This window comes from Solanum dulcamara, chromosome 8, assembly GCF_947179165.1.
Source record: "Solanum dulcamara chromosome 8, daSolDulc1.2, whole genome shotgun sequence".
Classification (NCBI taxonomy): Eukaryota; Viridiplantae; Streptophyta; class Magnoliopsida; order Solanales; family Solanaceae; genus Solanum; species Solanum dulcamara.
This window is the reverse complement of record NC_077244.1, coordinates 51263956-51327488: the sequence shown is the minus strand read 5'-3', so window position 1 is coordinate 51327488 and position 63533 is coordinate 51263956. Positions and strand designations below refer to the sequence as shown.

General features: G+C 36.7%; 1 pseudogene; it reads right to left on the bottom strand.

The window, feature by feature from the left end:
• Nucleotides 1–46955: 46955 nt before the first annotated feature.
• LOC129899938 (uncharacterized) lies at nt 46956–57413 on the bottom strand (annotated as a pseudogene).
• Nucleotides 57414–63533: the final 6120 nt, after the last annotated feature.

Here is a 63533-nt window from a genome sequence, read left to right as displayed (position 1 = left end):
TTGGGAGATCTAAATACTCTAAGTTCAAGATCTCCTTCACAAATCCATAGGTTGGTTTCTCAACTTTAAGCTACAAGGTTCAAAACCCAACACTTTTATCCAATAACTCCTAAGATTCAAGTATGTAAGGCTTCTCATAATATGGATTGAATTCACCCATGTTCCTTATATCTTCTTTGAGTTGAATATTCATTTGAATTGAGTTTTCTTGATAGATCTATATCATAATGAGTTTTTACATCTACTAACTTGATTTTGTTATGTTGATGTTGATGAGTTGAGAAATTGATAAATGCTTCATGTCTTCATCCCCATGAACCTGAGTTGATTCCTATATCACAATATTCTTATACTATGGTTGGGTCTAAGAGTTGATTGGTATGAGTTGTTATGCATATTTTTGTTATAAACATAAATATTTTGAGTCTCTTTAATTGTTGATTTGGATTCTTGATGAGTTATGATTTAGCCCCAAAAGATTGGTTGAATGAATAGAGAAATAATTGGATAGGATTATATATTGTCATAAATGCATATCTAAACTACTCTTGAAAAATATGATTGGGATTGATTGGGTAATATGATCTAGCGAGAGATTTGATTGTGATAGAATTGATGAATTGATAAGGGTCCAAATGAGACTTGTCGAAACAACTAGATTGAACTGATTGGATAGAGTTTTATGAGAATTGTGTCTTGTGAGGAGTATCGAGCACCGAATTGGGTAAGAGTAAGTAATAACTCGAACTCAATAACTACATCGCCAAACATAGGAGAGGATCAAACCATTTAAGTCAGATATTTCCCAAATTACTGTCCTGACATGATAGAACTTGATTGGTTATAGACCTGGCAAGGTATGAATGGAAGTGGAAACAACGTCGGCTTGTTGTACTATCACTAGCTCATAAGTGATAATTATCGGATAAGAGAAACTCCCATATAGGTCTTGATATTACTCAGAGTCAGATTTTGAATAGATTGGATTGGATTGTATATGATTGGTCTTGTCTAAATCATATTCTTGTTTAGACTTAGGACATCTTGATTGAGTTGTTTCTTCTTCTGAGTTGGAATTCTGAGTTGGTTTGATTCTACCCTGATGCATATTTTATTCTGCCATTTTACATACTCGTACATTCCACGTACTAACGTCCATTTGGGCCTGCATTATTTCAGATGCAGAGACAAATACTAGAGATCTTCAACAGGCACACATTGAGGATCTATTCGCTTCTAGCTAGTTGGTGAGTCCTTTATATTTTTGGAGGATACCGTAGTTATCTTTTCAGCTTTGAGTTAGCTTTTCTTTATTTGATTTTTGGTAGCCATGAACCTGTCATTGGCACCTCTAACATTGCTGATAGAGGCTTCATGGACTAGAGTGTTGATGATGTTGATTTGTTTCATTTTGACTAGTTTTATTCTTATTAGTTGTTAGTTGGATAGATGGTTGGCCTTTGGCCTTATATATGAATAGTATTCTTATGAGTTGAGTCTTCCGCTGATAGAATGAGATTGAATAAATGTGTGATTGGACCAAGTGGTTCACTTGGGGACCAACAATGGTCTTCGAGTGCTGGCCACGTCTATGGTACCTACTCGTATGTGACAAACTTTGTATTAGAGCACAGAGTTCATGAGTCCTAGGGAGTCTATAAAGTCGTGTCTAGTAGAGTCTTGCTTATGGGTGTGTTTGCACCATACTTATAATCAGGAGGCTATAGGACATTAGGAATTGTTTCACTTTTTCCTATTCTAAGATTGTGCGAAAATGTTTAACATAAAGAGTTTATTCCTAATTCAGGCGTTATGCGTTTGCACATAATGCCTCTAAAACATACCGAAAGTCAGAGGAACGTTATTCGTATAGAAATTCCATAGTAAAAGATTCCCCCACCGAGGACTAGGGGCTGACCCGCAAGATATACTGAGGCACCTCAAGTGCCTACCACTCAGCCTACACCAACTTCGGAGGCAGATTTTCGAGAAACGATTTCTATGCTCACTCAGTTGGTGGCTGCCCACAATGGTAGCCAGAGTTTACCAACTCCTAGCTCTAGTTATCAAGAGCCGTCGGCTTCCACGAGGATTAGACATTTTCTGAGAATGAATCCGTCGGTCCTCACGTGTTCTAAAGTTGATGAGGACCCCCAAAATTTCATTGATGAGATGTAGAAGATCCTGAAAGAGATTCATGCTGCAGAGATCGAGGGGGTTGAGTTGGTGTCTTATCAACTCAAGGATGTTGAAAATATCTGGTATAACCAATGGGAAGAAAGTAGAGATAATGATGCAGAACCTGCCATTTGGGATGAGTTTGAGAGAGCATTCCTTGATCATTTCTTTTCTAGAGAATTGAGGGAAGCGAAAGTAGAAGAATTTGTGAATTTGAAGTAAGAGGGTATGAAAGTTAAGGTGTATAGTCTGAAGTTCATCCAATTATCTAGATATGATCACAGATGATCCCAGATATGAGATCAAAGATAAGGAAATTTGTCTCCAGATTGGGAAGATATGTGAAGAAGGAGTGCAAAGCAACATTGTTGATCTCTGACATGGATATTTCTAAATTAATGGTGTATGCTCAGCAGGTAGAGGATGAGAAGAGGAAAGACAAGGAGGGTCATTTGAGCAAGAAGGCAAAATCAGTTGGACATGAGAGTGAGTAGAGGCGGAGTAAGGGCAATAGGTCCTTCTTTAAGAAGAGGTCTTCAGACTATGCCCCATATGCGGCGAGTGCACATGCATAGCATAACAGGTATGATTAGCAGGGATAGAGTCACCAGAATTTTAGATCCCAGGGTTCTCAAACCCAGGCTAGTATGGGTCAAGGTTCAAGGGGAAAGCCACCCTGCGCCAAGTGCGGTAAGCTCCATTTAGGAGAGTATAGAGAGGGAAAAGATGGTTGTTGTAAATGTAGCCTAGTAGGCCATTTTCAGAGGAAGTGTCCGACATGGGGAAATAGAGCCCAGTATTCTACCACCGCACCACCGTCTAGAGGTTAGAAACCCATGGGGGAAACACATGGATCATGTATCCATCGGAACTATTTCCTTTTGGCATAAATCAACTCTCGCCAAAACCATTTTCCTTTGGCATCCTCGGAACCATTTCCCTTCGGCATAATCCTCAAATCAAATTCCATCTCAAAGTATCAAAAATAATGTAAATAGGCAATGTTCATATAAATTAAATGATGGAATGATAATAACAACAATTCACAACTCATATACCACAGCATATTCAAGTATTCACAATAGTATAAATTCGTATCGAGCACAACATGCATAAATTCTCTCATTTATCATCTATTACCCCCTATTTCAATATCAATCCATTTAAACATAAAATAATCTCAACTAATCCCCAAAATTACTTTCCATCACTTCCAAAAACGTAAAACATGATTACATGATCCTACAAGCTTAAATATAGGTTTAAAAATTCACTTACCTTGACTTCAATCTCGAACTACTCCGAAATTTAAGCTTTACCCTTATGCTGACGTTTTGATTCAAGATAATCTATTCAAATAAGTAATCTCAATAAGAATACGCATCTAACGATGCCCAATTTGACATTTAAACACCGATCCAAAACTGAGCTAAATAGCTCGAAATATCATATTTTGAAAAACGAACAGAAATCCAGAAATCTTTACATGAAAATAATCTTTGAAGTATTTAGAAACTAATACTGAAAACCAATTTGAATTTGGAGTTAAAATCAACCCTCAAACACCAATTTAAAGAAGTAAAAAGTTCTTGGTGAAACCCCTCAATTTGAAGATTTTAAACCATGAATTAGAAGTGAAAATCATGTTAAAATCATTGGGTAATGAAATATTGAAGTCAAGAACACTTACCCATACTAAAATTCTCAAATAGCCTTTTCAAAATCGCCTAAGTCGAGCTTCTAGGGTTCAGCAATAGAGGAAATGGAATAAATTCTAACTTTTGGGAAATTTCAAGTTTTCCCAAGTATTTCCCTTCGCGATCATGACGCCCCTCCTTGCGATCACGAAGAAGGAAATCTGGTCAACTCATTAATTAGAATGTCACGATCGTGGAGAAGGCCTCACGATTGCGATGACTAATCAAGCTCACACTTCGCGATCGCGACTTATCCTATACGATCATGAAGAAAAACATTACAGGCACCAGATATCATTAGAACACAGAAAAATCACTAAGTTTCAAATCTCAGAATCAACCCTCGGGATTTGTTTAGAATTCCGAGCATACAAACTTTATATGCTACCATACTAAAATCGATGTTCCGCACTCAATAGAACCATCTGAATTTGAATTCGAGGTCTCCTTGACCCATAACTCAAAAAGTCACAACTAAACTAACTTAGACCTTCAAAAGACCAAAACGTGCTCGGAACCTCTAAAAATTCAATAAATACTTCTTCTAGATCAAAAACCACCCCCTGAATCCAATTGAGTCATTGAAATTTCATTCCGACCATCGAAACTCTGAAAGTTGACCAAAGTCAAATCTTGGCCTAAAATTCATCAAATTCTCAATTCAAGACCTCAAATCTTCGTTACCACCCAATTTTGATTTTGTAAACTCTTCTAGACTAAGTTTCCCATTTTGGAGCTGCTAGAATAGACAAAATTTTATTCTGAGACTTGTAGCTTCGATTGACCGAAAATACCATTTTTAAACAATTAAAGCTTATGAAAACTCAAAATTTCCAAAACACGGCATTTTCATGGAATTTTCTCAAAACCAACACACGCTACATATCAGAAATGACTCGGGGCAACTAAAGGGAGTGGAAAAAGTGGTTATTTTGCAAAAAATTCCAAAAATGACCTTTAGGATAATTACATTATCCACCACTAAAAATAATATTCGTCCTTGAGCATAAAGTAAAGAAAGTACCTGAAGTCTCAAAAAGTTGAGGATATCGGGCACGCATCTTAGACTCTGTCTCCCAAGTAGCCTCTCTAACTGTATCATATTTCCACAGGACCTTCACTGAAGCTATCTCCTTGGTCCTAATCTTACGGGCTATCTATCAAGTATGGATATAGGCTCCTCCTCAAATGTCAAATCTGGACCAACTCTACTGAATCACGAGAAATGTTATACCCCAAAAAATTTTAAACTAAGACCCAAGTCATTCTTCTTATGTGTATAGGCCTGAGCCCGATAACTTCTAATTGTGTATATGTTTTAGGATAAATTCCTAAGTATTCAAGGTGTATTAGAGTTGAATTAGGGTCATAAGGAACCTCTAGTACTAAGTCGAGTTTGAATATCCTTTACCGATTGTGTTTTCATATAAAATCAGATGTGAGTCATCTTAAAATGATCATATCTCTCATAATATTAAGAGTTATATGGCCCATACCTGTCAAATTAAAGATCTACATGTCCTCTTTCCAACGCCACCAATATTTCCTTATTTGGAGTTTAAAATAGAAAATTATGGTCGTTTTACTGAAGTGTGTCTCGACAGGGCAATTCGCCGAGCTCACTAGCCAATTTGGTGACTCACTGAATAGTTCGGCGATACCCTGACTTAGCTTGCTGAATGGATCTGAAACCTTCACAAACTATTATTTTAGGCGATCTAAAGAACACTTTTGTTGACTTGCCGAATAGATCAACGAGGAGACCTCTAGCTCGCCGATTTAGCCGACTGGACTCATTAAAAGGTCATTTTTTTTATTTTTATGGTTTTTTTACATTCCCAGAATGGTATTCTTAACCTTTTACCCTTAATTAACTTCCCTAGGTCTATTTTATAGTCTTATAACTTCCCCATTCATTCCAAACTCTTAGATAATTAAATGTTTTAGATGTTCTAAGTTATTTCAAGATGAGAAAAAGCTAGGGTTCCAAGAGCATTCGTCAAGTTCTTCAAGAATATAATTCTTTAAGGTATGTAAGGCTAACATAACATTGGACTGAGTTCATCCACATTCCCCTTCATCTTTATTTATTCGAGTTGAATTGATTTGGGGTTTTCGAGTTCCTTGAATTGAATTCTTGAGTTATCTATGATCTTTTTGAGTTCCTTGTACTTATTTAAATACATATTGATGATGTTCGTGGGTTGAGTATTTGATTTGGATGCATGTTCATGTCTTCGTTTACATGAACCTTAATTGAAGATTATATTTGATTTTTATGCATTGATTGATTTTTAAAGAATGATTTGTGAACATTTTTACATTAATTATTTGATGCACTATTTTGAGTTTAAAGAGTAAATATTTTCATCTTTGATTGAGAAAGAGTTTGAGCATGAGTTGAGTTTGAAAAGTCTCTTAATTATTATTTTGAGCATGGGTTTGAGAAGTCTTTTAATTATTATTTTGAGTCAAGATTGCATGTTTTAAAGATATTTAAAAGAGTTGAGTATTTAATATAATGAGTGGATTAATTGAATTGATTTGAAAGAGCATCATGATTGAGATGAGATTGAGTTTTGCTGAGAGTCCAATGAGACTAGTCGAAAGTTTTGATTGAACTAATTGGTTTAAGTTGCATAAGCATATTGAGTTTTAAGAGTAGTATCGAGTATCGAATTGAGTGAGAGTAAAAATCAATAACTATGTATCCAGCGTACGAGAGGATTGAACCGTTAAAATCAGATGTTTCCCTCTTTATTTTCCTGATAAGATATGACTTGATTGATTGCGGATCCAAGATTGGTGGATTCATCCTTTACCTTGGCAAGTATTGGAAAAATATGGCAACAACGTTATTTATTGTACATCACCTACTTATAGGTGGTGGGATTGTTGTCAGTTAAGAGAGACTCCCAGATTGTGCATGAATTATATGACATGTTTTGAACAACTTGCATATTACTGAGTCCTTCTTAAAGCATTGTTATATTTTATACTTGCATATCATATTGAGTTGGGTGAGTTTCATTCTATCTTGAGTACATTTGATGTATTGTTGTTTCATTCTGCCATATTACATACTCGTACATTTCATGTACTGACGTCCATTTGGGCTTGTATCATTTTATAATGCAGGGACAGGTATTAGAGATCATCAACAGGTGCTTCGTTGAAGATCTACTTTTTTCCTGATAGTGGTGAGACCTCCTTGCTTTTGGAGGGATCATATTCATTCTTTCCATTGCTTATGAGTAGTTCTTTTGAAGTAGACATCAACCTGTCAATGATACCATATAGACAGTAGAGATAGAGGCTTCATAGACTAGATAGTGATGGATTTGTTTTGATGTCTTTAACTCTTGATTGGTTTTCTTTCAAACTATGTTTGTGATTAGAATAATTGAGATTGTTGATTGAGTTGGACCACTAAGTTTTTTTTTGCTCTTACACTAAGTCTTCCACTGAATGAGTGAATGTGTGATTAGGCTAAGTGGTTCTCTTAGGAGCCAGCAATAGCTTCTGAGTGCCGATTACGTCTAGGATACCCTCTCAGGGCATGACAAAAAATCACATGAGCTGACAAGTTAGGTGGCAAGGCCTGCCTGTAAGCCACCTGTCGTACTCACCCCAAAATCTCATACAGGCCAATAAATTGAGAGCTAAGCTTGCCCTTCTTCCCAAACCACATCACGCCTTTTATGGGCGACACATGGTGCCAAACATAGTCAACCTCCATGAACTCTAAAGGTCGAACTATCCTATCTACATAGCTTTTTTGCCTACTCTGGCAGTTAAAAGCTTACCCTAAATCATATGAACCTGCTCTATATCATCTCAAAGCAAATCCGTGTCTAGAGAATCCATCTCAGTCGAATTGAACCACCTAATAAGAGATCGGCACCACCTACCATACAATGCCTCGAATGGGGCCATCTGAATACTAGAGTGATAACTATTGTTATAGGCAAACTCTGCTAAGGGCAAACACTGATCCCATCTAGCATCGAAATCGATAACACAGTCCAGATGCGTATTCTCTAATACCTAAATTATCCGTTCGAACTATCCATTGGTCTATGGGTAAAACGTTTTACTCATATCGAGCCTAATACACAACCCATGTTGTATTGCTTGCCAAAAGTGCAAAGTAAACAACTAAACCCAATCCAAAACAATGGATGTTGGTATACCATGAAGCCGAAAGATCTAACTTATATACAATCGGGCTAGCTTATCCGCCATTTACGTCACCTTAACTGGGATGAAATGGGAGGACGTGGTCAGTTTATCAAAAGCCACCCATATAGAGTCATAACCACCCACGGTGGGAGGTAAACCCATAACGAAGTCCATGGTGATCATTTCCCACTTTTAAGTGGGAATAAGCATCCTCTGACTCACACCCCTAGTCCGTTGGTGCTCACACTTCACCTGCTGGTAAGTCAAGCACTTAGACACAAACTCTGCAATGTCCATATTCATCCCACAACACCAATAGTGATGGCTAGGATTATGATACATCTTCGCCGCACTCGGGTGAATAGAATATTTGGAACAATGAACCTTCTCTAGAATCAACCTAACTAAATCACCCACCTTGGGCACGCAAATCCTACCTCCAATCCTCAAAACCCCATCTAAATCGAGTTTGTCCTTCTTGGACTCTCCCATCATCACCTTGTCTCAAATAAGAAACAAATTCTCATCATCCCACTGTCGTTCCCGAATCCGCTTAATTAGTGTAGATCAAACCTCAATAAAAGAAATAAAGCATGTACTCTCCTCAGATACCCGCAATCAGACAGAACTATTGGCTAACCTCTGTACATCCCTAGATAGGGGCCTCCGATCAACACTAATCACTATAAGGATTCCCATACTAGGATCTTTCCTAATCAAAGCATCAACTACCACATTGGGCTTCCCCGAATGGCATAAGATAGTCATGTCATAGTCCTTTAGTAGCTTAAGCCATCTGCGTTGTCTCAAGTTCAGATCCCTCTGACTGAAGATGTACTGAAGACTCCAGTGATCGATGAACACCTCACAATGCACCCCATATAGGTAATGACGCCATAGTTTTAACACAAATACAACCGCCCCAACTCTATGTCGTATGTAGGGTAGTTTCTCTCTTGAGCCTTCAACTGTCTAGACGTACAGGCAACTACCTTCTCCTTCTACAACAGGACCCCACCTAAACCAACATTGAAAGCATCATAATACACGGTGAAATCCACATCTTCCTCGGGTAGGGTCAATACAGGATCTGAAGTCAACAAGGTCTAGAGCCTTTGAAAGCTCGCCTCACACTCATTGGACCAATGGAAATCCACAACCTTCTGAGTTAGTCTAGTCAAAGAAGATGCGACATACACCCCCGATCAATCAATCTCCAAGCACGAAGATAAGAAATGACCTTGCTATAATAGGAACCACTAGTACCCTTCCACTCAACTCTCGAGGCACTAGGTATCGCTAAAGTCATGGTCTTAGCATAGCAAACAAGAATAGCATGATAAAGAGAAAGTCAATGCATACCTAATATCACATCAAAGCCTATCACCCCCAAAATGATCATGTCTACCCAAGTATCTTACCGGACTAGAGAAACAAGACAGGATCAATACACTCGATCCACCACTAAGGGCTCACCTATGGGTGTGGAAACATAAACATGCACGGGCATGCGATCATAAGTCAAATCAAAACCGAATGCAAAATAATTAGACATATAGGAGTATGTAGATTCAGGATCAAATAACACAGATATGTCAGTGACAAACTGGGATGATACCTGTAATAAGTGCATTGGAAGTCTCAGCCTCGGGTCTCCTCGAAAAAGCATAGCATAGAGCTCCCCTACCTCCACCAGTCTACACGGGGCCTCTACCTCCACCTTATGGTACTATAGCTCTACTAGCACCCTTACCAGGTGTGAAACCACCTCTATCCGCCTGAGCGCTGCCTCGACCCCAGACCTTGGTGCTCTCGCTGGAGTAGAATAAGTGTGTTGTGTCCTAGTGTGAAACTGTAGTGGGCAATAACGAATCAGATAGCCAATATCCCCACAACCATAGAATGATCTCGATACCGAATACTATTGTGCTGAACTGGATGAACTCATCTAACTACCTTGGCCCACCGGCCCCTGCTGTGATCCCTAATGACCCTGACCCACACTATATGATCCACACGATGTCTGACCACCCTTGAAAGCTAGCATAAAAGCATGAATCGTCTTTCTACACTGAAAGGAACCACCTCATTTATAAGAAACTCTACCTCCAAATGAGGTACCTGAAAATAGACCAAAGGCATAGGCTCTCTTGGGGTACCCAAACTCCTCTCTCTCCATCAACTTCACCTCCTTAGCGGCACCCACAATAGACTGGAAGGAAGCCACCTCTTGAACAACTTGAAATACTAATGTACGAATAGAATAATCTAGCCCTCGCACAAATCTGCGAACCTGCTCTGTCTCATAAGAAAGGATGGCCATAACATGTCTCGACACCTGGTAGAAATGGGTCTCATACTCAAAAATTGTGAGGCTATCCTGCCTTAAATTATCAAACCATAATCGACTCACCTCCCTCACACTCCGATGGACAAAGTGGTCATAGAAGGTAGTAGAAAACTCATCCCAAGTAACCTGTTGTGACCCCACTGGCCTAGCACTCAAATACACCCTTCACCACTCACGGGATGGTCCATGCAACTGAAGTATAGCATAGCAGACCCCATGTGTCTCAGCCAACCCCACTTTCTCTAATAACTCCTAACACATAGTTAGAAAATCGTGTGCATTATCAATTTTCCCACCTTGAAACTGCAGTGGGTCCATCTTTCAAAACATCTCATATCAATACTGCTCGTCGTCGGTCATCATATATGTAGGTGCATCCTAAACTCTTTCTCACTGCGCTCTACCCTCATCAACTACAGAACCCACGGGTGGCTGACCCATCGAACCTTGAACCATAGAAGCCTGATGCTGCTCTGGAGTCTGTTCTCCAACTCTGGTTTGTGAACCCTATGGCATACCCGCACCACCTTGAGTAAGGCCCTTTAGTACTCCCAACATCCTTAACAAAGTATCCTGAAATAATGAAATTGCGACCTAAAAAAGGACCTAATCCCCACCAATCTCAACACGTGGCTCTAGAGAAGCCTCTCTAGCCTAACCTCAGGCTGGTGCCGTTCCTTGGGCACGACTTCTACCTACGACTTGTCTACACCTACGGCCCCTAGCTTGGCCTCTTCCTCCATCCCTAGTTTGGGTCCCAATGTTAACCTTAGAGACTGCATTCCCTCTACCAGCAGCTATAGATATAGTCCTTGGCATCTACCAAAACAATACGTGACACTCACCACTATGATAACAACCTCACACGATAAGAAGAATGAATAACAGAAGTTTTCTAACAGTCTTCATAGCCTATCGAAGATAAATACAGATGTCTCTATATCGATCCTCGAGACTCTACTTAGACTTGGCTTATACACATAGAACTATGAACCTAGGGCTCTGATACCATTTGTCACGACCTGAATTTCGGGAGTGATGGCACTTTCACTTTCCCCACCAGACAAGTCATCCCAACCCACTAAATGCAGAAAATAAAAGCTAAAACCGTATAAAATAAGCAATTTAAATATCAAATTAGAAAATATTAATCATTACAAAATTCTCCACAGACTGGTTGTCACATGTATAAACCTTCTAATACAAGATACCTAAATAAAAATAAGTCTCAACCTTTGTATCTCAAATAGAACAAAGTAAAAGATAAAGAAGAATAGGAAAGATGGTCGGCATCAACAGCTACCTCTCGAATCACCTCAGAAAGCCTCAGATGAAAGATGAGAGAACGGGGTCACTGTCCGGGATCAGAACCTACACAAGTGTAGATAATAAGGGTAAGTAACACCGACACGGTATCCAGAAAGCGAACAACTAAGACTAAACTAAGCTAATAAGACACATGTACTCTCATCATACTATAACCTAGACTATAACCTACATAGAAATCAGCCCTATCTAACATTTCTAAATACATAGTACAAGTATACATATAAGTTTCACAATAGAACAACTCAAGTATCAAATAGGATCTCATCAGTCAATAATAGAGATCAAGACGATATTAGGGGTAAAACAGTCCAAAATAGCAAATGATGTATGATGTAGTGAAAGGTAATGCAATGTCACATATAGTGATGCATGTCTGACCTAAATGATACATCCGCAAACTAGCAGGACGGAACCCATAGGGTCCATACATGGACCATGTATCTACCAGAACCATTTCTGTTCGGCATAAATTATCTCTCGCCAGAATCATTTTCCTTCGGCATAAATCATTTCTCTTCGGAACAATTTCCCTTTGACATAATCCTCGAATCAAATTCCATCTCAAAGTATCGGAACCAATGTAAATATGAATGTCCATATAAATACAATGATGGAATGATAATATCAACAATTCACAACTCATATCACAACAGTATATTCAAGTATTCACAATAAGTCAAATATCAATTCGTATCGAGCACAACATGCATAAATTCTCTCATTTGCCATCTATTACCCCTATTTCAATATCAATCCATTTAAACATCAAGTAAACTCATATAATGCCCAAAATCACTTTCCATCACTTCCAAACACATAAAACGTTAATACATGAACCTACAAGTTTAAACATAGGTTTATAAATTCACTTGGCTCGATTTCAATCTTGAACTACTTTAAAATTTAAGCTTTACCCTTATGCTGACGTTTTGATTCAAGATAATCTATTCAAATAAGTAATCTCAATAAGCATACGAGTCTAACGATGTCCAATTTGATATTTTGAACACCGGTCCAAAATTGAGCTGAATACCCCGAAATATCATATTTCGAAAAATGAACAGAAATCTAGAGATCTTTACATGAAAATGATCTTTGAAGTATTTAGAAACTAATACTGAAAACCAATTTGAATTTGGAGTTAAAATCAACCCTCAAACATCAATTTAAAGAAGTAAAAAGTTCTTGGTGAAATCCCTCAATTTGAACTTTTAAACCATGAATTCAAAGTGAAAGTCACGTTAAATTCATTGGATAATGAAAGATTGAAGTCAAGAACACTCACCCACACTAAAATCCTTGAATAGCCCTTTCAAAATCACCTAAGCCGAGTTTCTAGGGTTCAACAATGGAGGAAATAGGATAAATCCCGACTTTTGAGAAATTTCAAGTCTGCCTAGGTATTGCCCTTCGCGATCGCAACTAAGATTACGCGATCATGAAGAACAATATTACAGGCACCAGATATCAATAGAACACAAAACAAATCCTGAGCACACAAACTTTATATGCTACCATACTAAAATTAATATTTTGGACTTAATGGAATCATCGAAATTCGAATTTGAGGTCTCCTTGACCAAAACTCAAAAAGTCACAACTAAACTGACTTAGGCCTCCAAAATACCAAAACGTGCTAGGAAGCTCTAAAAATTCAACCAACACTTCTTCTAGACCAAAACCACCCCCTGAATCCAACGGAGTCGTTGGAATTTTGTTCCGACCATTAAAACTCTGAAAGTTCACCAAAGTCAAACCTTAGCCTAAAATTCATCAAATTCTCAACTTAAGACCTCAAATCTTTGTTACCACCCCAATTTTGATTTCGTAAACTCTCCTAGACCAAATTCGCCAATCTAGAGTTGTTGAAATTAATGAAAGTCTATTGTGAGACTCGTAGCTTTGGTTGACCTAAAATACCACTTTTAAACATTTAACGACGATAAAAACTGAAAAGTTTCGAAACTCAACTTTTTCATGGGATTTTTTCAAAACCAACATTCGATACAAATCAGAAATGACTCGGGGCAACTAGAGGGAAGGGCAAAATGGTTATTTCACAAAAATTCCAAAAATGACCTTTAGGATCATTACATCAGCCACCACTAAAAATAATATTCGTCCTCAAACATAAAGTAAAGGAAGTACCTAAAGTCTTAAAAAGTTATGGATATCGGGCACGGATATCGGACTTCGTCTCCCAAGTAGCCTCTCCAACTTTTCGATGTTTCCATAGGACCTTCACTGAAGCTATCTCCTTGGTCCTAAGCTTATGGACCAGTTAGTCAAGGATGGATATGGGCTCCTCCTCAAACATCAAATTTGGGCCCAACTCTACCGATTCAAGAGAAATCACATGAGACTCGTTCAGAACATACTTCTGAAGCATGGAAACATGAAATACCGGATGCACGACTGACAAGCTAGGTGGAAAGGCCATCCTATAAGCCACCTCTCAAACTCGCCCCAAAATCTCATATGGGAAAATGAATCGAGGGCTAAGCTTGCCCTTCTTCTCAAACCGCATAACACCCTTCATGGGAGACACTCAGAGCCAAACATGGTCACCTTCCATGAACTCCAATGGTCCGACTCTCTTGTTTGCATTTCTCTTCTACCTACTATGGGAAGTCAAAATCCTACCTTAAATCGTAGAACCCGTACCATAGCATCTTTAAGCAAATCCCTGTCTAGAAAATCTATCTCAACCGAATCAAACCACCCAATAGGATATCGACACTGCCTACAATACAATGCCTAGAATGGGGCCATATGAATACTGGAGTTATAATTATTGTTGTAGGAAAACTCTGCTAAGGGAAAATGTTGATCCTATATAGCACCGAAATTGATAACACAGGTCCATATCCTCTTATATCTGCATCGTTCTCTCGGACTGTCCGTCAGTTGGTTGGTGAAAAACTATACTCATATAAAGACTAGTACCCAACCCATGCTATAATTTCTTCCAAAAGTGCGAAGTAAACACTTAACCCCAATCCAAAAAAATAGATGCTAGTATACCATGAAGTTGAAAGATCTGACTGATATACAAACGATCTAGCTTATCCGCCATGTACCTTACCTTAACTGGGATAAAATGGGCAGATTTGTTCAGTCTATGAACAACCACCCATATAGAGTCATAACCACCCACGGTGGGAGGTAAACCCACAATGATGTTCATGGTGATCATTTCCTACTTTCAAGTGGTAATAGGCATCCTTTGACTCAATGGAACCATCAGAATTTGAATTTGAGGTCTCATTGACCCGAAACTCAAAAAGTTGCAGCTAAACTAACTTAAGCCTCCAAAATACCAAATCGTACTCAAAACCTCTAAAAATTCAACCAACACTTTTTCTAGATCAAAAACCACCTCCTAATACCAACGGAGTCGTAGGAATTTCATTTCGATGATTGAAACTCCAAAAGTGGACCAAAGTTAAACCTTGGCCTAAAATTCATCAAATTCTCAACTTAAGACCTCAAATCTTCGTTACCCCCTCTCCTAAATTTTGATTTTGAAAACTCTTTGAGTCTAATTTCCCTATTTCAGAGCTGCTGGATTCAATAGAATTTTGTTCTGAGACTTGTAGCTCTAGTTGATCTAAAATGCCACTTTTAAACACTTAAAGCTTATGAAACTTAAAATTTCTAAACCCCAACTTTTTTATGAAATTTTCTCAAAATCAACACTCGATATAAATCAGAAATGACTTAGGGCAACTAGAAGGAGAGGCAAGATGGTCATTTCATGAAAATTCCAAAAATGACCTATAGGATCATTACATCACTATTCGACCTCGATCAACTAAAAATCACCTTAAACAGTCCTAAATTTTAAATATGAAATTCTTTTGATGTTTTGAGTCTTTTGATATATAATTTGCCCGGAACTATGCTCATTTACAATACGTCAAATTTTAAATAAGATGAATAAGAAGGAGAAAGTAGTAGCAACAAAAGGAAAAGACAAAGAAGGAGGTAGCAAGAGAAAAAAACGAAGAAGAAGACGCAACTGGAAAAAAAAAAGATGAGGAAGAAGGAGCATGAACATCTTTTTTTATAAAAAAAATTAGGATCGAATGGTTATTTTAGGTAAATTTAATAAATTGGGCTTAAAAATGATAAGTAAACCTTGTGGGCTAACATTTGCATAACTTGGCCCAATTATTTGTGTAACAAAAATTCAATAAAGGTCATAATAGCTAATAACTTAAGAAGAAAATTGACCTCCCCCACCCAAAGATTCATAACATAGGAATTTTTGAAATCGTTTTACCTTCTCACTATAATAATAAAGAAAGAGAAACTAAAAAACATAGACAATGATGATCAAGAAATGAATCTACTACAACGAAGTACTAAGAAAAAGAAGGAAGAGACTCCAATCAAAAGCAATAGCAAAGTAAGTTTGTACACAATGCAGTTGCTTAGGAAATCTTATTCATTTGTGCCCAAAATTAAATATTAGCGATATCCTCTCTAATTCGGCAAACACTCATACCGATCAGCCCATGAAAAACACGAGTGTTGATAACATAAACGAAAAAGGAGTATGAACAACAATGGTCTATCCATAAAAGAACAAAATTGTTATCCCAAAGTCATCAATACAAAAGACCTCACCACAAATAAAAAAAACAATTTCTTCAATATGGCTAACCCAAACCAAGCAAAGGATATAAACCTACTACCATCCAAAAAACCTCCAAGAATCAAATGCACCCATCAAAAATAAGAAGAGGCTACATTATCATTGACAACATATAATCTAACATTCAATAGTTCCGCAATTTTTCATCATACAAAAATTGAGGAAAATTTGAATACCACGTTGACAGAGGAAAAATTAAATGCCACATCAGCTAATGAAACTTTTTATAGTCTTGTCTAATATTTTGATATTTATGTTTTCTAAAGTACAATAGGTGTAGGAGTAATTGTAAGCCTATTAAAATCTAGTCGACTACTCTTTAGATCCAGTCGACTATTCTCTAGATCCAGTCAACTGATAATGAGACAGCCTGTACAAAATTATTAGTCTTTTAATTTAAATAATTATAAATCACAATAACTATTAAAGAGGTCAGAACATAATATGAAAGCATAAAATAAATGATAGAGAAAATTTTATATTGGTTTGAAACCAATGTGGTATCCTAGTCCAATTTTGTTGGATTGCAAGGAGGTTATCTCTTTAAGCTCTTTGTATCTTAAGTTGAGTACAATCTGTGGTTTTTCTCGTTCTCCACCAATCTTTACAAAGGTTGGTTTTCACTCGCTTGCCAACAACAAACAAATTTGATTTTGACTTGCTCACCAACAAGGAATTTTTGACTTTCACTAGCTCACCAAAGAAACAAACAATGACACATCTCAAAACAATACCTCATCAAATAATATTTTTCTCTCCTCTCTTTTAACTACATAGTAAATTGACAATGACTTACAATTCTTAGGAAGAGTAGTAAAACAAACTTGAGAGTGGTTGAGACGAAAGTATGTATGGTTACATGTTGAATCAGTTCAATATGTATTTTTTAAATAGTGGTTCATCATTCTCCACAGTCTGATTGTTACTTTATTTATTTTGATACGATAAATTTTCTATTTGAAGTAGTATCTCTATTTTTTTTATGAATTCTCTCCTCACTTATAGCACAAAATATTTGAATGGTGTAAGAATTATAATGATTGAATCAAATTTACTTGTCATAATTAAATTTTTTATATAGTTTACATTATGCTTAAGTGGTGATATAGATCCAATCCTTGAATGCAATTCTTTTCAATATATAGAATACAATAAGGATATTTTCTATAAATAATGCCAGTACTTTGAACTCCCTTAAATATTCCTTTCTTGATTTTGGAAAATATAATCTCTTTCCTCACTCAATATCTGCCTTTCATAGTTAATAAATATTCATAATAAATTTTCATTCACTTACGGTCTTCACAAGATCTGTTGATATAATATATATATCTTTGCTTTCTTCCAAGTCACAATTGCATTAGGTATATTCAAAATTGGAGTATAAACTTGAGTATCTCTTTCATCCAGTAGGATATTTTCTGTCCATAATAACAATTTTTCTTCCCATTATTTTTCTGAACTCTCCTTCAGGCTTATACACATATGAGCCTTTTATTTTAAGCACTTCAAGAGAATTTCAAGATCCTCCTCATTTTACATTGGATCTTGATTTAAATGTAGTCACTTTAACTTTAATCACATCAAATGTGGAATCTTCAAGAGACTTGAGACCACGGGCATATCTTGATACTCAATAACTATTTGACCTTCCTTAATAACAAATTCATCTTGATCTTTTGCATTTAATTTTTGAATATTTTCTTCCATAGATAGTAGTAAATATTCTTTCCATTATTCTTATACCTTGATTTGGGCAAGTCACATTCTTCCATATCTTCTCTTGTAATCCATCTCATAATATCTTCGTTTTCATAGTTGTTTAGATCTTCAATAAATTCTTATTCATTAAATAAATATATACCAAAAATAAATTTACCACAAGTAGACATTCTTTTATTAAATTATTTTTATTTGTTATCATCAAAATTAATAAGTGAAACGTTGAACCTAAGATTTTTCACTTTAAACCCAAAAATAACCCACGTGGACCAAAAATATTCATCGAAAGATCTTTTCCTAACCCAATAAAAAAGTAAAGAAAAAAAAATGATCTAGAACTGTCTACTACCCAAAATAAACATATGACCCATGATATTGCTAATAAAATATATTCCAAAAATCTTGGTTAATCTCATACGACTTCTCTTGAATTTTCACATTCACTTCTTTCATATTTAGCCCACTAAATACAACTGACACCAAACCGACTTTTAATACACGACCACCCTCAGATCCAAACTTCAACTTCCAATTCCAATCACAACCAAAGAAATCAACATCCCACGTCATGTGCACATGAATAAAGTACGAAGCAATCTTCAAGTACAACAACATTAATATCAAAATCTAACAACATCACCAAAAGACCTTACTTCCTATATAATTTATATTACCTCATAATCTCAACCTACTACTACTTGATCACATAGCTAAAACTTTTTCAATAATGTCTCAATTCACCAACCATGTTCTTTACCATCATTTCCATAATCAAAACTATCACCTCTCGAACTCCAACTACTTATCCAGACAACACTATTTCCTTATAACCCTTATCAATCACAAATAGAACTCCCTATCCCCTACTCTAACGACCCTCACCAATTCTCACAGATATTGGAACTTTGACAATAGATGCCTTGAACATGACATTTCATAACCTCACAAATCCATTCAACCATTTGATCAGAACTAAAAAAATCTAAAACATCACCTCCTAGCATCCTTTCCTCATGCAGTCCAATCATTTTTCTCTTGGAATCTCGAGGAGAATCCCATCACCATCCTCTTCAGGAACTAAGCAATAACTTATTTCGAACCTAGTGGGGGAGGGTCTAACAGACAGTTTTGTAAGGCTAGAAGTGATACAAATAAAAATAACAAAAGATTTGACTATCTTGGAGTATTATCATATTCTGCAACACCATGCAAACACTTATCTTTTATACTCCAACTGAACAACTTTGTAACATTATTGCTGCAACAATCCACAATATGCAGATTATATTATAATCTAATAAAAATTTGATGGCGAGGAAGACGTGAATATATCAGATCAGGTAGTCTCTCAAATGTCACCTCAGGAACAGTAACATTCCATATATTTTACCCTAAGAATACGAACTATTCGTCGTAAGTGTATAAGCTTCTACGAGGTGATGTCATATTTTTTCATGTGTGTTACGGTCCTTTACCAAGTGTATGAATTATATCGGTTGTGGTTTATGTTCATAAGAGATCTCTAGCACTAAGTTGAGTTCATAGCTTTTCTATCGAGTAAGCTTTCACATTAGTTCATATATGGGTCAACTTCAAACGACCATATCTCTTAGCATATAGAGAGTTAGGTTGCCCATGACCTACCAAATTAAAGGTCTATGGCTTTTCTTTCCAACTCTTCTAAGTTTATATCATTTGGAGTTCAAAGTAGAAAATTATGGTTGTTTTACTAGAGCATATTCGAAATGGACAATTGGGTGAGCTCACCTACCAATTTGGCGACTCGCCGAATGGTTCAGTAAATAGCCGATTTATCTCATCAAATAGGTCTTAAAACGTTCAAAATCTAAATATTTTAGCGATCAAATTTATTTTTCGGTGACTCACTGAATAGTTCGGCGAGGAGACCTCCGGATCGCCGATTTGGCCGATGAGATTCATCAAAATATCACTTTCTTTAATTTTTATGGTCTTCTTATATTTCTAGAAGGGTATTCTTGACCTTTTATCCTAAATTAACTTACCTAAGTCTAAATTGTCATGATCCAATTTTTTAAGTCATGATGACACCTACCATAACCCTCCGGTAGGTAAGTCAAACTTGTAACCCGAAATCATAAGTAATGGATATAAAGAGGAAATACTAAACAGAACTAAGAGAAACCGAATAATTACCAAAATAAGGAGAAATTGGATAAATATATACAAAAAATACAATACAAAAACTCTCCCAGAACCTAGAAGTTACTAGTACAGAGCTGCTACCAAAATAAAATGAGTAAGAGCCCCAAAAATGGACCAAAAATATATACAACACCAGCTAGTCTAAAAAGTATAAAAACATGGGTCATCCAAGCTGAAGGAGAAAGAAATGATCTCAGAACGGCATGTGCTCACCTTGGTCTCCGAATCTAGATGCAAAAGGCTCGATCTATCAGCGGGGGTAGCTAGTGCTCGGATCTGTATCACAAAAGTAGATGCAGAGTGTAGTATGAGTACTAGATATAAGGTAACCAGTAGGCATCATAGGACAATTGAGAAGAAAAGATAAAAACAATATGAAAAAAAAAGAATAAGCCTAATAGGAATCTAAGGTAAGGAAGGTAAATATCCATACGGAAAGGAATTTACTATCTAGGAAGACTACAACTAACTATACCCAACTGGGACCTCATAAGCCTAGTCGGGACACTCGTGCGTAAGTTCAAATAAAATCCGAATGAACACCCATAACTGCCGGGTACAAAAAATAGTTATGACTACAAAGGCTAGGAACTAACAATCTGCGATACCAAGAACTGAAGAACTGTATCACCCCCGAACCAAGAACCTCCAAGAATCGATTAATAATGAATGCTCGCCATGATCCATCGGTACGGTCGAGGTCGGGACTAGAACCCAGATGCTCGCCATATTAACAAGTCGATAGATGCTAGGATTGAAACTCAGATGCTCCCCATACTAACAAGCCGGTAGAAGTCGGGACTGGAACCCAAATACTCCCCAATGGGATTTCAAAGCTGAGGTCGGAACCTAAATCCAAATACTCATAGATGCCCTATTCGAAGGTACTGAGTATTCTCATTTCAACTGGACGCTAATAATTATAAAGGATAGCCTCTACAATAAACCAAACCAATATATCATCTGGGCTTCAACCACAATCGAAATAAGTCGATAGGAAATCTAGCATCATCGAAGCATCTCAAAAGTTGCAATCATAGGTATTTATAGATAAGGTTGTTCATAAGAGCAAAGTTACCGCCTAGCTAAGGCCCAACTACCATACACTAACCTTTTATGATATTCTACAAGGATCTAAGCTTGCCGTAGTGACGCCGGGATATCTAAATCAAGTTCCACAACCTTTATTAAGGCCAATATTCTCCACAATACCAAATATATGAAATCAGCACCACTTACAGTACTATTTTTTAACGAAAGTTTCAATTACCCAAAATACCCTAAATCATGATTTTTAGCACCTAAGATGTACAAATAAGCTACCCAACCCAAATTCCATCCATCTCAACATAATTGCACACATACTAGCTTAATCTAAAGAAAAGAAAGTCGTAGCCTACTTGTAAGCCGAACAAGCACGCTCTAAATCATTTTGTCGAAACTTTTCCTTTCCGTATGTCCTCAAAACATTACCACGCTGTCAAAAATAGAATTACAACATCGTTATGGTTATTTAGACACTAAAATCATAATTTTTGAAGATGAACCAATTTTGGGGTCTAAAATTGGAAACGTGGGACCCATATTTGAAATTTTAGAATTGACCTCAAAAACCGGTCCAAAATAGCACCTTAAAGTGGGTTGAATAGATCATCAATGCGAGGCATGGGGTAATGATTCTTCTCCGTTATCTTGTTCTGCTTCCTGTAGTTAACACACATCTGTATAGTCCTATCCTTCTTAAAAAACAGGACAGGAGCACCTCATGATGACACACTCGAATGAATAAAGCCCTTAACTAGGATATCCTCAAGCTGAGAACTGATCTCTCGAAGCTCTGCGGGAGACACACAGTAATATGGAACTAAGATGAGCTTAGTGACCAGCTCCAAGTATATAGCAAAGTAAATATCACTCTCAGGGGTAAGCCAAGTAGATCTGTAGGAAAGACATCAGTAAACTCCCACACCACAGAAAATGAATCAACTAGAAAGGGGGCATCGCTGGACACATCAAGACATATGCTAAGTAGGCCAAACACCTGAAATCAACTAGCCGTCGGGCCTATATAAAGGACATAATCCCCATCGGTGAGCGATTATTAAAACCCTGCCAGAAGACCAGTGGAATATTAGGGATGGATAAGGTAACAGTCTTGGCATAATAGTCCAAAACCGCATAATGAGGGGAGATCCAATCCATGCCCAATATAATATCAAAGTCCAACATATCTGATAGAATAAGGTCAGCCATAGTCTCATTCCCTTGGAAAGTCACCTCACAAGATCTACACACCTGATCCACCACTAAGAAATCCCCTACTGGGGTCAAAACATGCAACGACACCTTAAGTGACTCATAAATAATACCAGATGAGGAGCAAAATATATAGACACATAAGAATACATGGAACCTGAATCAAATAAAGCTGAAGCAGTCTGCTGACATATGATAGTGGTACCTGTGATGACATCATCTGATGCCTCTGCCTGTGCCCTAGCTGGAGTAGTATAAAAATGGCCCCGTCGGCCTCCCCCATATCCCTATGACCTACCACCCGACCTGCCTCCTCAAGGACCTCCCTTAATACCCTTCTGGCCATCCTCATGACCCTGCTACTGATCTTCACCTCCTCGGTCCTAACCCCGATCTCCATCTGTAGGTGGAGGTGGTACTACTACCAATGGTCTAGCCCAATTGGGGCACTCTTTGGCCCAGTGCTCTAGTGAAGAAAAATTATAACAACATAAAGCTAAACACCTTATGTAACCCATCCATAATAGGAAGGAAGCGGACTTGATCCCCTCTAGCTCTGACCTGCGATGGAACCCCTTGAACAGAGATGACTACCCTCAACTGCTAGTAGAGCTGCCTAAACCGACCAGCTGGACTGACCCTGGTGGTACTTATCATATTGGAACTATTAGCGAGGCTAATCATAACTGTCCTAGTCCCTAGTATGGATCTATTGAAGCTGCCCTGATGTCTGTCCCTCTTATCGCTGCCCCCTTAGGCCTAGCGATGAATAATCTCTATAGTGAGAGCATGGTTCACCATATCCAAGAAAGAGCGGCCTGCAGAAAACAAGTGTTCCTCCCCCAACCTTAAGTGGGGCCTCAACCCACACATAAAACATCGTACTCGCTCCTTCTCGATGGATAGAATCATAGTGGCATATCGACATAGTTGGTGGAATCTAGTCAAATACTTAGCAACTATCATCTCACTTTGCACCAATCGTGTAAACTAATCCCAGATTTAGTCTCTAATGCTCCTGGGAATGTATCTAGCCAAGAAAGCCTCTGAAAACTGGGCCTATTTGAATGGTGGTGACATAGCTAGCTTGGTCTGTAAGTAGGAGCACCACCACTATCTAGATGACCCACAAAACTAGTGAGCGGTAAAGTCGGGACTTTAGACTCCACAAGACCCAAGAAGTGAAGCTACTCTTGGAAAGTAGTTAGAAACTCTATGATATCCTCACCAATAGATCCAGAAAATGTTGAGGTTGAAAGCCTCTTAAATAACCCCAACATATTTTATTCTCGTAAGGACATAACACCCTTTGAAACTGCTAGTGGGGGTGCAACATCTTGTAGGGGTGGTTGAATCTTAGGTGCTAGTGGCACAGGCTGGTCTTATGGTGCCGACAAATCAGCATCTGGAGCTGGGGCCTGTGGTATAACCTCGATAGCCATGAAGAGCTGAGAAATTGTTGTCTATAAAGCTGGAGTCATAACTGGTGCAGTTGAAGGATGTGTTGCTTGTGGTGGATCCTCCTGCTGAGGTGGAATAGGGGGGTCCTGATACTCCTCTACATGCTCAAGAGCTATATATGGATCTGGGACTAGTAATGCTCCTTTTCCTGTGCTATAGGATTGTCTTCTAGGCCTACTCGGTCTTGGTGGGTCATTGCAACCAGTACTACCGCACGTATGAGCCACACTTGCGAAAAAGTGGAACAAATAAGATTTCTTGAAACCATTAAGGCACACCACTGAACGAAATAATAAAGCATAGAGAACATTGCTGATAACATCTTGTATCCTCCCGAAGATAAGTCACGCAATCTCCACACCCATCCGCCGGACTCTACTAAACGTTAGCTTTGTACAAGTGAGACCAACGAATTTGAGGCTCTGATACCAACTTATCATGACCCGAATTCTCAGTTTCATGATGTCACCTACCATAACTCTGAGGTAGGTAAGTCAAACTCGTAATCCAAAATTGTAAGTAATGGATATAAGGGGAAAATACTAAATCGAACTAAGAAAAATTGAACAATTATCGAAATAAGGAGAAATTAGATAAATATGTACAAAAAACACAATATTAGAACCCTCTCAGAACCTAGAAGTCACTAGTACAGAGCTGATGCAAAAATAAAATAAGTACAATCCCAAAAGTGGACCAAAAATATATACAACACCGGCTAGTCCCAAAAGTACAAAAAAATGGGCCATCCAAATTGAAGGAGACAGAAATGATGTCAGAATGACATGTGCTTAACCTGGTCTTTGGATATGGCTGAAATAGGCTTAATTCTAGACAACAATACTAGATTGAGCTTTTATCGTATTATGAAAACTCTATTCTCTATAATCTGGGCAAGGTGAATGTAGTAGCGGACGCCTAGAGTCGAAAAATGGGGTTTATGGGTAGTCTAGCTTAATTACCTGCTGTTGATCGACCCTTAGCCTTAGATATCCATTCTTTGGCCAATAGGATGGTCAGGTTGGACATCTCAGATTCTGGACTAATTTTAGCTTTTGTGGGAGTTCAGTCATCTCTATTGGATCATATTCGTAGCCGATAGTTTAGGATGGTTGTAATGACCCTCTAGGTCATTTTTGTATTTCTACTTCTGTTTCATCATTTAGAGTATTCCTATAGTGACCCCAAGTCATTTATGACTTGCTGGCATCGTTAGCTCGGTCACCTGGTTATTTATTTGGGTCTTAGGCTTATTTCATTGTTTTGTAGTTTTTATAACTTAAAAAGTTGACTTCGTTCATAACTTCAGGTAAATGACCTTAGAATGGAATTTTGATGGTTCCCTCAGCTCTGGAATGGCTAAATTAGGCAGGTAACATAGTCGGCATGAGTATTAATGCAATCGATACGAGTTTGTGGTCATTTGGCGCTTTTGCCTTTAAAATTTGGACTATGGTTGACTTTGGTCAACATTCTAGAAAAATACCTTGGATGAAAATTCGATAGGGTGGTTAGCTCTGGAATGTTGAATTTGGTCTAGAATGACCTTTCGTTCGACTCCCAAGGCTTCTAGACTCATTTTGAGCCCTTTAGTGGAATTTAGTTAAAAATGGCATTGAGAGTGGGACCCATAATCAGTAGTAAGGACCACGTATAGAAATTTTGAGTGTGCCATTGATTCTGAAACATCGAATTTGATAGGATAGCACATCTCGTTTGCGCACTTGGGATTCCGAGCGAATTCGGAGCATCCCTTCAGAATTTTGGGAGTTTGCAAAATCAGTTGTTGAAGCTGATGCTGGCGCAGGCCTCCCTTGAACTTTACATTCACGAGGTTCTGCATTGTGATCGCAAGGGTCTTATACCCTATACTTTGCTATCACGAGCGATTGGTATTTTTCCAGTGTCTCATGATCGTGGGCCTTGGGCTCTGCAATCGCGATGAGCATTTCTCTGGTATTTTTATTTAAGACTAGAGATTGGACCAGCTCACTTGTGGAGCTTAGAAACGAGATTCCTCTCTCAATTTGAGCTCAAATTTGATAATTTAGGGGTCCAACTTAAAGAGAATTTCATGGAAAATCTGTTGGTGAGCTTAGAATCTCGAGGACCCCCTACGCAATCACGATGGGTATTTTTCCAGTGTCTCATGATCACGGGGCCTTGGGCTCCGCGATTGCGATGAGCAATTCTCTGGTATTTTTATTCAAGACTAGAGACTGGACCAGCTCACTTGTGGAGCTTAGAAACTAGATTCCTCTCTCAATTTGAGCTCAAATTTGACAATTCACGGGTCTAACTTAAAGAGAATTTCATGGGAAATCCATTGGTGAGCTTAGAATCTCGATTAGAAGCTTTATGTGAGGTAAATTCGCAAATTTAGTTGCTATCTTTTGGCATTTTCGAGTTGGAATTGTGATGAATTTTTGGGTAATTTTTCTTGATAATTTTGGCTGGGGTTTTCACAAGGAACATCGTGGCGTGAATTTTTTGATCGCGGGAGCTTCATTTTTGGTAAATTGTTGTTCCTAGATGCTGTCTTTCTTTTTTTTAGGTTAAACTTGGGATTTTTGATGCATGCTTGTTTTTTTTGTTTTTCAACCCTGGGATATGTTTCAATTTGTTATTTGAACTTTTTAGATAGGTTTTTGAGGTCAATTCTAGATTTCCCGTTTTAGGACCCAGAATAGGACTATCTCCAAAAATTACGATTTTAGTGTCTAAACAACTGTAATGACATTGTGATTCTATTTTTGATAGTGTGGAAGAATTCTAAGGTCGTGCAAAAAGGAAAAGCTCCAGCAAAGTAATTTGTAGCATGCGTGCTAGGCCTACGGGTAGGCTACCACTTTCCTTTCTTTAGATTGAGCTAGAATGTGTGAAATTATGCTGAAACTGATAGAATTTGGGATGGGTAGCTTATCTGTATATCTTAATTGTTAGAAATCATGTTTGAGGGTATTTTGGGTAATTAAAATCATGTGACCTCTTTCTTTAAAAGTTATTACTATAAGTGGCGTCGATTTCATATATTTGGTATTGTGGAGCATGCTGGCCTTAGTATAGATTGTAGAACTTGCTTTAGATGTCCCGGCGTTGCTCCGACGAGCTTAGATCCTTGTAGAATGGCTAAGCAGGCTAGTGTCTAGTCGTTGGGCCTTAACTAGGCGTAACTTTTCTCTTAAGAACAGCCTTATCCATAACTCCCTATGATTGAGACTTTCGAGATGCATCAGTGTTGCTAGATTTTATGTCGACTTGTTTTGGTTATGGTTGAAACCCAAACTATTTGTTAGTTTGGTTCGTTGTGGAGGGGATCCCCAGTAATTATTAACATCTAGTAGAAGTGAGAATACTCGGCATCTTCGAATAGGGCATATGTGAGTATCCAGATTCAAGTTGTGGCCTCTGCTCTAGAATCTCATCGGGGAGTATCCGCATTCCAGTCCCAGCCTCTACCAGCTTATTAGTATGGCGAGCATCTGGGATTTAGTCCTGGCCTCGACCGTACCGATGGATTATAGAGAGAATCCAGGTTCCATTCCCAGCCTTGACCACTTTGAGAATTCGGGCGAGCATCCGAGTTCCAGTTCCGGCCTTGATACCTAGAGCATTCATTGTTAACTGATTCTTGGAGATTCTTGGTTCGGGGATTATATGGTTCTTTAGTTCTCGTTATCACAGATTCTTAGTCCTAGCCTTTGTAGTCGTAGCTATTTTATATACCCGATGGGCTTATGGTGGTTCATCCGGGTTTTATTTATACTTGTGCACAAGTGTTCTAACTAGGCTTATGGGGGGCCACTTGGGTGTAGTTAGCTATAGTCTTCCTAGATAGTATCTTCCTGATATATGGATATTTTCCTTCCTTACTTTAGATGCCTATTATGACTTCTGTGTAGGCTTATTCCTTTTTTTCATATTATCTTTTAACCTTTCCTGCTCATGACCTATGATTCTTATTGGGTACGTTATATTTTGTATTCATACTACACTCTGCATCTACTTTTGTGATGCAGGTCCGAGCACCAGCTACCATCGATGATAGATCGAGCCTGTTGCAGCCAGATTCGGAGACTTGGGTGAGCACATTCCATTTTAAGATTATTTCTTTTTCCTTCATCTTGGATGGCCCATCTTTTTATACTTTTGAGACTAGCCGGTGTTGTATATATTTTTGGTCCACTTTTGGGAATTTACTCATTTTATTTTGGTAGCAGCTCTGTACTAGTGACTTCCAAGTTCTTGGAGGGTTTCAGTATTGTGCTTTTTGTATATATTTATCTAATTTCCCCTTATTTCGATAATTGTTCGGTTTCTCTTAGTTCAATTTATTATTTCCCCTTTGTACCCATTACTTGCAATTTTGAGTTACGTGTTTGGCTTAACTATCAGGGGGTTATGATAGGTGCCATCATGACCTGAGAAATCTGATCGTGACAATCTTATTGTCTAATAACCCCACCATTCATGCCCAATCCTCAAAAAAATCAAATTCCCACGTTTTAAGTTCTCTCAAGGAAGAAGATAAGGTTCTTTACATTCAAGCCTCAGTTCAAGGTTTCAAGTTAGTGTTTTTCCTTCTAGGTAAGTAAAGCTTCAATGAGGGTACCCTTTCACCCTCATGCCTAAATGATTGTTTATTTTTATATGGTTTACAATATTTTATGAAGTATAGTTAGGGTTTTTATGAAATTATGATTTTCCTTCATTAACTCATATTTTTGCTATTTTCTTTTTTATTTTAAAAGTGCTAATGTACTGAATTAAAATGATTTCTATGGTTCCATAAACCTTATGTTTCTTAAACATGAAAGTCTGGATGATATGAGTTATAGACTAAATTTGGGCTATTTTAAGCTATGAATTTTGCGCTTAGTCTCACATATGATTTAAATATATGAACAACTTTTATACTTATGAGCATTAATATGTATTTTGGGAGGACTATTTTGCACCGAGAGGACGTGAGTGGTAGAAAGACCCAAGTTCCATTACTACGCGCCAATGTAGAACTTGAGTTTACTACTTTGTCGGGCAACCCCAAATGGTCCAGAGAGGCACAAACTCGTAGATCCATCTAGATAAGATATCTTCCTATACCCCATCAAGGTATAGGGCAGCCCTTCCAATTTGGTTAGCTGTTGGATATCATGAGCTAACATGGTGTATGTCGGTTATAAGAAACTCTCCAATTTCATGCACTTTTTATGTTATGATCTTCACTTATTATGGTCATTTTAAGTATGTTATTTTATGTATATGTTTATGCAAGATTAATCAAATAGACTCATCTATATATATGCTTTTGAAAGAAGATTTTGAATGGTCTTTAGACATGAACTCCAACTATTTTCTCTTCAAGTTCTTTCACTATGTATATTATTTTTGAAAACCTTGCTCTACTGTTCCCTTTATGGTATTTTATTCGAGTATGTCGGTCCTTCTTTCATACTCTGTATATTCTATGTATTGACGTATACTTTCTTTATACTGCACACTTTTATGATGTAAATTTTGACACTCGTTCTCACACATGTGGATTTAAGGTAGAAATGGTTCCCAATCAGTATTTGGTGATTCCTCTTTATTCGGGGGACTCTTAGAGTAGTTTTAGTTAGTTTTTTTTACTAAGTAATGGTAGTCGGGGGCCATGTCCCTGTCACGACCCAAGCCTAGGGCCTAGACGTGACATGGCGAATGAGGAACCTGAAAGTATCTCAAACAAGCCTCTTAGCATTCTTTTAGCCTTTCATAGGTAATGATGATAAATAAACAAGCGGAAATCATAATAAATCTTCAACTTACATATGTCCAACAATACCTCTAACTATTAGATTTAACGGGGCTAAGATAAGTCCCTAGCTCACCCTCAATCATAATAGAAGAAATTCCATAGTAAAATATCTTAACATATCATAAACTAGAAAGATAAAGGAGTATTGTTCCCGGAACATGGGAACTCACCAAAAGTAGTCTTCAATGGAATATCAACTAGCCACGTGGAGGAGAATGAGGAGGAGCACTGATCCCTACATGGTGATATCATGTAGGCAAAAGAGTATGCGTTAGTACTTTGAATGTACTAAGTATGTAAGGATGCATGAACATTGAGAAAACATTAAAACATTTATGTAATATGGAACATAATTTAATGTATGCATAATAAATCATATATATATCCTTTAAAACATTCATTTTGTGGGAAATTAACCATAACCGACATTTAAGACCATGCGAGCTATTACATGGAATCCAACATAACCCCCTACGTTGGCCGGGGAGACTACTTGCCAGGTAGAACTCCGTCAACTTCATTCATTTCTTTAACTTTAACTTTAAGGGCTATTTATGGATCCATTAGCCTAAGCCTACAAGGGCTCCTATGTTGGCACATAGTTAATGAGACAAGGGGTTGCTACTAGGATTCCCTTACCGAATCCCACCTCAATGCCTCATTCGGTGCTAAGTCAATCCCACGGAATAGTTTAATACTTCAAAATATTCATAGCATATAACTTGAAAATTCAAACATCATATTCGGTAGAATAGCTCATTAAAACATTTGATAATTCAAATATGCAAGAATTGTCCTTATTGCATAAAGAATCCATCATTCATATCATTTCATCATTCTTTCATTTCATAAGACTCCCTTTTTTGATCATGGATATTGCTTTCATAAACATTTATTTGGAGTCAAAGCTTTCAAGTCAAACTTTATTAAAAACATAATAAAACTAGGTGGGTTCAAATCACTTCAACTTGCAAATATGTATGTAAATAAATATTCATAAATACTTTGAAATCCATTCATTAAAAATCATGCTTTAAATAACCCACCATGAATTTCAACAACCTTTAAAAATATAAATAAATAAATTACTTGCAATTCATCAATTCATACATATAAAATTATGTTGTATCAAAATAGACCAATAATCATTAGTTTAACCATGATTCATACTATTAAGTAAAAATAAAAATTACCATAACAAAAATATTACTTGAAATCAAGAGACTTAATTGAAAGAGTTTTTGGACTATATGGATGGAAGAATTCATGGATAAACACCACATAACTTAGAGTAAAGCTTAAAGAAAATAAATATAATTTATCATATAATCAAAATAATTTAGACATGAGAGTGGAAGGAATACTCTCATTGAAACCTTACATACCTGGAAACCGAAGCTTTAGTTGGTACCGGAAGACTTAATGACCACTCTTGAGTCCTAGCTTCTCTCCTTACCGGAACGTTTTGTGTACTATCCGGAATATATGAATTACCGGAATAGTATTTCTTCACTACTAAGAACTAAAACTATATTTGAGAATGTGTAAAGAAGTGTATAGAGAGAAGATTTGCTTGAGAAAGCTTGATGAATAAAATGAGGAAATAAGGTGGGTATTTATAGGTGGGAAAGAGGACCTAACAATAAATAAAATAATTATAAATAAAAATCTGAAAATTTAGTGGAATATATTGATGTCATGGATGATGTTAAATGGAGGACAATTTATGTCATGAGTGATGTCAAATGTATCTAGATCTTTCTATGGTAGGTGAAATGAGTTATCTTTGACAGAATACTCTTTTTGGGAGCTACGTTTGAATAAGATAAATTCCTTATTAGGATTTGGTGTATTCATAAGAATTGTAGATATGGAAGTCTAGTTTCATATAGTTCAAGAATCAACCAATTTGGATAAACCTACAGTGAGATATGATTTTTCTTCTATAAACACTCATTTCCGTCACAGCATCCTACCTTACAAAGATTAATTTATTTGACCTACTTAACCTCCGAATCTTAAAATATGGTCTTCATAAAAGTTGTAGGTAATGATCTTGTGGTTACTCAGAAATTTGAATCACTCAATTTGGATATTCCTATGAAAAGTTATGACCAAAATACAGAGGCTGTATCATGTTTAGGCAAAAATTGAAACATCGTATACAACGTTTTTAGGGGATGTTACAGTCCCGAAAAACCTATTTCTCTTGGTTCAGATGTTAGAGGCTTGTTTCATACATTAGCTTCCAGTCTTCATGAATATGTTAAATTTTTATTAAGAACTTTTATGCATATGTTTCACCTTCCTCTAAGTTTTTTTATGATATGCTTTGATGTGTTATGTCAAGGGTTAGCTTGGTACTACTAGTGGTTCTACGTGCCTTTTCTCATCTAGGGTGTAGACTCAGGTTGTGCTAAATTTGGTATCAGAGTACTAGATTCAAGTGTCCTAAGATGTCTGAAAATTCACATCCGGTATAGTCCCTTTATGGGTGTGAAGCATGCCATACTTATAAGGGGGAGGCTACAAGGTGTTTAAGAAATAAATCCCTTCTTTCTTTGTCTTGATCATGCGATAATGTTTAACTCTATTTATTACTCTAATTCATTCATATGTGTATTGCAGACTATGCCTCAAAAAAGAGTTTTTGGTCGTCCAAGGCAAGCTAGGACATCTCGTTAGATAGGATGATAATCCGTAAGATCCATAAGTCCATGCCTGACCAAGGTGTCCAAATGCAACTGTTGTGTAGCCACCTCAAGCTGATATTACCAATGAGGAATTTTGTAGTGTCATCCAGATGTTGGCACAGGCTATGAAAGCTCAGATAGAACGTCAAGAGGCAGGTCCGGTAGGATACTCTAGATACTTCTAGGATTCATGAGTTCCTGAGGATGAACCCATGGAAGTCACCATCGTGAATCTTAATGAAGATCCAGAAAACAATGTGTATGAGATTCAAAAAGTATTTCAGGTTATGTATATTTGTGATACTAAGTGTATTGAGTTGGCTTCATATCAGCTCAAGGGGGTTGTAAAGATATGGTTTGACCATTGGAAGAAGAATAGGGGAGAAGGTGTACCGCCCATAAGTTGGGCTATGTTCGAAGATGCCTTCATGGAGCATTTCTTTCCTCATGACTTGAGAGAGGCAAAGGTAAGAGAGTTTCTTAATCTGAAGAAGGATTTTATGAGTGTAAAGGAGTACAGCCTCATGTTCATATAGTTTTCCTTTTATCCTCCGAATATGGTAGATGATATGGGGAGCAGGATGAGATTGTTTATGTCAAAACTCTTCGGCTTATCAAGCAAGGAAGGCAAAATAGCCTATTGATTGGGGATATAGACATAGCTAGGACGATGATCCAAATTTAGCAAGTTGAGAAAGATAAGTTGAAGGATAGGGAAGAATTTCAAATAAGAGAGCCAAGACATCAAATCATGAGTTCGGCCAGCAGAGGACTAAAAATAGGAATCGATCATCCTTTCAGCAGAAGTCATGTGGACTGGCTCCATCTTCATCTAGGGATCCCCCACCTAGGTCTAGGAATGATTTCAAAGTTAGGGAATATGTCTCTCAGTTAGAAGGTAATTTTTCCAATGGGTACACACTTTATCTGAGTTAAAGCAAATGTAGTAAGAATCTCTCCGGTGAATATCTCTATGGTAAGGATGGGTGTTTTGGGTGTGTTCAAGCAAATCACAATATCAAGGATTTCCCCTCATCTAGGCAAGGCAATGCTTTTAACAGACCCCAGACCTCTACATCTTCCACTCCAACAAGTCATAACTTTCAGAAGGCACCACTTTTGGTGCAAATGGTAGTCAGAATCGCTTCTACGCTCTGTCTTCTTGTCAGGACTGGGACAACTCTCCCAATGGTATTACCAGTATGTTAAAAGTTTTATCTATTAATTTTTATGTTTTGCTAGACCCTAGTTCTACCTTATATTTTGTGACTCCATATGTTGCTGTCTAGTTTGACTTCAACCCTAAACAACTTTTAGAACCCTTTTTTATTTCTACTTCTATCAGAAAGTTAGTATTGGCTGAGCATATATACATAAGTTGCACTATCTCAATCCTTTATAAGGATACCATAGTTGATATGGTAGAGTTAGATAAGGTATAAATTAATGTTATTGTAGGCATGGACTGGTTGCATTTTTGTTATGCCTTAGTAGGCTGCCGAACCAGAGTAATAAAGTTTTAGTTTCCAAATAAGCCAATCTTAGATTGGAAGGGTAGTTTCACCTCACCTAAAGGTCATTTTATCTCATATGTTAAGGCCAAGAAAATGATCTTTAAGGGTTATCTCTACCATATAGTTTGGGTCAAAGATTCCAATATAGAGACCTCATCTCTTCCGTTAGTCCCTCCTTATAGTATATGAGTTTCCAAAAGTCTTCTAGATGATCTTCCTGGAGTCCCTTCTGATAGGGAGATAGATTTTTGGATATGTACTCTTCCTGATACGTAACCTATCTCCATCCCTCCTTATAGAATGACTCCACTGAGTTAAAAGAATTAAAAAAATAGTTGAAGGATCTCCTGGATAACGGGTTCATTAGACCTAGTTTGTTTCCATAGGGTGCTCTTGTTCTTTTCATGCGAAAGAAAGATGGCTCTCTCAATTAGTTACTCTTGGAGGTATTCTGGAAGGAACTAAAGGTAAATATTAGGTGAACTGGATAGATATGTGTTATCCTAAGAAGGAAGGGGGAATAGGTTTCAGATCATTACATGAAATTTCAGAGGCTTTATTTGCAAAGCTGTGGTGAAATTTCAGAATATCTAAATCTTTTTTGTGGAGTGCAAAAACTCGAAAGGTGAAAGGTCCAAAACCCAGGGAACAAAGGATGAAATTTCAGAAAGGTGCAGACACTGGCACCACGGTATGACCACAAAAGACATCATGGGCCGTGGTATATATCATGGACCGTGGTGAACCACCAGAGTGGAGATTCAGAGACTCAGACTGTAGGGGATGAACCACGAAGGAGGACCAAGGACCGTGGTAAGCACCACGGGCCGTGAAGCTCCCTGTAGTGACCCCTCCCCAGGATCCTCAGAAACTTTCCAAAGGTAGGGTCAACAAATGACCACCATGAATTGTGGTACCCTCAATGGACTGTGGTATGTCCTCGTGGTAAATACCCTACAAGTTCACTTGTAGGAACTGCACCACAACCACCTTTCACGACCCATCGTGCACTTCACAGACAGTGAAGATGTTTCGTGATGAAACTTCTGAGATTCCCTACAAGCCCTTTTCCAAAATACTTCCAAGTCCCTTACCATGGGACCCCACACGGACCGTGAAGGTCCCCCGTGAAGTCCATTCCAATCAGATTTTAAGAGGGACATTTTAGTCTTTAGCTATATTTTAAATCGAAATAATGTCGTTTTGAGGGTTGAATTCTTTCATCTAAAGACCCTAAACCCTTCCAAGACCTTATTCTTCACACTTCTGATCAAGAGACTCAAATCCTCTCTTCTCAAGCTCTCCCAAGAGCTTCAAGACAAAGCTAGAGTTTTCATCTCAAGAAATTTCAAGTCTCCTTTCTTCTTCAAGTTTCCATAGGGATTTTGTGTCCCCAAGGTATGTGAGTTTTTCATCCATGAGTCCTTCCACCAATGGATCCCAAATAGTTTCTCTCAAACTAGCACTGCAATTCTAAATGATAAATTATCATGGGCTTTTACAGAATGATTCTAAATGCATAGATTATGATGTATTTTAAGTTAAGTTACATATATTGATGTATATTGACTCTTGATTTCATTAAATGAATGATTTGCTAAAGTTCCTATATGAATGCTTGAAAAAGGGTTTTAAGGCATATATGGTGGGTTGTTTTACGATGTGTATTTTGATGCATTTCCATCACTCTCATGCATGCAAGCAGTATTTAAATGCACTTGAAGGTTTTTCTGAAATGAACCCACCCAATTTACTTATGTTAAAGTAAAGTTGAAATTAAAGTTGGACTCCGAATGAATGATATGAAGAAAGTGTTTATGTAATGGGAGTCTTATGAAATGATTGATTTACGAAAGGGTTTCTTAACCAAAGTAAGGTTTCAATGTGAAAGGATAATTCTCACATTGAATCAAATGAAAGGTTTTAATGAGCTATTCCACCGAATGATAATTTTATGTTAAGTTATATAAATGCTTATGCCATTATGATGTTTAAATGTTATTCCATGTGATTGACCTATCATTGAATGTAGCATGTAGATGGGGACTCGATCTAAGGGGTCCTTAAGTAAAGTCTCATGATGCGTTAACTATGCGCCAACATAAGGGCCCTTGTCGGCTATTCTAGGCTAGTGAATCCACGATTAGCCATTAAAGTTAAAGTTAAAGAAATGTTAAAGTTGACGGAGTTCCACCCCAAAAAGTAGTCTCCCCGTGCCAACGTAGGGGGTTATGTTGGATTCCATGTAATAGCTCGCATGGTCTTAAATATCGTTTACGGTCACATTCCCACAAATTGAATATCTTAAGGTTTCATATGATGTTTCTCATGCATGCATTCACTTATCCATACTGCTTATATATATGACTTGATGTTATTCATTTTAAACATACCCACATACTCAGTATATTCAAAGTACTAACGTATGCTTTTGCCTACATGATATCACCATGTAGGAATCAATGTTGCTCCACACTCTCCTCCCCGTGGCTAAGTTGATCATTGAAGGCTATCGCTTTTGGTAAATTCCCATATTCTAGGAATAATGCCCCAACCTATTTAGCTTATGTTATGTTTAAACATTTGAGTTATATTTTGGTATTTGACTTAATCTTGAGGGTGAGCTAGGAACATGTATTAGCCCCCGCCAAGTCTTAATGTAGCAGGTATTATTGGACATAGTAAAAGATGATATGTTGACTTTGACTCCTATTGAATGTGAAACACCTTAGTCCCAACTACCCCTTATGTTTCCATTTGTTGTTATTTATCATTACTCATGAAATGCTTAATGAATGCTAAGAGGCTTGGGTGAGATGCCTCTGGGTGCTTCATTAGTTGTGTCGCATCTAGGCCCTAGGCTTGGGTCGTGACAGAAAAAGTACTGTAAGAAACATCATTCAGCAGTAGCACAAAATAAGGTTGCCTCCCAGGTATGGAGAAAAATGATATAAATCATAGAAAGTGTAGAACAAGAAATATGGTGGCAACAAAAAGAAGGAACTGCAAGCTTCTGATGGACAATTGGACATAGTAAGGAGATCTATATCACATAGATTCACTGGGTTGTGAGGATGAATGAGAAGTAAAGGAGTTTATAGAGCATGATCAGTAGAATAGAAGCAGACGAAGTCATCTATTTTCTGAAGGAATAGTGGAGCACATTGTGAAAATTGTTGCTCCCAAAATATCTACAACAGAGCAGGATAAAGCTTGGTGGAGGGGGAACACCCATGGGAATTTTACAGTCAAAACTACTTTCTAATTGATAAAAAGTAAAAGGGAAGTGAAGGAGTGAATGGAAAACATTTGGATAGAGTAACCTTTAAAAATTGTATTCTTCTTATAGAGGGTATGGAGAGGCAGAATCCCTACAGATGATTGTTTGAAACGATTGAGAATATGCATAGTATCCAAATGTTATTGTTGTGATAGAGGGGAGGAGGAAACCTTGAGCCATATTGTATTCTTCTTATAGAGGGTATGGAGAGGCAGAATCCCTACAGATGATTGTTTGAAACTACTGAGAATATGCATAGTATCCAAATGTTATTGTTGTGATAGAGGGGAGGAGGAAACCTTGAGCCATATTTTTCTAACAGCTCCAATATCACAAAAGCTATGGAAGCAGTTTGCTTTTTGTGTAGGTATTAGCATTGAAGGACTTCATCTACAGCAGTTAATAATTACCTGGTGGAATTCGCCAAGCCAACATAAACTGAGGCAAATCCTGAAGGCAGCCCCAACAATTATCATGTGGGAGTTGTGGAAAAGAAGCAATACAAGAAGACATGGAAAGGAAGTGACACTAGCAAGGATGATACTACATTGTTAGAATACTATTAAATTGCTAATCAAGGTGAAATATCCATGGCTGAAGATAAGGGTTCATGAATGGAAGGAAATGATTATACAACTACAAGCATATACACCTAAAATACATTACACCTTGGTTAAGTGGACTCCACCAAATATAGGATGGGTAAAATGCAACACTGATGGAGCTTGTACACGAAACCCAAGAAAGAGCTCATATGGTTTCAGTGTTAGAGATGAAAAAGAGGATCTTATATATACAGAAGAACAAACATAGGGGAAGCTACCAATATAGAGGCAGAAATCATGGAGGTATATAAAGCAGTATAATATTGCATGCATGAAGGGATTAATAATATGATTCTTGAGACTACCTCCTTAACTCTCAAAAATATAACATTAGGCAAATGGATAATACCATGGGAAAATGCAAGTAAGATTGAAGAAATACATCATACAGTCAATAAAAACAACATTAAAATACATCATGTATTTAGAGAGGCCAATCAACTAGTTGATTATTTGGTTAATTTGTCTTGGGAGCAACAAGAAATGCTAAAGTTTATGAGTTTTGAAGAATTTCCTATAAGAGGGAGACAAATCATAAACATGGACAAGCAGCAGACACCCACACTCAGAATTAAAATCAAAGCATTGCATCAACATACTAAGCCAGTGTAGTCAATGCAAACAGACAAACATCATACACAACTACAATATTTACAAGACATTGTTTTGCCTTTTCTAAAAACCATCTATTTGTGTTTAAGCCTATTAGTCTAAGCAACTCCAGCTTACAAAAAAAGGACCAGCAAAAAAGGGATCAGAAAACAGATTTATGCATTAAGGAGTTGGATTCCATCAAGATCTTGGTTACTAAACATATGGGAGAAACACCATCTTCTCCACGATCTTTTCAGCGGAAAAGAAAGAAGACAATGGCGAATCTCAACACGAGGGACAGAAAAAACCAAAGAGTTATACCTCTATCTCAAAGAGGGAATTTTCTGGTTCATTCCCAACAACAAGCACCCACCTGAACCAATCCATTTCCACTAGAATACACATTTGTAAAAGAAGAACAAGGTAAGACGACAAAAGAAGGCAAGAGAAGTGCACAACAAAAATACTAGCGCATTACTTTTGTGAGCTGAATATATATATCAACACCCCCACGGATGCAAAATATTGATGACCCAGAGCAACAACACAAGCAAGGAAAAGGAAAAAGGTATCTGGAACTTGGAGACGCAGGCTCACAGAAGAGAAGAAAAAGGGAGAATAGAAAGATTAGGAACCTTATTTTTTAGGGTGTTGTCCACAAATGGTCACTATGGACCAATTTACTCTTTTATTTCCCTTTCTAGAGTGTAGTAGCTAGAAGATCGGTCTGATATCTGTTGTTGGTATCATTTCCTTTTTTGTTACAACTTTGATTTATCAATAAAATGGGCCTCCCTCTGGCCCAAAAAGTTATTTTAAAAAAAGATGACTCTTTTCGAATGTGTATCGACTATCATCAATTGAATAAGGTCACCATTAAAAGTAAGTACCCACTTCCCAAAATTGATGACATGTTCAATTAGCTTCAGGGTGACACCTATTTCTCTAAGATTGATTTCAGGTCTGGGTACCATCAATTGAAAGATAGGGGTTGTGATATTTGAAAAACTACCTTCCGAACTTGATATGGTCACTACGAATTTCTTGTTAATTTATTTGGGCTAATCAATGCTCCTACAACTTTTATAGACCTTATGAAAAAGTGTTTAAACAGTAGCTCAACACATTTTTTATAGTATTTATTGATGATATCTTGATCTACTCCCATAGTAAAGAGGAGCATTTTAATCATTTCAGGGTTACTTATCAGACTCTCAAGGATAAATAGTTATTCGCTAAGTTCTCCAAGTAAATATTTTGGTTAAAGTCAGTTGAATTTATGGGCCACATCGTTTCCAGTAAAGGCATTCAAGTTAATGATCAGAAGATTAAGGCAATGAAGAACTGGCCTAGGCCCACCACTCTAACTGACAGTAGGAGCTTTTTGGGTTTAGTCGGTTATTATAGAAAGTTTATTGAGGGGTTTTCATCTATTTCTACCCTATTGACTAGGTTAACAAAGAAGAAGGTCAAATTTTAGTGGTCTAAGAGTTGTGAGAAGAGTTTTTAGGACCTAAAGGCCCGATTAAGTTCTACTACGGTTTTGAATTTGCTAGAGGGTGAAGACGGCTTTGTGTTTTATTATGATGCCTCTAGAGTGGGTCTTGATTGTGTTTTGATACATAATATGAAAGTCATTGCTTATATGCTTCTAGAAAACTTAAGGTCCATGAAAAGAATTATCCCACTCATGACTTAGAGTTAGGCGTCGTGGTGTTTTGCTTTGAAACTTTAGCGTCATTACCTCTATGGTGTACATGTTGATATTTTCACATATCACAAGAGCCTACAATATATTTTCTCTCAGCATGAGTTAAATCTCTGATAGAGGAGACATTGAACTCCTCAAGGATTATGACATAAGTATACTCTACTATCCTAATAAGGCAAATTTAGTTGCAAAAACTCTTAGCCAGTTGTGTATGGAGAGTTTTTTGCATATAGAAGAAGGTAAGAAAGAACTTGTGAAGGTACATCGACTTGTTCGGTTAGGAGTTCATCTTATGGATTCTAATAGGGGCGGTGTGGTAGTTCATAATGGGTCCAATTCTTCATTGGTGATAGAGGTAAAGGAAAAATAAGATAGTGACCCCATATTGCTTCAATTAAAAAATGCATCTCGCAAGTAGAAGGTTGAGACCTTATCAATTAGTGAGAATGGAGTTATCCAATATTAAGGTAGATTGTGTGTTCATGATGTAAATGGATTGATAGAGTAGATTTTGTCAGAAGCTCATAATTCTAGATGCGTCATTCATCTTGGTTCTACCAAGATGTACCATGACTTAAGGAAAGTATTCTGGTGGAATGGATGAAAAAGTGCATTGTTGAGTTTGTAGAGAAGTGTTCAAACTATCAACAAGTGAAAGTTGATCATTAGAGACCTGGTCAGGCTATAAGTATTTTGATGTAAAAGTCGGAGATGATCAATATGGACTCATTACAAATCTAGCTCGTACTCGCCGGTAGCATGATTCCATTTGGGTGATTGTAGATTGGATGAATAAGTTGGCTCACTTTCTACCCATTAAGATTCATATTTCACTGAGGATTATGCCAAATTGTATATTTGAGAGATAGTCAAGATTAATGGAGTTCCTTTGAATAAGTCGGCTCACTTTCTGCCCATTAAGATATCAGATTTCACCGATTATTATGCCAAATTGTAAGAGAGAGTCAAGATTAATGGAGTTCCTTTGTCCTTCATTTAGGATAGGGCCACTAAGTTCACTTCGCATTTTTGGAAGTCTTTCCAAAAGGGTTTAGGTACCCATGTGGACTTAGTATAACTTTTCATCCAGAGACCGATGGCTAGGCATAGTGTACCATTCAAACACTGGAGAATATGTTATGGGCCTACGTGATTGATTTCATAGGGAATTGGGATTAACACCTACATCTTATTTAGTTCTCGTATAATAATAGTTATCCCTCTAGTATTCAGATGGCCCTATTTGAAAAATTGTATGAGAAAAGGTGTAGGTCATCTATTTGATGGTTTGAGGTAGGTGAGGATACGTTGAGAGAACAAATGGTCCACCAAGCTATAGAAAAGGTTTCATTGATTTAAGAGCATTTGAAAACTGCTCAAAGTCGACAAAAATCTTACTCCAATGTAAGAAAGAGAGATTTAGAGTTTGAGATTGATGATTGAGTATATTTGAAGGTCTTTCCCATGAAGAGAATAATGTATTTTTGTAAGAAAGGGAAATATAGTACCCGGAATGTTGCCCCCTACTGTGTTCTGAGTAGGATTGGAAAGGTAGCTTATGAACTAGAGTTTCCTATGGAATTGGTAGTTGTACATCATGTGTTTCATGTATCCATGTTGAAGAAGTGTGTTGGCAAATTCTATCTCATTGTTACATTAGAGATTGTTGTGGTAAAGGATAGTTTGTCTTTTAAGGAGGTGTCAGTTCAAATTTTAGATCATCAGGTTTGCAAGTTGAAGACCAAAGAGGTAAAATTAGTGAAAGTTTTGTAGAGGAATCAGTTCGTCGGAGAGTCTACATGAGAAGTTGAAGAAGATATGAAAGCTAGATATCCGCAATTGTTCATTCCTAATGATGAAGATGCCGAAGGTAATAACCCTTTTGCAATTTTAGCTCTAGCCCCTATGCTCTATGTTTATGTGTATTAATTTCTTTATTCTAACCCTCATGTCTTTCCTATGTAAGAATAATTTCAGTCGTAGCCCTTGTTAGGGTTATTTTCTCTATCTTAATCTTCATTCGAGGACGAATGATCCCAAGAGAGGGATATTGTAACACCCCACAAGTTCTACCCTAAGAATTTGAATTATTCATCTTAAGTGTATACGCTTATATGGGGTCATAAGAGATATCCTGTCACGACCTAACCCCGTGGGCCATGACTAGAGTCCGAATTGGACACTCGTATACACACCTATTATCTATAGTCAATCGTCAATTAAACATGATATAGGATTTATATGGGCAGCACATCGTCTCAAACTGTCACTTATATATTACCAAAATCACCTATCTCGTGGGGAGTCTTAATTGTCAAAAATACGATAACATAATACGTAAGCCGACAATGCTTCCACTTCGAATGTAAATGTCCAAAAATATAAGCCATACTAGTACACCGGACAACATCTATATACCACCCACATATATGTCTATAGACCTCTAAGAATATCAACAGTAACATATGACGGAACAGGACCCCGCCATACCCATGGATAAATAAATATATACATCAAAATATCTATATCGAAATTCTAGGCTCCGGGATAATAGAGCACTTCCAAAATAGCTGAGTGGAAATTCTAAGTTGGCGGATCCCCGAAATTAATATTTATACCTGCGTGCATGAAACGCAGCCTTCCGAAGAGAGGGGGTCAATACGACATATGTACTGAGTATATAAAGCATAAAATACCATAAAAGAGTTCACATTTGAAATAGGCAATCAGGAGACAAGTATAATACCGATAATCAAGAAATCATTGTACCTGTGCCTTATGAAATAAAATCATGCATGATCATATCATATATCATATCCGGCCCATTATGGACTCGGTGAATCTATCATATACATGTATATCATATTCATCCCATCATGGGTCTCGGCACCATCATCATATTACCATGCCATCATATTATATCATCATATATATATATATATATATATATATTGTACCCGGCCCTCTAGTGAGGGACTCGGTGAATAATGCAGTGAAACTGTGCACGAATACATACCCCACCCGGGACTTGGTGAAAGATACATTAAGGCATGCACGAGTAGAGTAGTGAGTAACCATATGCATTTAAATCATCATTTGAGACTCAATAGAATAATTCAAATGAAAAATCATTTGAAAATCAAGACAATATTCATTTCAAGTAACCTCCGATTGACAATATAAATTATTCCAAATATGAATTATACAGAAGTATTATTTATACTAAAATACGACTTATACCAACTTGGATGGCTGGAATCATACATATGAGTCCATACATAACGATATAAATTCTGAAAATTAAGAACATTCGCCATCCTAGTATATCTAAGAAGAAGAGCTTCGTTGGAATTTTATACATTCGTCGTCCATTTATTTCATAAGATCATGCCAAAAGAAAGAAAGGTTAGCTTTACATACCTTTAGCGTTTATACGAATATGTTGCCCAATATTTTCTCAACCTATATTAAAACGTTAAGCACTATGGTTAAGCTATGGACATGAATAAAACGTACTCTACCGTTAATAGGTTATTTCTAAAAAACAATTGGACAGCACCTCCCCTATACCGCTCACTTTTCCCACTTTCAAATCAGCCATATAATCATCAAGTAATATCAACAATCCAAAATATTGACATAAAACAAAATTTATTATTGACAATAAGCCTAGAATGTTGCCACCCGAATTATGTTACCCAAAATAGTAAGTTCGGAAAATCGAGTACCTCAAGTTGTGTCCACATTTTGAAATTGAAAACGGTAAAACTGGACTTAATGACCTCATGAAACTTTTAGATCTATGACTTACGTTTTCAACCCAAAAGAAATCAATTCAAAACACATTTTGTACAAAACGATATCATCAAAATACTAACAGCTATACATGAGGGATTTTTCAATCAAGAATCTGGACAGAATATTTCTCATGATTCATCCCCTTTTTTCGATATAATAACAGCAGATATAGACTACAACATAAACATATGAGTTGTAGGTACGTGTATTAGCTTTCCAAAACATATTTAATATCTAAAATTAAAGGTCTACACAATTAGATATTCCAGAATTACTACCAGCTACACAATCCCAAAAACGGATTTGAACCCTCACAATCTTCATACACCTTTTTCCTCCAAATTCAAGAACCACAACTCATCAACAACATCCAAGCAATATCAACCATTATTATACATCATTACTAAGCTAATTCCATCCATTTAAGCTACCTAAAACAACCCTTTAACCCATAAATCTCAACAAATCACCAAACTAATTTATAACGCTATTTTCTCCGTTCTAATCCATTAAAACTCTAACTAAACTTGTTAACAATGAAAAAGGGACTTTAATATTACCTCAAGTGTGCAGCAAACAAACTAAATCTTCTCCTTATTGGCTATATCTAGCTCAAATTGAAGCCAACGCGACGTACAACAATTTTCTCTTCATGAGCTTCGGATTTCGGAACTCGAATTTTGGTCGGATTGGGATTTTCTCTCAAGAACTTCCTTTCTCTCTCTCTCTGGAAATTTATGGATGTTTTATTATTTGAGGATGAAGATAGAAACTTAAACAAATCCCTTAAGGATGTGGTTATTGGGCCTGACCCGAGTTAGAATCGGGTTGGGCCGAATCTACTATCCAGCTTGACCCCTCTGTCTTAAATCATGCATATCTCCTTATTAAGATGTCATCTCCAGACCCACGACATATGGTTGGAAATATATTTAAATTTTCTACAACTTTCATTTTTAGGGCTTTCCCAAATTACCAAATTATAAAGGGGTTATGGCCTCCCAAAGTCAGCTTATCCGAAACGTGATTTTAAGAAAAAAAATATTTGATGGCTTCTATTTTGATTTGGCTCAAGGGTACTTCTTGAGATGTCTTTTACTTCACATAAATTATCCATATAACTAGTCATTTATAACAAATCATGTCATTTTAAAATTTAAAATTAAAAGTCCTTGAATTTATATCCGTTAGCTCACGAATAGTCCAAGAAGCAAAAATACGGAATATAACATATCTAACACTAAGTTCAGTTATAACTTTATTATCGACTAACACTACAAGAAAGACTTATTTTGGCGCCAAACGTCGCTACAAAATGATCCAAAGTCGCCGCTAAAGGTATATAGCAGCGACAATTGCTCCGTTCATAGTAGTTCCATAACTAAAGGTTATTTGTGATGATTAAATAATGTCGCCACAATAAAACTCCATCTGTGGCAACATAATTCGTCATAATATATAAATAAGTATGCCACAAAAAATAATAATTTACAACACAAATATTTGGAAAGTCGCTCCTAAAATATGACCTATAGTGGCGACATAGTTGCCACAAAAGCTTATACGATAACTGTGGCAACTATTATGTCGCTCCTAAAATATGACCTATAGTGGCGACATAGTTGCCACAAAAGCTTATACGCTAACTGTGGCTACTGTTATGTCGCTCCTAAAATATGGCCTATAGTGGCGACATAGTTGCCACAAAAACTTATAAGCTAATTGTGGCAACTTTTATGTCGCTGATAAATATTGATATTAATTAGTAGCGTCTTCTATCGCTGTAAAAAAGTATAAACTATTAACATCAACTTTTATGTCGCTGCTACACGTCATTAATTAACAGCCGCAAAAATCCACTAAATATCAGTGACAACTTTTTTGTCACTACAGAAGGTAATATTCATCTCGTTACTATAGACCAATATTTAGTGTTTTAAAAACAAATTCTCTAAAATTAGTATATATATAGATATTAAAAACATCTAATATATAGTATTTCACAAAATTAGAACAAAAGCATTTACGAGTACGTACATATTAGCTAGTACTTCAGTTATCATTGTATCTCACAAAATTAGAACAAAAGCATTTCGTGTTTGCATATACAAATACGAAAAGCAAAAACTCTCATTGCATGCCTTCAAACTACTTATTGATTGGGCCCCATTGCATAAGAACCTTGTCCCTGAAAATAGAAAAACAATATCAACTTCCTCGAATGACTTCAATGTCTCAAACTGTCTTTCACAGTATTTCTTTTCTCCTATAATCAGTAAAAAAGTAGTCAAAAGAGGACTGAGGGTGTTAAAGATAGGAGCTTTTCATATAGCTTCTATTGAGTCCTAATTTAACATCAAACAGTACTTAGTCTACAGAAAAGGAAAATTACCACTTTTTTCCTTGCCAAGAACATGTTTCTCGGGATGTTACTCTTCATATCCCAACCTAAAATCTTAACTTTTCCTTATACTTCACAACATAAAGTAGTAGCTAAAGCAACAATATTTTGTAAATAACAACTAAAAGAAGCAAGATTTTGACTCCAAAAATGGAAACACAGAAACTAAAAAGTTTACAAAACCAAAACCTACAATAAAACAAGACTTGACCACTTTATCTGAAAGCCTTAACAAAAAATCATGCCTTAGTGACTTATTAAATGAGTTTTGCCGGCTGAAACCAAGAGAAGCTTTCCCAAAAGTGTCCTATAGATAATGATGAGGTTGTTGATAGCTTATCAGAAGCCTTCACTAGTTTCCAGTAAATAGATAACACAAAAAACTTCCAACAATCTTCCACTTACTGTTGATAACTAAAAAACTTCTTGTTGGCCATAGGCCATAGCTTTGTTGGATTCGGCATCTCTAAAGCCATGGAAAGCTTTCCAGAAAACATTTCAGTTGTTGGATTTCCCTAATAACTAGTCCAACTTTTAATGTAACTATTTTCTACACCAAGATAATAATTTATTATATTCCAAAAGAGCAAGAGAAAGTACCTGTTGCATTCTAGTCATAATAGCAGCCATTTGTTCTTGGAACATCTTGTCGACCTCGCCTTTCATGTGTTCATGCTCCTCTTCCAATTTTTTCTACAAGTCTTCTTTCATATTCTTTTTTAAATCAGCAGTCATTTGTTCACATTCTTCTTGTAACTTTCAATCCATATCAACTTGCATCCCTTGACGAATACTTTCCATTGCCGAAGATACACTTGCCTCTATGTCTAACTGATGTAGTTGAGTCTTTTTAGGAGGCTTCTTTCCATATCCTTTTCCCCGAACATAGCCTGATCTCTCACCGAGAACCGATGATAAAATCTCATCCCTAGTCATGGGATGCTCGATCTCTTCAGATTGTTGTTCAACAACAAGTTGTTGAAGCTGACCCTGCAATAACATTTAATTATTTCACCAAAACATAACGTAAATATTGAAAGTAACTTTGGACTTTCTTTGGTCCAGCTTTTGGACTTCTTCCAATGCAAACATGTATACCGAGAAGCAAACTTCCCTGCAGATACATTATCCAAATGCAGTCATATGCTTGAACATACACAATATTTCTATAATTTTCAGCAACTACCACAAGAAACTACGGGCTACATCAAGTTGGACAAGCTAGGGATGGCAAGTTTTAGAAGAAGAAAACTAAAAAGGATCAAACAACCTCCTTGAACTCTTCTTACAGCTTTAGTGTTCTAACTTCTTTTTCTTCAATTTGGATGTCTCTATTTCATAACTATATCGACTTTGAAGATTTAATAGTTAGGACCTTTGTAAAGGGGAGAGTCCCTCATTTATAGCTTTCCTAGACTAAACAACTTATCATTAGAGATAAGGACTAGAGTAGGTATTTCTTCTCTGTTTCTACTGTGCAGGTACATTGCAGACCTGCAACACTTGATACAACACTTGGAATTCCTCTCTTTTTTATTTCCATTATGCAGGTAAATTAAGTGTTGCAACACTTGATGACTTTGTTATCAAATTGCAGCATACATCTAGAACCTGCAGGTTGATTTAGCATGGTGCAATAGAGTGGATTACTACATCAACATCTAAGTTTACTACAGAGCTACAACATCCAACAACAAATACCTCAACTACACAACCATGTACACATCTATAATACAACCATACTTAGAACCTTTAGCATCCAACAACCTGCAACACCTTACAATAGTCATTCTCATCTTCACCTTCAGAACCTACAGAAATATGGGGCAGAAACTGCAGCTGCAGTTAAGTCCTCAATGGTGTTCTCATTTCCATGTCTTCAAGGGTGTTCATTTACATAGACAAAGCAACTTTACAGCTGATGTTTTGCCCAAACATAGCCACAAATCCAAAGAAGAAAGATTACATATTGAAGTAGACAAGGTGAAAATGACTATCTTGAGAAGAAGTTGTCTCCAAAAAAAAGAATAAAGTAACTTGTAGTAGATCAAAAAGATAATAAGGTAATGTCTTTAGGGAATTACATGAATCTGTTGGGATTGCGGATCCAACCATACACGTTCTCCGTTGTCTTTTTTACGTGTATGCTGAATCTCCCAGACTTTATCTGGTGTGTCTTTTTCTCCGGATTCAGAATTTCTCTACAATATAGTTCAATAACAAAAAAAATATATAAGCAAATAATCATATAAATAACAAGAAGTATATGTAATTATAGAAGAACAAATGTGTTTTCACCATAGCTTCCTCTACTTCTGCAAATGATCGTGTCCCACAAGAATGCTTAGTTATCTGTTTTTCTCTATTTTTTTGTTTCTCTCACTAACAACCTGTACTAAGTCAAGAGATCAGAAAATATTTATGCTAGTCTAGATAGCTACTAAAAGATGTCATGTTGTCCATGTAAGCATATGTCTAAGATTATAGAGTGGGCAACAATGTTTTGGTTATAATAAAGTTACCTTGAATTTCTCACTGCCAAAATACTTAACTAGGTATTTCCAGTCCTCCAACTCAACATCCTCAGGTCGATGAGACAATCTTTCTTCATCAGTATCATAGCAGAGTAAGAATTATGCAATCGAGCTTTCCATGCCCTAAAAAGTCTTTGCATAGTGCTTATCACAAAGCATTGTAACTTATGTTCTCGCAGTCCACCACAAAATTCAAATTTGTTCTGAACACATTATAATATTAAATTTGATAAATTAAGTAATTTAAAGACAATACAAAATGGAAAGTAATTTATTACCTTAACCTTATACCACATTGCTTCTCCATGTTTTAAAACAATCTTCTGCCAATTTCCATCTCGAAATGAAATGCTGCTCCTCATGATCAAGCCACAGTAATTAACAATATCTCTAGCACCAGAACCCACAACTCTATCAATGTCATCTGGAATAATTATATTGATTTTTCCTCCGTACTTGGTTTTAATATCAACCGTCTTAGATTTATATTTTCCTCTTCCTCTCTTTTTATTGATGCGAGAAACTGCAAAGAAATAATGTGGTGATCTTGAGAACTATATGCAATCATGGCATCTTAGCATCTCCACTAAAAGCTTGCAGATTCATGGAATCTTATCACCAAAACATCTTTTGTTAACCAACTATCCTCTTCTTTTTTCAACTTAAAGCTACATAAAAGTTTAAGCTTATATATTTTAAGAAACAGATCAAAATAACATTATTAAATAAGTGTCTATATCTGCAACCAGGATAAAGTTTTGTCTTACCATCTTCTAACAATTTGTAGAACTTTGTAGCATGCATATTTGGCTCTTCATTTCCCTCCGAATAAGTAGCATTTTTATCCAGATTCATATATCCACAAGCATCGTGGATCATTTGAGTAATGTCATCCTCTTCAGCGCTATCAACTTCTACTTCATCATTAAGTGCGACATTAGAATTTTCAACTCTAACCAACACTTCTCCATGCAAGTCCCACACCTTATAAGAATCCCAGAATCCCTTCTTCAATAAGTCTACTCTTATATCAATTCTTAGCTTGAACACAGTGTTCATACATCCTTTACAAGGACATCGAATCATAGTTTTCACCTTGGGTTGACTGAATGCCCAATTAAGAAAACCTTCTACTCTGTCTTTATATTTTTGGTCAACTCTATTCCTAATATTCAACCAACTTTTATCCATTCCTATTTCAATAAAAAAATCAATAAGTTAATTAATTCAATTATTCATAATGATTAATATTGGACAGAGAAGTACTGAGAAATAAATTTACAGGAAAATAACAATAATGAGGTTGTGACTAGAAGTTGGAAATTCTCACAGTCAAATGCTAATAATAAAAAGAGAGCGTAGATCACATATGATTGTGACTAGCACAACTTACTGTGTTTGCAGTGATTATCTTGCAAAGTACAAGTAAATATTCAGCTGTGCTATTGAGCCTCATATACAATGACACTTACTGTGTTGTGCTGTAGACACTCTTTCCAAGCACAGCCATATGGTTGACAGGTTGTATCAAGCCTACAATTTTCAGCAACTTCCTAAGGAGACAAGGGGGTAATACATACTAGACAAACTGGAATGTCAAGTTTCAGAAGGCAAAAGTTGAAGAGGATCACGGAACCACCTTAAATGAGCTGCAGACTGTCTCAAGAGGAAGCACCATGAGCTCTTCTTCTAATTTTCTTTTGTTTCTTTTTTTTTTGTGTTATCTCTTCTTTGTTACTTTTTTGGGGCTATGTATTTACTTGAAGTTATAGCCTCTTTGAAGAATCCTTATTTAGGATTATATTACAAAGGGGAGAGTCTCCCTTATTTTATGGTTTTCCTAGATACTTTGTATCGAGAGGAGTCCTCTCATATATGCTTAGTTACCTAGGATCCATTGTTCTCTATTATCTACTACTGTGCAGGTACATTCTAAATCTGTAGAAGCTGCAGGTTGTGACTAAACCACCTAGGAGAAAATGTTGTGGATAAGATCACCAACTACAGAAACACTGCAGAGCTGCAGCACAAACCTGGAGGATGCTGCAACAATTAATACAGAACTGCAGCTCCTTGTACAATTCAGAGCTGCAACATCCAACAACAACATCACACAACAACCTGAAACACCCTATAGAACTGAAGCAGTACAATGCAGGTTATAAAAAGTTCAACTCGGATGATCTCATGGCCTTTTCTAAGCAACAGGTAGTGAATTTGTCCGTATTAGTAGCACTTTTTTGATGCACTCACAGTTTACGTAGTTGTTTTAATCAAAAACGTAGATGGACCGTCTACTAGGAAAAAGCTTTTTTCATATAATAGACCAATCGATAATTTATAATCTTCTCTTTTTCACATTCTAATAGCACCAAATTCTTAATTTATCAACTATCTACTACACAATAATGTCAATCTCATATCTCTCCTCCAAATTATATAATTATACGGTTATTGTTATTCCTACAATTTTTAAGTATTATCATATCTTTTTGTAGCTCACAAAAGATAAGGTCAGATACTAGAATTCTCCATACATTCTGCGGCTATTTACAGTGAGTCTTATCGACTCTACACATCTCCAGAAAATGAAACTTCAAATAAAGAGAATCGATTGATCAGCTAACTAGACAGAACTGCACAAAGTATAAAAAATAAATCTCTGTAAAAAAAATTATGAATACTTCTTTCTCCAACAAAGGTGTCAATTCTTTAACTAGTCAAAACCACAAATCCATGAAGAGATAAAGATGTAAACAACGAAGAGACTCTCGATTTCAAGATAGATTTTCCAATGTGCAATCCAAATGCAGAATTTCCATCAACAGACATAGAAACACCCACATAGAGAATATCGAGAATACAAAATACAAAATACAAATGAGAATACAGAATTTCAGCTTCTAGTTTACCTCGCAAGATTGAGAATACAAAATACAAAAACATCTTTAGAACTTTCAGCTTTTAACTTACCTCGAACTGATTTTCAAAACTTCAAATGGGCGAACTGGTTCAATCCTTTAGAACTTCGAACTTCTTACGCTCACAGTGATTTTCAAACTAGGAACTCTCTTCCTTCTCCATCGACTTTAAAGAACCCCATTCCTATAAAATTCAAGTGGGTTATAGAAATTACATGTGAAATCTTAAAATACATAAACCTAGAAATGGATTTGAGCACATACCTGATGAAATACATACTTTATAGAACCCTATTAGTCAAAAATTGAAGAATATTCAGCAAAAAGGAACCCTATTCATATATATTTCACCAACAGATCGACACTACTTGTTCCTATAAATCGAGCAAATAGGAACCTCTGTTAGCAGTGTTGTCTCTATTTTTCTTTCCTCCGATCCCTTTTCCCAAATCTATATAATATCCATTTTTTTGTTTAGCTTTGTGCAAGAGCTGATGAGAATGACCTTTAGTTTAGCAGCTAAGAGATGTTCTTTTAATATCTCAAAGCTTTCCAAAATTTTACAGATTTTTTAGTTTATTTTTCTTTTAAATTTAATTTAGTTGGATTAACATTAGCGGCGACTAGGTCGCTACAAAATCTTATTTGAGGCGACATTTTAAAATTTGCTACTAAATATTTAGTGCCCAAATTTTATTTTAGCGGGACTTTATAATTTGTGAATTAGTGACAAATATTAGCAGCGACACAAAATAAGTCGCCACTGAAACTAAACATTTTGGAACGACCATATATGTCCCTACTGAATATAAAGCTTTTGTAGCAACAAGTAGGGTCGCCACTAAATCTCTCCACAATAAGTCTTATTTCTTGTAGTGTAAGTTTTCGCATGAGTTCATATAAGGGTCAACTACAAATGACCATATCTATCAAACTATAAATATTTACGTTTCCCATGAACTATAAAATTAAAAGTCTATAAGTCTTCATTCCAACACCACTAAGTTTGAATCATTTGGTGTTCGGAGTACAAAATTATGATTATTTTGCCGGAGCATATTCGAATTGGATAATTCGGCGAGCTCACTTGCCAATTTGGTGACTTACTGAATGGTTTGGCAAATAGCCGATTTAACTTGCCAAATGGGTTTTAAAACCTTCAAACTCTAAATATTTTGGCGATCTAAATCACCCTTTCGGCTACTCACCGAATAGTTCAACTAGGAGACCTCCAGATCGCCGATTTAGCTAACGGGATTCATAAAAAGGTCATTTTGTTTGATTTTTATGGTCTTCTTACGTTCTCAGAAGGGTATTCTTGACCTTTTTACCCTCAATTAACTTCCTTAAGTCTATCTTATAGTCTAATAACCTCCCTGTTCATGCCCAATCCTCAGACAAATCAAATTCCCATGTTCTAAGTTCTCTCAAGAAATAAGCTAAGTTTCTTCACATTCAAGCCTCGGTTCAAGGTTTCAAGTTAGTGGTTTTCCTTCCGTGTATGTAAGACTTCAATGAGGGTACCTTTTCACCCTCATACCTAAATGATTGTTTCTTTTTATATGATTTGCAATATTTTATGAAGTATAGTTAGGGTTTTTATGATTTATGATCTTCCTTTATTAACTCATATTTTTATTGTTTCCTTTTGATTTTACCAGTCTTAATTGTTGAATTAAAATAATTTCTATGGTTCCATAAACCTTAGGATATTTAAGCATAAAATTGTACACGATATGAATTATAGCCTAAATTCAAGCTATTTTAAGATATGAATTTTGAGCTGAGTCTCACATATGATTCAAATATATGAACAACTTTTATACTTATGAGCATTAATATATATTTTTGGAGGACTATTTAGCACCTAGAGGACACGGGTTTTAGAAAGACCCAAGTCTCATAATTATGCGTCAACATAGAACTTGAGTGTACCACTTTTTCAAACAACTCCATATGGACCTAAGAGGCACAAACTAGTGGATCCATCTAGATAATCTCCAGTTTATACACGTTATGTGATATGATTTATAATTATTATGGTCACTTTAAGTATGCTATTTAATGTATATGTTTATGAAAGATTAATGAAATAGACTCATCTATATATATGCTTTTGAAAGAAGATTTTGAATGGTGTTTAGACATGAACTCCAACTGTTTTCTCTTCAAGTTCTTTCACTATGCATATGATTTTTGAAAATTTTGTTCCACTATTCCCTTTATGATATGTTATTCGAGTATGTTGGTGCTCCTTTCATACTTAGTAAATTCTACATATTGACGCAAACTTTCTGTGTGTTGCATTTTTTTATGATATAGATTCTGGTGTTCATTTTTAGACACGTGTCTAATGAGTTAGCAGCAGTTTTCAGTCAGCAGTTGGTGAGTCCTCCTATTTGGGGGCTTCATGGAGTAGTCTTAGTAGTTCTTTTACTAAGTAATGGTAGTCGGGGGCCATGTCCCGGCAAACTTATTTCTTTTGGTTCAGATGTTAGACGCTTGTTTGAGATATTAGTTTTCAATCTTCATGGATATGTTATCTTTTCATTAAGACCTTTTATGCATATGTTTTAGCTTCTACTTAGTTTTCTTATGATATGCTTTGATATGTTATGCCAAGGATTATATTGAAACCACTCTTAGTTTTAAGTATCGTGTCTCGGCTAGGGTTTGGACTAGGATCATGATAGAAACAATTGCCCCCACCTCAAGAGAGTGCATCATCGCCAACTACCCCACAAATAAAGGAAAAGGCACTAATCATCCTAGATCACTTTCAGTCAAACACTATCTTTGAAGAACTCTCTGACAATGGACATGTACAAAATTATCAAAAATAAGTTCTAGATAAAAGTTTCCAAAAAAGTGATGAAAACTTCTCTATCCATATGATTCAACAAATCACAAGCTCCACTTATATATGTAGAAATACTCATACCCATGATGAAGGGTTGTAAACAAGGATACATGGAAAGCACAACATACGACCTATTGACTATAAACATGGAGATGTCCCTAGCTCCAAGACGGAGCTCAACGTACAATATATGAAGAATTATCTATGAAGATTCTACTTTCAAACTGCACGGGTGGAGATAACCAAAATTTTATGAGAAATGTTCCTATTCTTTACAAAGGAAATAAATCTATTGTTCTAGTACTTACAAAAAATAAAAAGGGCGGAACACAAAAAAATTCTACATGCCTTGGACTTCACATATATACTGCAGGTTCAGGCCACTAGTTATTCAGATGATATGGTACTATTTCACTGAAGCTCAGAAGTCACGATCGAGCCTTTTATTCTTACTACACAATAAATACATATTACTATTGAGGTGTGCTCTAACTCACTTAAATGGTACTTGTCTTTAATTTACACCAAAAATGTCTACTGATTTAGAAAAATATTTTGGAAAAACTTGAAAAAATGACTAACGATATTATTGGCCGTCCTTGGTTAGTTTGTTGAGATTTTAATGCAAGTATTAATTCATCTGAAAAATTAGATGGTAATCCAATTAATCGCTCTAAAATTTTAGCTTTCATAAACTGCTTAGATTTTATGTATATGATTGATTTGGACTTTACGAGTCAAAATTTTACTTGGTCTAACAAACATAAAAATAAAGAAACTTTTATTATGGAGAAATAAGACAGATTTATTAGCAATTATGCTTGGCTTAATTCATATCTATACTCAAATGTTAACCACCTCCCCTACACCCACTTGGACCACTGTCCAATTCTGCTAAATCTTATTAGGAATTACTCTAAACCAAATAACCTATTTAAATTTGAAATTATGTGGCTTCAACATTCTAGTTTTCCTGATATTCCTAGAATTTCTTCGCATTCAATCACTAATTACATGGATTCAGTTGAAAATTTTACTTCGACTATTAAGAAATGTAATGTTGAGATATTTTTAAGTATTTTTAAACAAAAAAACATTATTCTTAAACATCTCAGTGGCTTCAATAGATGGACATGACTAAAAGAATTCCTTCCATTTCAACTTGGAAAATTTCCTTTCCCCTGATTTTAATGAGATTCTTAAATGAGAAGAAGAATTTTGGAAACTAAAATCTAGAGTCCAATTGATAAATGACGGTGATAGTAATACAAAACATTTTCACACTTCTACCACAAATAGGCGTAGAAGAAATTCAGTTGGAAATTGGACCTTTGATCCTATTTCTATAAATAACACTATCTTAGACTACTTTAAGAAAATTTACACCCCAAAATTAAGCCACTATAATCAAATAATTTTTTGTCCATGTAAAAATGCACTTACGGACAATGGAAGTGTCATTTAAGATAGAACTTTTTCTCATGGGGAAATCATAAAGACTACTTTTTCTTTTCAACCTCTTAAATCTTCTTGTCCAGATGGACTCCACCCTATATTATTCAAAGATTATAAAAACATGCAAAAGAAGTAATAGTAAATACATGTACGGTCGGTCATCTTTTCGATAAATTTCATTCCATCCGATAAGGCACTAATTTGTCTTTTATTGCAAAAATAAAAAAATTCTAAGCAAATTATTCATTACAGACTTAGTCTTTGCAATACCATATATAAAATCACCACCAAAATACTTTAGACCCTTTCTAGAAAAGATCATTAGTATTCATTAATGTAGCTGTTAAAACCCAACACTAAACATTCATTCATGGATGAATTATAGAAGAAGACATGAATTATCCATTGCATATACTCAGCAAGAGAAGATATACAGAGAAGCTGATCCTTTACATTGAGAAAATCTAACTGCTCTATTTAGCTAGTAGGCATCTATTAATATACATCACAATTCCGTATATACATCATGATCCAGTCCAGGTTCATCATGGAAATTATCTAACTAAATCATAACAACCTTTAACTAACTACTTAATCTAACAGCTGACTTGGCATTAACTAGTAGTAGCCTAACTGACTCTAAGTCAGCTATTTTCAATCTCTTTGCTATACTCTATAATAGCCCGCCTCAAGCTAGGATATATGAATATATTCTTCATTCCTAGCTTGGAAATAAGATAGGAATGTTGATGTCTGCCCAAACCTTTAGTGAACATATCAGCAGGTTGCTGAAAGGAAAAAAAGTAATGTATGATCATGACGTGTCGCGTATTTACGATATTTTCGACGCTGAAAATGGTGAATTAGTGTGCGTTGCAAGCATGTTTCTATAGATATGATATGGGTTTTTATTTGTTTTGCAGAAAAACTAAGTCGCACATAAGTTTTGATGATCCTGTGGGTCTGAGTACTATTTTGCTTTGTATTGAGGAGTACGATCCTCACCACAGATCGTAGTTCCTTGCACGGGCCGTGGTGGTGGACGTGAAGATGATGAGAGAAGGAAGTGGTGTTGGAGGTGCTAAGTACAACCCCATGGAACCCACCACAGACCGTAGTGCCATGCACGAGCTGCAGTGGGTGTCGTACTGCTGATCTTGTGAAGGTGATGATGGTATAAACTTTGGCCAAGTGAAACTCCACGGAACCCATCACAGGCTGTGGAGTCCATTATGGATCGTGTTGGATGATCGTGAAGGCTGAGAGCAGATGTGGGAGAATTGACAAAGTCTATCAATACGGAGGTCAGTACGGACCGTATTCATCACCACGGGTTGTGAGGATTGCCCATGATGAAGCGAAGAGCTACACATATTTTGAAGCCTAAGATAAACACTACGGGAGAAGGACCATGGACCGTGAACTCCAGAATGTTTCGTAGTGATCGAGCGTGAAATGTGCCGACTTTAGTTTACCTTGTTGATTTAGGATTTGATTTTGTATTTCTATAAATACTAGAATATTTTAGTTTTAGGGTTCAACATTTTAACTAGTTTTTGAGTACTTTGTGAACATAGTGGGGCGACACTTAGTTACTTTTAGAGATTGATTTTGATATATCATTCCGATTTTCATCCTTGATTTGTGATTCGTGTGATTGATTTACGATTGACTTCTTCACCTGCGTAGGTATTAATTCATGAATTCTTCACAAATTCTCATTCTTTTACTTACAAGTATGAGTAGCTAAACCCATAATTAGGATTGTGGGAACCATGACGACATAACTAAAATAGGCAAAAGTATAACTGATATTCGTGATTTATTTTTGCATGTATTGTGATTTCTTCATTCAAAAGTGTTTCTTAGTGAATGCACGAATTAAGAACTTTTCCGTATTCATTGCTTTTCCAGGAGGGAGTTAGTGATTAGGAAAAGAATTTCACAATAGAAATTCGAATAGTCTGGCTTCGAAAGAAGGGATAAACTTTGTCTAAATTACTTGAGATCGAGAAAAGATAGTACTCTGGGATCCAGGGTGAGGGTTAGTAAAGTATACATTCTAAGACCGGGAGGAGATGAATGAGATACGTCTAAAAAGGACCGAGAGGTGAATTAGATGTTATCTGACTCGCTAGATTTTGCATGCAATACAATGAACGATATCATGAATACGATTAGCCTATTAATTTACAAGTCATGGGGAACACAATCCTAGTCTAGTCTTTATATTATTTACAACTTTAATCTTATTTACTTGACTTTGCATTTTTACTTGTTCCAAACTAAAACCAAAACCCCCACTTTTACTTTATGTAAGTTTATTTTCGGGAAGTAGCAACTACGACTAAATAGTAATAGCTAATAGAATGTTTTTCAACCTATTCCCTGTGGGTTCGACCCCAACTCTTAGTTAGGTAAAATACACTACTAACGATCGTCTATATCTCTTTCGAGAGGTGTACTTGAGTTTTATCAAAATGGCGTCGTTGCTAGGGAATACGGTTTTGAGATAGTCTATTAGTGAGCACCTTAGGTTGTAGTTCTATTTTCTAGTTTTACTTTAGGTTTCTTGTTTTTGGTTTTGTAGGGAACAGATAGTGCATGCCAACCACCCGAAGAAAGGGTGAACCAATACTTTCATATGATCCTGAACTACAAAGTTCAATTCAAAAATGAATGTGCAAGAACGTGAGGCGCTACAGCTGAGAGAGCTGGTTGAAAATCCATTCAGGGATGGTGTTGACAATAGGGATGAACTCAATAGAGATTTCCTGGGAAGAAAGCAGAGATCTGTGAACTTTTCTTTGGTTGATAATGATGTTGATACGAATGGTGCAAGAGCTATTGTCCTCCCACCACTACCTCAAGGTGTGAAGTTCCCTATCACTAGTACTATGCTGCAAATGATAAATTTGAAGGAACTATTTAGTGTAATAGCTAGTGATGATTCCAAGCAATACTTGATGAACTTTATCGCGATGTGCAAGTCATCTGAAATCCCTGGGGTTAGCTAATCAGTCATGTGACTACGCTTATTTCCATTGTCTCTATCTGGGTAAGCAATGAAATGGCTAAATGAACTTCCATGTGACTCCATCATAACTTAGAGGGAGTTGAGAGAGGCATTTCTAGAAAGGTTCTTCCCACCATCCAAGAAGCTACAGATCAAGGATGAGATTAATGGTCATAAACAATGACCTAATGAAGCAGTTCATGAGACTTGGGAAAGATTCAGGCGGAAGCTAAAGCAGTATCCAAATCACAATTTGACTAACAAGCACTTGAAAGAGATATTCTACAGGTCTTGTAACTTTGTGACCAAGCCAGTGATAGATGAGGCTTATGGGGGTTCCTTTATGGCTAGGACATTTCAAGAAGCCATAACAATTCTGGATCAGCTCACAAAGAATAATAGATCTTAGATTATCAGAGATGCAGATTATTTGGGATTCACGTTTGAGATGTCAGTAGAGCAAAAGTGAAAAAAGGAGGAGAATGATCAAAACATAGCTCACATGAAAATGCAGATGGACTTATTGACCAAGCGTCTGTTAAGTGGAGGACTAGAGAAGATGAAAGTTGTGGATACTGGAAGTTGATATGATGAGCCAAACTTTGATTATGAAGAGGAATCCAAGTTTCTAAATAGCCAGGGAGTTTCTGAACATATAACTCTGGGAACCAAGGTCAGAACTTTCAAAGAGAAAACTAATATAACTGAATTGGAAATCATGATCAAGGAGGGTGTCAAAACAAAGAAAACTTTAAGAATGACAGAAATGGGGTGTATGTGCCACCTATGAACCGAGAGCGAGCCGATAACAATAATGGTGACTCTAATCTGGAAGAGATGATGGCTAAGTTCCTACAAAAAGTTGAGGCAACTGAGTATGGAGTTAGAGATATGCGAGGCGGCATGTCTAATATCATCCAGTTGGTGGATTCACACTTTACCTCTATCAAGCAATTAGAGCATCAGATGGGACAGTTACCAGTAGCATTTAATCAAAGGAAGACCGGTACTTTTCCTAGTGACACAATGCAAAATCCTAGGAAAGATAGGCAATGCATGGCAGTGACAATGAGGAGTGGTAAGGTATTTTCTGATACTATTATTGCAGGCACTGAACAGACTAAGGATGCAGCTTCTGAGATTGAAGGGCAGGCCAGGCATCAAGCAGATAAGGAAGTTTTGTTCGATGATGATGCGGAGGGTAATGAGATAGTATTGGAGCAGAAAAAGATCAAAGAGAATAGTGGTACACAACAAACAGAAGCAGAGAGACCTCACCCTTTGCCACCTATTCGCACCGTCTGCATTCCCATATAGATTGAAGAAAAAGGCTGAGGATGGTAAGTTTCTGAAATTTATTTCAATGCTTAAGGAAATATCAGTCAACATCCCATTGGTAGAAGCACTAGAGCAAATGCCAGGTTATGCCAAATTCATAAAGGATTTGGTTACAAAGTAGAGGAAAGTTTCTTTTGAGCCAGCCGACAACTTACATCATTATAGTGTCATTGCTACAAGGTCATTGGTAGAAAAGAAGGAAGATTCGGGTGCATTCACCATACCTTGTACCATTGGTGCTTTCGATTTTGCAAGGTCTCTATGCGACTTGGGCGCTAGCATAAATTTAATGCTGCTATCCATCTACAGACAGTTGGTCTTGGGAGACCCCAAACCAACTTCTATGCGGCTGCTGATGGCGGATACGTCTATAAAATACCTAGTTGGAATTTGTGTGATGTGTTGGTGCGAGTAGGCAGTTTTATTTTTCCTGCTGATTTTATCATATTAGATTGCCAGGTTGATTTTGAGGTTCCTATCATCTTGGGAGACCATTTTTAGTGATGGTCAAAGCATTGGTAGATGTGGAGCGTGGAGAACTCATAGTCAGACTCAACGATGAAGAGGTCAAGTTCAATGTATTTAATAAAGAGCCAACAGATATGACTGTGATGTCTGTGCTCGATATTGAAGTAGAAAGTGTTGTTGATGTGCCCATTGAGGAAAGGCTTGTGGTTGAGACTTTAGCAATTGTAATCATGAATTTCGACAGGAATGGTATTGAGGGGTATGATGAATCTGTAAATTCTTTGCAGGGTGTGGGTTCACACTCATATGCTCCCAAGAAGCTTGACCTTGACTTAAAGAACAGGACAAATCCACCTACTAAACCATCCATAGAGGAGCCACCTATACTTAAGCTCAATGAATTGCCAGTCTATTTGAAGTACGTATTTCTTGGTGAGCATAACACTTTGCCAGTCATTATTGCTGCAGATTTAAGTGAAGAACATATTACAACACTAGTGGAGGTATTTCAAAGGTATAAGAAAGTTATTGCGTGGACTATTGCTTACATCATAGGTATTCCTCCTAGCATTTGCACTCACAAAATTCAGTTGGAGGAGGATTGCATTCCCAGTATTGAACACCAAAAGAGATTAAATCCACATATGCAAGAGGTGGTAAAGAAAGAAATCATTAAGTTGTTAGATGCAGGTATGGTCTATCCCATATCCGATAGCAACTGGGTGAGTCTTGTTCAATGTGTCCCTAAGAAGGGAGGTATAACAGTTGTCACAAATGATAAGAATGAGTTAGTCCCACTTAGGCCAGTCATTAGATGGCGAGTCTGCATGGACTATAGAAAGCTTAACAAATGGAATTTTAAGAATCATTTTCCAATGCCCTTCATGGACCAAATGTTAGATAGGTTGGCAGGCAGAGGTTGGTACTATTTTCTTGATGGGTAATCTGGCTACAACCAGATCTCTATAGCACCAGAGGTCCAGGAAAAGACCATCTTCACATGTCCTTATGGCACCTTTGCATTGAATTGCATGCCATTTGAACTATTTAATGCTCTTGCCACATTCCAACGCTGCATGATGTCTATATTCTATGACATGGTGGAGGACATTATTGAGGTATTTATGGATGATTTTTCAGTGGTAGGTGATACTTTGAATGACTACTTGTTAAATCTTAGCAAGGCTTTGCAGAGATGTGAAGAGGCTAACCTAGTCTTGAACTGGGAAAAATGCCACTTCATAGTCAAAGAGGGTATTGTGCTAGATCACAAGATTTCTAAAAAACGGTTGGAGGTCGATATGGCAAAGATAGAGGTGATTGAGAAATTGCCTCCTCCCATCTCGATAAAGGGTGTCCATAGCTTCTTGGGCCATGCAAGTATTTATAGGCGTTTTATCAAGGTTTTCTCTAAAATTGCACACCCTTTGTGCAAGTTATTGGAGAAGGAGATAAAGTTTTACTTCGATGAGGCATGTATGAAAGCGTTTGAGTGCTTGAAAGAGAAGTTGATCTCAGCCCCAATGACTGTTGCTCCTAATTAGTCTTCCCCATTTGAGATCATACGTGATGCTAGCGGTGTTGCTTTGGGGGTTATGCTAGGGCAGAAGCGCAACAAGCTTTTTCATCCTATATACTATGCTAGCAAAGCGCTAAATGTAGCCAAATAGGAAATATTAGCAGTAGGGTATGTATTTGAAAAATTTAGAGCGTACCTTTTGGAAATGAAAATAACTGTGCACACTGACCATGCAGCCTTGCGAGATTTGATGACCAAGAAGGAGGTTAAGCCAAGATTGATCAGATGGGTCCTGTTGATCCAAAAATTTGATTTTGAGGTGAAGGACCATAAAAGGAGTGAAAATCAGGTAGTTGACCACTTGTCTAGGCTGGAACATGAAAATAGAGGTAAGGTTGAGCTTGACATTGATGATTCCTCCCCAGATGAACAGGTTTTAGCTGCAACTACAGATCTCATTCCTTGGTTTTCTGATTATGCTAACTATATTGTTAGTGATCTTATGCCTGAAGATTTTACTTTCCACCAGCGAAAGAAGTTTTTGCATGATATTCGCAGGTACTTTTGGGATGACCCATAACTATTCAGGATGTGTGTTGACAATTTTATCAGAAGGTGCATCCCAAAAGCAGAGATGTTGAGCATTTTGGAGGCCTGTCACTTATCATAAGTAGGTGGACACCACAGTGGGATATGGACAACGCAAAGATACTACAATGTGGATACTACTGGCCTACTATCTATAAAGATACATATGACTTGGTGAAGAGTTATGACCAGTGTCAAAGGCGGGGGAACATATCTAGGCATTAAGAGCTACCTATGACACCAATCCTGGAGGTGGAGTTGTTTGATGTATGGGGCATCGATTTCATGGGGCCATTCATGAGTTCATATGGGATGAAGTACATTCTTATAGCAGTTGATTATGTCTCCAAATGGGTGGAAGTTGTCGCCTTACCAGATAATGAGACCAAGACTGTTGCTTTCTAGTTTTTCTACGAAAAAAC